Source organism: Panthera uncia, chromosome A2 (assembly GCF_023721935.1).
Source record: "Panthera uncia isolate 11264 chromosome A2, Puncia_PCG_1.0, whole genome shotgun sequence".
In the NCBI taxonomy this organism is placed as follows: Eukaryota; Metazoa; Chordata; class Mammalia; order Carnivora; family Felidae; genus Panthera; species Panthera uncia.
Window position 1 is genome coordinate 121,255,005 of NC_064816.1, and position 72,089 is coordinate 121,327,093.

At 37.6% G+C, this 72,089-nt stretch overlaps 1 protein-coding gene and 1 long non-coding RNA gene across 3 annotated transcripts in view; both read left to right on the plus strand.

Annotated features, from left to right (window-relative positions):
* Positions 1-24,601: 24,601 nt before the first annotated feature.
* Positions 24,602-30,919, plus strand: LOC125930055 (uncharacterized). The gene is made up of 2 exons (XR_007460052.1): positions 24,602-24,823; positions 29,340-30,919. It is a non-coding gene; the product is annotated as an uncharacterized LOC125930055 (long non-coding RNA).
* Positions 30,920-57,377: 26,458 nt separating this feature from the next.
* SEPTIN7 (septin 7) overlaps positions 57,378-72,089 on the plus strand; it is an 85,188-nt gene continuing 70,476 nt past the window's right edge. Inside the window, exons 1-2 of one of the 2 annotated variants that reach the window (XM_049641693.1) lie at positions 57,378-57,675; positions 58,429-58,531. In XM_049641693.1, the coding sequence (XP_049497650.1) occupies positions 57,652-57,675; positions 58,429-58,531 (127 nt within the window). In that variant the 5' untranslated portion in view covers positions 57,378-57,651. The remainder of the gene's footprint in view (positions 57,676-58,428; positions 58,532-72,089) is intronic. The other variant, XM_049641694.1, reaches the window with a different exon arrangement.

Consider the following 72,089-nt stretch of genomic DNA (forward strand, 5'->3'; position numbering starts at 1 on the left):
AAATCTTTCACAATTAGTTTCCTGCAGAAATTGTAATGTATCATTCTTCATTTGCAGAATAAATGTGAAAACATGGAGGATGCCTCCAATGTAGACATTACAGCTGCATTTTTGTGGCTTGCTGGTAAAGGAGGGGTAGTGCTGAGGTCAGTTTTCTATACCTGGGTGATAATCTCTGCTTCCCACAGAAAAGATGATGGACCAATAGGGCTCCTCGCTGCCAATAAAAAAAGTTACAGGATGGCAAAGAAATGTAACCTTCCTTGGACAACTCTTGAGATGGCTAGCAGCAGTTTCTTAGGAGTACGTAACGCTGTCTGAAAAGAAACCAACCCGCTGACAACTATTGCATTTGAGAAAAGGATTCAATACATGCATAGAGCTAACGTGGAAGCAAATGCCAAGCATCCCTGAGATACTGAGCCGAACTTATCTTTACCTTATGAAAGTATTCTACGGAGATCAATAGCTTTTATATATATGAGAAAAATGCTTAGCAAATACAATGAAAGCAAAGAACCTATTTATAATAAGCAATAATACACACACAATTCATCATCCTCATTCATGATACACATTATTACAACTTTGGAACAGCCTGGTACCAATTTCTTCTCTCAGACAGGCAAAATCTCAGTTTTACAACACACTATGTTGGCAAAGCTGTCAGGAAATAGGCACTCTCATATATATAGTATACACGGACAAAATCATCGTGGAGGGCAATTTGCCAATAGTGTCAAGATTATGAATACGTTTCCTCTTTAACCTGCCAATGCCACTTCTAGGAATTTATCTTTTATACCAGCACCAACACCATGTAAAATGGCTGATGTACACCATTACTCATCGCAGCATTGTTTGTCACGGCAAATGTTTGGGGAGGGAGAGGAATCAGGTATTCATCAAAAGACTTTTTGGTACAGGGGTGCCTGGGTGGCTCAGTCAGTTAAGTGTCAGGCTTTGGTTCAGGTCATGATCTCACAACTTGTGAAGTTCGAGCTCTGTGCTGACAGCTCAGAGCCTGCTTTGGATTCTGTGTCTCCCTCTTCTCTCTGCCCCTCCCCTGCTCACACACTGTCTCTTTCTTTCTCTCAAATATAAATAAACATTAAAAAAAAAGATTTTTTGGTACAAAACATATTTGCACAAAAATAAATTACATAAATCTCAGTTAAAAACATTTTGCAAAATACCTAACCAATGCTCCTCAAAACCGTAGAGGTCAACAAAACCGAGGGAAGTCTAAGAAACTGTCATAGCCAAGAGGGCTTAAGGAGACGTGATGACCAAATGTAATATGATCTCCTGAAACAGAAGCAGTAAAACTAAAGAAATCTGACCAAGTATAGACTTTAATTAATAATGTATCAGTATTGGTTCAATAACTGTAACAAGTGTACCACACTGAAGTAGAATGTTAATAATATACCGACTTCTGGGAATTCTCTGTACCATCTTCATAATTTTTAAAAAATATATATAAGAATGTTGTTAAGAAATGAAAGTTGTTAATAAAAATAAATTATAAGATAGCCATACAATGGAGTAATTCTATGCAACATTCAAGAAAGAATAAAGAAACTCTCTCTGAGCTGATAAGGAAAGATCTCCAAGGCTGTTAAATGAAAAAAAAAAAAAATCAGTTGTATAAGAACTCGTATTTGCCTAAACAAACCCAGCATGTGCATGCAAGTACCCAATAACGGTGGTCATCTGTCATGAGCAAAGTGGATGGAGAATAAGGTGGAAAGAAAAAATACACACACACACACACACATACACTAATTATGTGTGTTGAGATACCTATGTAACTAATTTTGTCAGCTGCTGCCCATAGGACCTTGTATGAATAAACAATGAGGTTGACTCCTGGGTAAACTATAATTATTGTCGAGAAACCATCTCCCCTCCCGAATGATGAATCTTTCTATACCCTGCATTTCTGTGGATTCATTTTTTAAAAAATCAGTATGGGGAGCCTGGGTGGCTCAGTCGGTTGAGCGTCCAACTCTTGACTTTCACTCAGGTCATGAGCTCAGAGTTCATGAATTCGAGCCCCACATCAGGCTCTGTGCTGATAGTGCAGGGCCTGCTTGGGATTCTCTCTCTCTCCCTGTCCCTGTTCCTCCCCCATTTGTGCTCGCTCTCTCTCAAAATAAATAAATAAACTTAAAAAATTAATATAAAATGAAAACCCAACTGATTTGAGATTGCCAAACTTCTATGAACCAAAACTCCTGAATGACTTTGCCTAAGAGATCATGTTACCCTTCTGTAGTCTCTTCAGTTTCTTTTTCTGTAAAGTGAGAATAGGCCTAAATAAAAGTTTCTGTTTTGAAAAACTCATATTATTGATGGAAACAGAGTTAATTTATGGATAGGAAAACAAGAAGGGTGAGCGCACAATGGCAGATTCATAAAAAACTGCTTGAAGTGAAGAGCGAGCTATGAAAGTTTGTTATTTTTTTAAATTTTTTAAAAGTTTATTTTTGAGAGAGAGAGAGAGCACGCGCTAGTGGGGAAAGGGCAGAGAGAGAGGGAGACACAGAATCCGAAACAAGCTCCAGGCTCCGAGCTGTCAGCACCGAGCCTGATGTAAGGCTTGAACTCAGGAACCGTGAGATCATGACCTGAGCCGAAGTTGGATGTTTAACACACTGATCCACCCAGGGGCCCCGAAAGTTTGTTATTTTCTAAGGAGATTAGCAAAGTGAAGTTCTGGTCTACCTCTAATAAGGTATTACTTCACTGAATATTCCAACAATAGCAGAATAATTTGAAATTGGAAGTTATTCATTTAAAAAATAGTGAGTTGAAAGGTAAGATTCATTTTGCATTTATTTCAAAAGGTCGTTAGAAACACAATCCAAATGGAAAAACATTAGTTATATGAGCTTCACAATGACATTTTCCTCAAATCAAGTCTGTTTTCTGACATATGAAGGCATCCAGGGCAAAAAAAGTACATATTGAAGTTAACATCTATATACCTAAATATGTTAAAGTTATAAATCAAGCTAACAAATTGTTAAATAGACATTTAAATCCTCTGGCCTTGACATCTTCATAACAACCTAAAAGATTAGGTTTGAATTTACATTTCTCAGACTGTTCAGAGTTCTATACCAGAAAATAGCCGGAGAGAGGAGGAGAGCCCGTATGTAGCCCCAACCTGTGGCCTACCCATCCCTGTGAGGATAGAGATGGGGAAGAACCACAGATGTTCTTTGGACATCCTCCATCCAGGCTACCCCAAAATAGGGTCTAACAGAGGGCATCTAGGCAGTGAGTAGGCATGGCCCCTTGGCAACACAGACCCCTCACCACATGGGGAGTGGCATGGCCAAAGGAAAGCAAGAATAAGAACCTCAAAATTTAGGGCCCAGAGTCAGGGACTTTTCTCATCCTAAGGGTGAAGGGTGAAACCTTTTCAGGTATTTCTAAGGGTGAAACCATTTCAGGTATTTCTTAGTGATTAATCAACAGATAAGGGAATAAGGAGTAAAGCTTTCATTCTTCTGGGTCCTTCAAAATATCATTTTGAAGTGGAGATTTTTTGTTATGATGATATTGACAAATAAAAGAAAAAAATCAAAAGATGTAATGTTTTGTCCTTGGGCAACATGTAACATTGGGATTGTCTTTCTTTTTTTCTTTTTCATTTATTTTTGAGAGACAGAGAGACAGAGAGACAGACTGTGAGCAGAGGAGGGGCAGAGAGAGGGAGACACAGAATCAGAAGCAGGTTCCAGCCTCTGAGCTGTCAGCACAGAGCCCATCGCGGAGCTCAAACCCATGAACCCGCGAGATCATGACCTGAACCCAAGCCCGGACATTCAACCGGCTGAGCCACCCAGGCACCTCGACATTGGGATTTTCTGAAATCCAGGGCCAAATATAAAATAAAGTGGAGTTGGTTGCTTTGTATTATTTAGTGCAGTTTTTACATGGTAGGTCATTCAAAACATCATCTCTAGTGGTAAAATGGGGGAGAGGGAGAATGGAGTAGACTTTTACTCTTCAGTTGATACCATTCTTAACTGTTGAGTTTTTTTTATTTTTATCATGTAGATATATTGCATCTACATTTAAACAACATAAAAATAAAGATCTTCTAATGGTCTCTTAAGCAAATATAGAAGTTTGAAGGTTTGAATTTAATTATCAGGCATAAGTCTTTTGGTCCCCAGATGAAGCATTGCCAACACAACATATTAGGTAATGTGATAAATACAGAAACTCTATTTTTTCTTAATGGCAACATTCACATTTGAAGCAAGCTGTCAGTAGCAAACAGCTTTGCTTGAGTTGCCTGGTTTAGCAGATGTCTTTGTTAGGAATGTGACAATTATCACCATTATTTATTTCACTGAATATCGAGTGGTACAGAGGGAAGCCAAGTCCTCATCAATAGTGCACGTGGTTAATTACATCATGCTATCTCCTCACATGCCTTATTCTTTGCTACTTGCTGTTGAAATTATTGTAAAAAGACATATCTGTTTGGCTTAAAACTGAATGCAGTTCGAAGTTAATATCAGCAGTCACACAAAACTACGTGGACTACATAAGATAAAGGAAATTATTTTTTTCCAGTTAATTTATTTGTTGTACAATAATATTAGGCAACATTTACCAAGTGTCTACTGTGTACCAGATAACGAGTAAGCACTTTGCATATATTCTTTTCACTGTAATCAGAAACTCCCCTGATACTTGCACATATTATTCCACCTTATGGTGCCTTATTTTTTAACTTGCTTTATTTTTTATTTTTTTAAAACTTACATCCAAATTAGTTAGCATATAGTACAACAATGATTTCAGGAGTAGATTCCTTAGTGCCCCTTACCCATTTAGCCCATCCCCCCTCCCACAACCCCTCCTGTTTGTTCACCATATTTATGGGTCTCTTCTGTTTTGTCCCCCTCCCTGTTTTTATATTATTTTTGTTTCCCTTCCCTTATGTTCATCTGTTTTGTCTCTTAAAGTCCTCATATAAGTGAAGTCATATGATTGTTGTCTTTCTCTGACTGACTAATTTCACTTAGCATAATACCCTCTAGTTCCATCCACGTAGTTGCAAATGGCAAGATTTCATTCTTTTTGATTGCCGAGTAATACTCCAATACAATATATATATATATATATATATACACACACACTATATATATATATACATATACAATATATATATACTATATATATACATATATACTATATATATACATATATACTATATGTATATATATATAGTATATATGTATATATATATACACACACACACACACACATATATACCACATCTTCTTTATCCATTCATCCATCGATGGACATTTGGGCTCTTTCCATACTTTGGCTACTGTCGATAGTGCTGCTACAAACATGGGGGTGCATGTGTCCCTTTGAAACAGGACACCTGTATCCCTTGGATAAATGCCTAGTAGTGCAATTTCTGGGTCGTAGGGTGGTTCTATTTTTAGTTTTTTGAGGAACCTCCATACTGTTTTCCAGAGTGGCTGCACCAGCTTGCATTCCCATGGTGCCTTTTTTAAAGCATGTTATTATTTGTTATATTAGTCAATGACCTGTTGTTATATGATAAATATCATGAATTTTTGTCCTTTGAATAATTCCTACTAGAAACATTCTGTATAAATTAAAGTTTATATCATAATAAAGGTGAAGTTATTGAGGATAACAAAATAAAAATCTTGCCTTCCCAAATAAGTTGAATTGTATTCTTAATTCTACAGATTCAATTAAGGCAACAGTTGTTATAGAATCCAATAATTCAATAAATGAGAAAACATCTATTATGGGGGGTGCTCCTTAGTTACTGGGTTGGATACCAAAATGAGTTGTCTTTCCCTCTCTTCTACGTCTATGGTCTAATGGAGAGGAGCAACAAACAATTGGCTGCCAAGACAGATTGTGGCAAATTCTGTGTTACAGGTATCAACCAAGTACTTAATAATGTGGGGAAGCTCTTGTTCTGACTTTGGTGATGGGGAGAGAGCATTTTGGGGAGACAATGATTTGAAGTGAGCTTTGAAAAACAGTTAACTTGCAAAAGCTGATGTGGAAGGAGGGACACCTGAGATAGGTTATACACAGTTTAAGAAAAAGCAACTGAGCACAGGGCCTATTTGGAAGGACTTGTCACAGACCAGGCTGCAAGAGTTGGGTGGGAGATAAAGCTAGAGTAATGGGTTTGCACCAAATCATGGACAGTTTTGTCTATAGAAGGCAACTTTAGGAAAAGAAAGTCTTTGAGCTCAAAGTGACATGCCCAGATCTAAACCTTTGGAAAATGACTCTAGCAGTAGTGTCCAGAGAAGCCAACATTTAAGGTATTAGTGGGGAAAGACAATTAAATGAGCCAAAGAATGGGCCAGAGTCTTTTAAAGTGCAAGTAAACATGTGAAGTAACAAATTTGATTTGTTATTTTTCCACTAAACAGAGGAAAAACAAACTGAAAACAGGAAGACAATTTAGGAAGCTATGCAGTGATCCAGGCAAGAGTTAATGAGTTCTGAAGAAAGGCAAGGAACAGGGGGAGATTGATTTGAAAGATAATGGTGGAAGGAGACCATTGGATTCGTTAGCTAAGATCAAAGGCACAGGAGTGAAAAGTGGTGAGTTTAATTTAGATCAGAGTTTATGTTCCAACAGCATATTGGTGTGGGATGCTCAGAGTATAGTGAGGAACAGGGTCTGATTAGGGGAAGACAGATGAGGGTAAAGGTGCTGGGCTGGGAGTCATTATCATAACAGGGAGAGCTAGATAGCTGGAGCTGTAAGATCGGATGATACTACCAAGGGACTATCAGGAGTTAAAACAGAGGACCGGAGACTGAATCTTCAGAAAGTTTATATTTCAAGGGTTTGTTTTAAGGTAAAGAGAAGAGGGTAAGAAATCCTGGAAGGAAACTAAACAGAAGCAGGACATGAGGGAGGAAAGCCAGAAGGACGTCTCATGGGAGGAAATGAAAGTTCTAGTAGTTGTCAAATTCTCTGAAGACAGAATTTGAGCAGAAGGTCTATAAAGAGGTTTCAACTTTGAATACTTTCCATTGGCTGATGGTGCTGAAGATCAAGAAGGAGAAGAAACCAAGGTTGGATAAAGTCTGTGGATGAAGAAAGAGGGAGACAGAAATACAATAAACAGAAATTAGAAAATTAGAATCAAGGGAGAGAATAAGGCCAGGAGAGAGAAGGTGTGTTATGTCTCAAGGATGGGATGGGATGGGTGAGACAGGGTGGGAGGACAAGGGAGGGAGACCCAGAACATGGAAGAGGAATAAATGAAAGGGAGAAAAGGGAAGGGGAGTAAGGTCAAGAAGGACATAGGGAGGGAGGATAGAAAAGGATAGATGGAAACACTGGCTTAGAAGGAAATCAGGAAAATTCTTCAGACACTAGAAAGAAGATAAAGGGGATGGGTAATAATTTGGACAAAATGGAATATATATAGTATTCATAGCAGATGACCTCTAGCTTCTTATAAAGTAGTAGCAAAAGAGGGTGGAGATGGGTGTAGAATGTAATAGGAGTGTAGAAGAGCGGAACAACAGCTCTGTGTATTTTAGGAGTGAATTGATGAGAGGTGAGAAAAAGAATTCCCAGTGTTGGTGAATTCCCAAATTGGAAAGAATACAGTTTAGAGCATCCCGTCAATCTGGTCATAATACTTTCTCCAGAACTGCTGAGCCACTTAGAAAAGGGAAAAGAAATAGGTGGTTGTCTTAACCAGGGCTGGAGACTGGCGGGACAGGTGTGACAGAAGGTCAGTGGGATAAGAGTCAGGCAGATTTGGGCACAGTAGGAGGAGCTGTTCCTGAGACTTGTGAGATGTTCTGGGATGTCCTGAGGGACCAGGAAGGCTGCAGATAGGAAAAGAGCAAAGGGCTGGGTCTGAAAGTATGCAGAGTAGATCAGGAGTGAGGCAATTGGGGAGATAGGCAGACAGGCAGTGGTCAGAAGAAAGTTCAAGTTTGAGAGTCTCTGATGTAGAGACGTTGTAGATGACGGTGGAAACTAACGTGTGGCTGCACGAAGGAGGATCTGAGGCAGACTGAGACGGAGTCACAGAGATTAAGGTAAGGAACTAATAAACTAGAGGGTTAGAAAGATTGTCAACATGGATTTGGAATCCCCAAGATGAATACAGTGGTTATAGCTGAGATTTTTTTTACATGGTAAAAATCACATTAATGTGGTATTAAAATGTCTGAGCATCTAGAAAAATACTTGGAAGGAAGACACTCAACCTTGTTCACTCAGCAAATTCATATCAAGTCAGATCCTTAACACGAAACCATATTCGATAAGCATGATATGGTGGATTCCTTCCAAACAATGGTTCATTAATATTAAAATTCTACTTCCCACTGTCAAAGAGTACCACTTAGCACCTGCTGACCTTGTACTAAAAGTAAAAAATACATAATAGTTATTTGGAAGGAAAAAAAAATGTTAGGAAACATAAACCCAGTAACGTCCCCATACTCTTAAATAAATGATTGGACCAAGTAAATAATAGTGATTCCCGAGAAATTGCTCATATTCAATGTGAACCTACTAATCATTCCCTAATGTTTTGCCTTTTAATATAAACTTTCACACTCAGAGACTCTTTCTACAGCCAATGAATCCAGACCTGCAGCCTGTCTCACCGCATTGCCCTCTGGATTGTCATTAGACTAGCTTGGTGGTGGCACATTGAGAGGCATTGAAAGCAGGAACCACAGCAAACTGGGCTCACTGGTCCTTTGTACCCCAGATGGGGACACAGCCATGATTTTCTAATGTTCTAAAAATAAATAAGTTGTTTTTTTAGAGACAAGTACAGTGACTCTATTATACACACTCACCAGGAGATTGTGCAGGGTTCGGGATGCTGTAATCATCTAACTCAAAGAGGAATTGTTAGCCAGATGTTGAAAAATATATGTAAATGGGCTCTGGGAGTACAGGCTATCTCTAAATCTTCCCAAAGAATGTTGACCTAGTCCTAAAGCATTTATTTACACATTCTTTTCAAGCAATCTTTAGAGTAAACTTGGAAGCACGACTTTGTATCACATAGGTTAGTCCGATATAGGCAAAAGGTTGAGCATTGCTGAAGCTGTGTGACAAGAGAGGAGGATTTATTATACGCTTCTGTCTTCTTGGTATATGTTTAATATTTTTCATAAGAAAAAAGGAAAAGGAAAACAAGAGGCGGAAGAGGAGATAAGACTCCTTATTGTGCATATATAGCTGGGAGTAATGAGACCCCTTTCTTGCTTTTCTCCTTCTAGCTGACACTCCCTGTCACCTTCGAGAAGTGGCTTGCCCTAGTTCCTTTTTCTCCAGAACAAAGTAGAATAGACTGAACTAAGATTTGGATGGTATACCATCGTTATTATTTCACATAGTCCTTCACACTTCAGAAAACTTTTTCATGTGCTGTCATTCCATACTTCCGTGGAATTTCTGTACCCACAGACATTCTCCCAAAGAGCTGCCTGCCCATAATCCATCCCAAAAGAGAATGGGCTTGAATCATTCAGGAGCCCACCTTTATCGAACAACAAGTACATACCATTATTTTAACATTATTTTAAAACTCCATGGCTAAATACCTTTGTGAGGAAAAAAAACAACACTCAACAGAAAGCCTTCATTTGCTCAGTAAACACTTATTAAGCCCTCACTATCTGCATTGTAGATGCCAAGGTCTTGATTACACAACATTCTGCACACTTGTACATGCAAGCGTGAATGGGTGAAGACTCCTGAGGTGGCCCTCGCGGTGAGGGAGGGGGAGCTTTTTAAAAATGCAGATCCTCAGCCTCTGCACACAAAGGGGTTCAGGTCGGGGGTGGTCTTAGGAAGGATTGAGAACCACTGGTCTAAATCGGCAGGTCTGAGGGAGACCAGACTGGGCTCTAGTCTGATGGAAGCTAGCACTGCCATCCGTGGAGTGTAGTTGGTGAGTGTAAGGAAGTCAGGATACGTATTTGCCAGAAAGGATGTGAAATCAGCATTCAAGCCTAGAGAAAAGATTCAGCAGGATTTGGGAAGGCAATGAGTACTTGGCTCACTTGGCTTAGGTTCGAGCCTGGGCTTTGGTGTTGGCGGAGTTCTCAACAGGCACCTCGAAAGGACCGATTGCATATTGGATCCCTTTCGTGTAGTTGGCACTGTGAGAAGCTGTTTACTTACATACTTGTGTCATCCTCATGAAAGCCCTGTGTGATAGGTTGATTTGCCCAAGGTCAGATCGCCAGTACATGGATGAGTTGTGTTTGAGCCTAACTGTATTCTGACGGAAAGCCTACAGGGATGGGGGCAAAGGTTTGTCAGCCTCCCCGAGGGTGATAGTTCAGGAGACCTTGTGAGTATAAGAGGCTCTGCTCACACAAGGCATCAGGCAGCTATTTCCACACTCTACTCACTATTGGGTAAAAAAAACTTCCAGTGATTCCCAACTGACAGGGTTCTGGTTATTCCCAGCATTATGACTCAGGTAACAAAGTGAAATCAACAGGTTTGTCTTTGTGCCCCCAGCTTTCCCCAATTTTACCTGTTTCTTCCCTAGTCCCCAAGGAGGGACCTATTGTCCTCATGCTCTTCGTTCATTCACACCGGGCAATTCATGTCTGATAGATGAAAGCATGGTGCTTGGGGGACCTACTGCTTTTAAACAAAGAGCAGGAGTTTAGAGGAATGAAGTTAGCATCAGAGAGAGGCAGGAGCTAGGAAGGATTTGGAAGACATGCCGAATTCTCTGAAATCACACTTGTAGATCGGCTATACGTAGCATGTTCAAATTGATCCCATTACTATCTGAAGAGAAATAATAGAATTTCAAGAGATGAGTCATCAAGAGTCCCGCTGTTTGAAGTACTCTTCATACCACTGTACCAGCCTATCTGTACAAAGTCCTCATTTTCACAGGGCACAATATGTATGTGTGTGTTTCTCACAGAGGTGGTAATCAATGGGCATAATCCATCAGATCCTCTTTCTTTAAAATTCTTTTTAATGTTTATTTTTGAGAGACAGAGACAGAGCATGAGCAGGAGAGGGGCAGAGAGAGAGGGAGACACAGAATCTGAAGCAGGCTCCAGACTGAGCTGTCAGCACAGAGCCCAACGCGGGGCTCGAACTCACAGACTGTGAGATCCTGACCTGAGCTGAAGTCGGATGCTTAACCAACTGAGCCACCCAGGAACCCCTGATCCTCTTTCTTTTGATAACTGAAGTTCTAGACCTAGACACTACTTCATTAGCATTCCAAACACCAGTACTGCCCTGTCCTACAATAGAGTAAACAAGAGCTGCTCTCCAGGTATACCCTCATTCCCGCCCCCCTATCATCATACAATGAGGGCTCTCACATCATGGAATTTTCCTCTACTTATCAAAATCAACCGTGAGTTCAAAATTGTTCTGGTGAATATTTGTGAATAGTGCTTATAAAATATAGATAGAGAGATAGATAGATAGATAATCGAGTTAGACTTAGATTTAGAGGCAGTAATTTATTTGCTGAAAGAATACAGTGATGATCTGTAAAAGTGATTTTGAGATAACATCAAGCTGGATGGTGATTTTCTGTATCCTGTGTATACAACTGAAGAAAGTAGTTTCGCAAGGCAGCATGATAAAGTAGACCAAAGACCTGGCTTTGTTACTTATCAACTATGCAACTTCTACAAATTACTTGACATCTTTGAGCCTGGTTTTCTGCATTGATAAAATGAAAATAGTAAAACTTGCCTTGAGAAGTTTTTGTGAGGATTAAGTGTAATATATGCAAAGTGCCTAACAGCACCTAGGACGCAGGGGTTCAGAAATATTTGCTGAATGCATAAATAATAAATGCTCAATAAATATAGTTTTTATTATTTATTACAATGTTTGCTAACTTTATAAGCTTTAAACCTGTCTACCCCATGTTCCTCAGAAAATAATGAAAAAATCAGTGGTTTTATTTTTAATTACAAAAGCAAACACATCTGTTGCAAAAATTCAAATTACATGAATGTATAAATAAAAAAAATGAAAGGCCCTACTCCAAAACTTAAAGAAGTAACCACTGTTAACAGTTCAATATATAGCCTTTCAGACACTTTTCTAGGCCTATACAAACACATGACATAACTTCTAAATGTGAATTTAAACTATACACAGGGGTTCTGTTACTTAAGTTTTTGATGTAACATCTTGGACATCTTTTCAGACCTAGTATCCTATTTGTATAGTCAGACTCTAATTTAAGATACAAATATCTTAGTAATGGAAAATTAGGTTATTTACTTTTTTTGCTGTTTCAACCATGAACATCTTTATGTAAATATCGTGTTGGCACATATACTATTTTTTTAGGACAAACTTCTTGAAGAGGCATAACCAACTTAAAGGGTACACATATTAATTCGACTCTGCCATGTTGCAGAGAGAGAGAGTGTTAGGGGCTGAATTGTGTCCCCACAAAATCCACATGTTGAAGCTCTAACCCCTAGTATCTCAGAATGGGACTATTTTTGGAAACAGGGCCATTAAAGGGGGTGCTTGAGTTTATGAGGCCATTAGGGCGGGCTTTAATCCAATCTGACTGGTGTTGCCACAAGAAGAGGGTGATTGGACAGACAAAAAGACACCAGGGATGTGCAGGTGCAAAGGAAAGAACGTGGCAGTCATCTATAAGCCAAGGAGAGAGATCTCAGGAGAAACCAAACCTGCTGATGCCTTGATCTTAGACTTCTAACCACAGAATGGAGAGAACACCAAGTTCTGTTGTTTAAGCGACCCAGGCTGTGGTATTTTACTATCGCAGCCCTAGCAAACTGATACGGAGGGGCTATTCCCAAATCGTCGGTGGCCCTTCTGCTTTGAGCTGAAGTCCAGGTAGCATGAGCAAGCTGTTCTAGCTACCGTTCCCTACTTTCTCGATCCCAGGCTCTCTCAGTCTCTTCCTTCATCGTCCTCACCCTTCTTGCTCTTTGCAGTTTATTTAATAAAGGGAACTTATTATGAACCTTGGGGGAATTGCAAGGATTTCTGGATGGTTGTGAATAATTTGTTTTTCAATGTGCCTCGTTCTGGCATGGCATTAAGATAGCAGGAAGTACTTATTAAGGTATTTTCCCACTGAATTACCCTCTATTTTTATTATATGAACTATGAAACAATGAGAAGAAATTTTTTCCCACATCATTTCTCTCACATTTATTCCTCTGATTGATGAGAGTCAACAGCTCACCCTTTGTAGGCTATTTTAGATTCCTTAGACAAACCTTTAGATTAAGATAATGAAATCACTCTCTATCAACTTAGTGGCCCGGTAGAGTTAACCCCTCCCTTGAAACACATTCCCTCTCCCTGACCAACCCTCCTTCCTCAAGATCTCCCTCTCACTCTCCCTCCCTCTCTCTCTTCCTCTCTTCATTATATCTGGGGTGTGTGCTTCTGCAAGAAAGGGGCAGGAAGGAAACTTGAAATTCCTGGAGGCTCTAGTTCTGTTCTGCAGCCATCCTCAGCAATCGTCACATATTTGACATTCCTTTGATTTCCTGCAAAAGAGTGACCCGCCCCGAATTACACAGCCACAGTAGATAGAATAATTGGTCTCAAGGTCTCCTAATATTTCTTTCTTCCTTCAGCAATGTTCCCTCTACTTGTAAAGGGAAATGTCGTTTTGCTGGATGCTGCTGCCTGTTGGTGAGAAGAGGAAAGGAAGAGGGGGAGTGTCTGCCCATGATTGAAAAGAGGGCTTTATTTTGTGATCTCTTCCTTCTCTGTTTTCTTTTCAGTGTTCACATTGGTTGCTTAAGCACCATAGGTCTGGGAAGCTTGTGTGTACTTTTCCCTAACAGGTTAGTATGTTTTTGGGAAGCTAGGAGTCAAGCCTGCCTCTTTTCTGGAACTGATCAGGAGGGAAGGAGAAGGACAAGGAGGAGCTGGGCTGAGAGAAGTAAGAACCCCCTGCCTTCTTTGCCCAACCTTGCCAATGTCAGTGTCAGTCGTGCCTCTCATTTGACTGTCAGGAAGATGCCACAAAAAACAAACCAAACAAACCAAACACAAAAGCCTCATGGTGATGCTAACACACACACACACACACACACACACACACACAGAGAGAGAGAGAGAGAGAGAGAGAGAGAGAGAGAGAGAGAGAAATCTCTGCCATTTGAAATCTGGGGGGAAATTGTGTAAGAAAGTTTTTTCCCCCTCAATGTGTTTATATGTGTGCACAGTGGAAGTTGGGGATAAATTAAGGAGCAACTATGAAGATAATGTAACAATCTCTTTCTAATTGCAATACTCACTTTCTATTTTATTTTTGCCCTTTTTTAGTGCTGCTTTTTCTTTTCTTTTTTTTTTTTAAAGTTCATTTCTTTATTTTTGAGACAGAAAGAGTATGGGGGCGGGGGGGTGGGAGGGGCAGAGAGAGAATTCAAAGCAGACTCTGCTCTGTCAGCACAGAGCCTGATGCCTTGCTGGAACTCACAGACCATGAGATCATGACCTGAGCTGAGATCAAGAGTCAGACGCTTAACTGACTGAGCCACCAGACACCCCGGTGCTGCTTTTTCTATTTTATTCTATGGTATTCAGTTTCCTAAGCTACATATGAGCCCTAAAAGTATGTGCAGTTGTTTCCAAAACATATTTGGGTGACTAGGTAGAGTCTAGTCACACAAGATAAAAAGATAGCTAAGACTTAGTCTATCCTCGGGCTCTGCAGTTCATAGCAAAGTAATTCGCAATCATGTTTGCCTACAGATTTGCAAGAACAGCTAACTTTTACAAAAGAAACCATTTTAGCTGTCTTGTGTTCACTGATAGCATTTAAACGCCACTGCCATTTAACTCAAACTAAAAACATGATTTGAAAGAATGAGCAATTAAAATAAACATTGAAAAAAAACAAAAGGGGTGCTTGGGTGGTACAGTCAGTTAAGCGGCTGACTCTTGATTTCAGCTCAGGTCATGATCTCACGGTTGGTGAGATGGAGCCCCAAGTGGGGCTTTGCATTGACAGTCTGACAGCAGGGAGCCTGCTTGGAATTCTCTCTCTCCCTCTCTCTCTGCCCCTCCCCTGCTCATGCTCACGCGCACACACACACACTCTCTCTCTCTCTCAAAGAAATAAACATTTAAAAGATGAAATAATAATTAAACGGACACTTTTATCATGAACAAGGATTTCAGAAGGGTTGGCTTATGTATGTATCTCAAACTGTAAAAGGGAAAGAGTTATACCCATGCCATATGTGAACTATGGGGCTATAATATATCATCTGTAATACATCTGTTTCATTTAATTCAAATTCTAACATTTATAGTTTCAACAGTTGGTATTGTAGCCTTAGATATGACATGGAAAAATAATATTTGAACAAGTCTTTGAATTTGGTAGGTAGCTTTTAGAGTTACTGTCTCTTCCAACTCTTAAGGTATTAGATTCTATTAGGACACAAATGTAGCCTTTGGAATAGAACTGCAGAAGCAAATATTTATAGTTCAACACTAGTGTTTAATGCTGTATTACTACCAGTTTGGATGCTGAGGATGACCATAATTTTGGTTTCATAACATCTGTTTATCTGTTAATAGTGGTTGACTGGCTAGATGTTATCATTTACTGCAAAATTTCTGGAAGCGAACCAGGGTAAAACGAGTATTAACTAAAAACCACCAATAAATCTCAGTCATGATTCCTTCCATGAAATGGATCAAATCATGGGCGACAATCACAAGCACAGTCATTTGCTCTTTTATTTTTTATCAGATGCTTAAGTATTTCCCTAAAATCGGACCCAAACAAGGTTATATGATTAGAGGCATAGTGTGGAAAGAGTCTAAATTGTTGAGAGTCTCACCAAGGAAGTAATGACATACTGTTTTAACTGTCACTAAGCATTTGTCCTGCACCAGTCAGTCTCCATGGTGATCTAGTGCAATTGCCCCGTGTAAAGTCAGCACATCAGTCTGGCACAGGCATTTGCTTCCTCTCTGAATTTCCTGTTTTCCTGGATATGAGGTCTCTGAGGTGTGCCTTCAGGAAGTAGTCATTGACTCAGAGTTCTGCTAGGAAGAGTGATTTGGAGAGGGTAGTTTCGTACTGCTTGCTAAAATGATGGCTGTTTTCTAACCTAACACATTCCATCCACATAAACTTCAATTCAATTCAATTCACTTTCACTAACCTCTTACATAGCAGGAGGCATTCAATCATTGCCAAAGTCAGTTTATTAAGTCTGGGTGTTGAAGGCAGCTGGCTTCCTAGAGAACCATGTTCCCCTACTTCCTATATCAGTCAGTTTATGACTCAGTGGTGGGAAATGCCAGAGGGAGCTGGCAACAATGGCCTTTTCCACTTATAGTAGATTTCCTTTTATGTACTTTGGATTTTTCTCCAGTATTGTGCTCAATGGTATGTCTACCATGTAATCAGATCGGAGGGCTCTACAAGGTGCTGATTGGCAAGAAAACCTCAAAGTTTTCTCTCTTCCCGCAGACACTGGGACAGCTGTGCTGCCAGTCCATTACCAGGGACTTCCCCAGGCTTCCCCAGAGGGAAGTGGGGCTCTCATCTGCATTGGAATGAAGTTTCCAGGAGAGCCCTGCAATTTGAAAATTCCTTGAGCCTCCACCGAGAAGTTGAGATAAATCAGGCCTCCGGGGGCAGTCTGGATTCAGACATCCTATTTCTGTGCTGCTTTCTCCTCCATCCTTTCTTGGCTGGTGGGAAAGAGAAAAACTCCTCCTTCTAAGGTAAAGAATTTAAGAATGGGAGCTATTTGCTATTTAGACAGTTATTTTGTTGTTTTTTTTAAATCTCTGGACTTCAAGTTGTATGGTTCTCTCATTTTCTTTTTTTTTTTTTTGTTTTGTTATTACTCCTATGTCTTTTGGCTTCTCTTCCTCTGTGGGGTGAAGTTTGATCTTTACAAAGGAAGAGGAAGTATGAGTCTTGATGTTTTCTTTTTTCTTTTTTTTCATTAGTTGTATAGCCTTGCAAGTGTCACTTGACTTCCTGTACCATAGATTCTTAAGTCTATAAAACGGCTCGTCAATATCCATTCCCTTTCATTTACAGAACATTAACGTTGCCAATTATTTCAGTTAGATTCTTTGATCTCAACAGAATTTATCTCTAATATCTATGCTATCTGCATTTTGACACTAGAAAGCACTAGAAAATTAGTTTTCAAATATTTACAAATTAAATACAATAATGTTAAACCATACTTACCTCGATTCCCTGTGTTTCTATTTCATGATACTTGAACAAGGTTTTGTGGATGGCAGAGTATTTCTATTGAGGAATATCTTGAATTACAAGGTTTCATAGTCTAAGTTCAATTTGAACAAAATATGTTCCCATATTCATTCATGTGAAACTAAATTTGTTTCAGCTTTGGTGAATAAGTTATGTATCTTTAATTTTCACCAGGAAAAAAGTTTTAGTTAGTCAAAGTCTCTTTATTTTCCAAATCGTTTCTTGATCCTCTTCTATCGCCCTTCAACGGAGGAATAAAAAGCACTCAAGGGTTTTTGGATATTTGGACATTGCTGTTAATGGCGGAATGTTGTAGATTGCCTAAACTGCTTCACAAAATGCACCACTGAAACCTCAGCCCCAGCTCTGCCAGTCTAACCTGACTACATCTGCTAAGTTTTGGCAATAACGAGAAGCACCGTCTCATTTATCTTGTCACGTTCTGAGTTGGCTATCAAGAAAAACCTTCTCATAAACCTAATCTCATTCACTTCTTCTTCTCCTTGCATGAAAGGTAGAAATACCTGAAAATGGTTAAGAAAAAAAAATCTTACCCTTTTCACCGGACCAAATGTCTAGCAAATGAGGATAGGATTCAGGACAACAGAGGAATAAATTTCTTCACCTGAGGTCTTGTGTATCGGAAAAGCATGAGGCCTTTGAACCCTGCCTCAGGCTCTCACAAATTCTGATGCCTTGAGTAAGATCACATCACTTCTTTAAACACTGGTTTCCTCATTTAAAAAGTGAGGGTAGTATCTATTTCACAAAAATGTTGTGTGGATTAAGTTAGATTGATGTGAAATGACAGGCTATAAAAATTCTCATCCTCAAGGCGACTCCCAGATTATTGTAAGTAGTCCTGGTTCTACGACCAAAGCTCTTGGCCCATATTCATCATAGATAGTTATCGAAACAATGGTATCAATGATATATCCATAATTTGCAAAGCACACTCACCTAAAAATGCTTTCATTTATAGATATTCAGATATGAAGCCTGTGTGTGTGTGCGCGTGTGTGTGTGTGTGCATGCGCATGCATGAGCGTGTGTGTGCACCTATTTAGATATTAATTCTGAGCATTTGGGGGAAGCTTTGATTCAGATACATTAAGCAGCTGTGTGCCAAAACTTTGGCAAGCTGACATTCATTATTTAACATGTCTACATTGAACACATATAATATGAGCTAGTATCACACAATTCTCAAACTTTAGGGATCAGGACCCATGACATTCTTAAAAATTACTGAGGACCAGGGGCGCCTGGGTGGCTCAGTCGGTTAAGCGTCTGACTTCGGCTCGGGTCATGATCTCACAGTTCGTGAGTTCGAGCCCCGCGTCGGGCTCTGTGCTGACAGCTTGGAACCTGGAGCCTGCTTCACATACTGTGTCTCCCTCTCTCTCTGCCCCTTCCCTGCTCATGCTCTGTCTCTCTCTGTCTCAAAAATAAATAAACATTAAAAAAAATTAAAAAAAATTATTGAGGACCACAAAAGGTTTCTGTTTATGTGGAACATATCATTTAATACTTACTCTACTAGAAATGAAAACTGAGAAAGTTTAAAAAGACATTATTAACTTATTCATTAAAAAATGACAACAAACTCATTACATATATTAACATAAATATTTTTATGTTAAATAACTGCATCCTTCAAAAAATGAATTTGGAGAGTGTCATTGTTTTACATTTTTTCAAACCTCTTTAATGTCTGGCTCAATATTAGATGGCCGGATTCTTTACGTGTTTTTGCATTCGATCTGTGGCAATTATGACACTTCATACAGTTCCTGGAAAACTCCACTATATGCTTGTGAGAGAACGAGAATGAAAAAGATAAAGAAAAAAAGTTCTTGGTGTTGTAATTAAAATAATTTTGACCTCATTGATACCCTCACATCTCAGAGACTTCTTTAAGGGCTCTCCATTCCATAAATCAACCATGGTGATAGCGCCTAGTACCCAGTTATGACTCAAGAAATATTTGCTGAATGAAAGAATGAATACCATACCCTGTGCTAGGTGCTGGGGTTACACGGATGAACAAGACAAGAAAGAATCCCTGCCCTTTAGGAGCTTAGACTCCAATAGAAGAGACACGTATTTACAATACTTTGCTATTTGTACCACCTTAGGAGTAAATACAAGGTACTATGGGGGGATAAGAGGATGTGTTGCCCAATCTTGGGAGATCAAGAAAGAGTTTTAGAGAAAATGATGGCTATGCTGAGACGTAGGTAAAGAACGCAAGTGTAAACATAAGAATGAAGTGTTCCACTCAGAGAACACAGCAAGGCTTGCTACAGTTTAGAGAGCAAGACATGGTAGGCTGGCTAGAAAGGAGGAACTACATCATGTAAATTCCCTGAGGGCAAGTTGGAAGACTTTAAACAGGGGACTGACATAAAGTTTAGAAAGGTTACTTTGGGTACAATATGAAGAATGAGTTGGAGTAGAACAAGGCACCAGGCAGAAACGTTATTACAGAGTTGAGGCAGGAGATAATATTGGCCTAGCCAGAACAGTATTGGTGGAGATGGAGAGAAATGGAGACACTGGGGGTATATGAGAAGGAAAAACAGACAGGACTTTCTGACGGCTGTAGGAAATGAGAGGGAGAGGCTGAGTGTAATACCCATATTTCTGGGTTAGGCAGCTGAGTTGATGATGAGATCATTTAGAGATTGGGAACACAAAAGTAAGTATAATGAAAATGAGGAGTTTAATTTGGGATATACTGTTTTGAGATACCTTGGAATATTAAGATATGCATTTTGAAGGCAGTCAGGTATGCAGATTTGTAGTAAGGAGAGAGAACTGGACTAGACATTTACAGTTAGGAGTTATTAGCATATATATGGTCATTGAAAACATGGAAGTGTATGACATCATCATAGTATATAAAGTGGGATAGGAATAAACTGACTAGGGCACAACTTTGAGGTACATGGACATTTAAGTGACAGGCAGAAGATGGAAGTCCTAGAAGGTAAAATAAAGAAGCCAGAGATCCAGAAGGAAAGGTAAGTGGGTTTCACAAATCAAAGGATGTAAAGGTGGCAGGCCATGGTTACTAGTATCAAACGCTGCAGACATGTCAAGTAAAATAAGAAAAAAGTCCTCTGGAAAAAGGAACCCTCAAGCATACTGTTGGTGGAAATGCAAACTGGTGCAGCCCCTGTGGTAGACAGTATGGGGGTTCCTCGAAAAAATAAAAATAGAACGGGGGCACCTAGCTGGCTCAGTCAGTTAAGCTTCTGACTTTGGCCCAGGTCATGATCTCACAGTTTGTGAGTTTGAGCCCTGCATTGGGCTCTCTGCTGTCAGCACAGAGCCTACTTCAGATCCTCTCTCCCTCCTCTTTCTGCCCCTCCCCTACTCATGTGCTCTCTCTCTCTCTCTTAAAAATAAATAAATGAACTTTAACTAAAACAATAGAACTACCATATGATCCAGTAATTCCACTACTGGGTATTTTCCCAAAGAATATGAAAACACTAATTTGAAAACGGTTTTCAAATTTATATTTATTGCACCATTATTTACAATAGCCAAATTATGGAAGCAGCCCAAATGTCCATCAATACATGAATGGATAAAGAAGATATGGCATAGGGGTGCCTGGGTGACTCAGTTGGTTAAGTGTCTGACTCCAGCTCAGGTCATGATCTCATGGTTCATGAGTTCGAGCCCCATATCAGGGTCTGTGCTGATGGCTCAGAGCCTGGAGCCTGCTTCGGATTCTGTGTCTCCCTCTCTCTCCACCTCTCCCCACTCACACTCTATCTCTCTGTCTCTCAAAAATAAATAAACATTAGAAAAAAAAAAAGATGTGGCATATGCACACATTGGAATATTACTCGGCCATTAAGAATGAGATATTGCTATTTGCAACAACATGGATGGGATCTAGAGAGTATAATACAAAGTGAAATAAGAAGTTACAGAAAGACAAGTAGTACATGACTTCACTCATATGTGGAATTTAAGAAACAAAACAAATGAAGAAAAAAGAGATAAACCAAAAAACAGACTCTTAACAAACTGATAGTTACCAGAGGGGTAGGGGGTGGGGAATGGGTGAAATACATAAAGAGGATTAAGAGCACACTTATGATGATCCCTGAGTAATGTATAGAACTGATCAAACACCATATAGTACACATGAAATTAATATAACACTGTATGTTAGTTATACTGGAACTAACATTTTTAAAAATTGTGTGGAAAAAAAAAAAAAAAACCAGAAAAAAGTGTCCCCTGAATTGAATAAAGAAGTTGTTAGTGACCCTGTTGAGAATTTCAGTGGAGCAGTAGGGACAAAACTCAGAAGCATATTGAATAAATAATTCATTGAGTGAAATTCCTGGGAAGGTAGGAGACAGAATCCAGAGAATAGGCATGAAGAGAGAGGATATGTGTAGAAACGTGTGCTTCAGGTTTGAGGGACACCTGATCTCTTGTGATGTTTGTAAAGGATGAGTGTGGATGCAGGTAGGCTTCTGAATATGGGAGTAGAAAGTCATTGGATTTTCTCTCTGATGGGCTTTATTTTTTGCTGATAATAAATGAGAGTGATGATTTGAAATCAATGGAGAAAATCTAAGTGGTTCTTGTGGAAAAAGAGGGCTAACTAAGGAAGCAAGTATTGTTTGGCAAAGTTGAAGGCTCGTTTGACATTGGACACTGTAAATATGTAGCGAAAACAATCTCTACAGTCTATCCAGAGTTTCAGATCAGTTTTTAAAAGATGATTCTGAATCAGGTTAAGGTCTAGACTACATTTTATTAACAAATGTAATACTGTGGACAGTGCAGTAGAGATTATAAAACTATTATAATAATTCTCTTACTCTCTCCACCCCCAACATAACATTCATAATATATATGTGTGCACATGCATGCACATACACACACACACAATTTATAACACTATTAGAACTCCTTATGGACAAAATTCCATAGGTTGTCATCATCTCATTGCCTATATAGTCTTCCACATAATTTTCAATGGAAAGTAGTGAAGCTATTATTGCATGGGGTACAGTTTGTAGGAGAGCATGAACAAACCTCAGGCAAACTACTTATTATTTATATAGAGAATTTATCCACTTTCAGAGAGCAAAATAACAAAATTTCATTTCCATTAAGAGACCCCCCCCCAAATAAATAAATATATCAATAGAGATGGGAAGCAAAGACTTTCTTTGTTATAGACTGTTAGATTATATTAAACAAGATAATTTTATATTTTAAAATGAGCTGTATATAATAAATAACATTTACTAAGTATTTACTATGGACTGGGCATATTTAACTTTCACAAAAACCCAATTAGGTAAGTATTATTCCCATTTATAGCGGAGGGAACTAGATTACATAAAGGTTAAGTAACCTGTCCTTGGGTATATCCATAGTAAATGGTAGCATGGAGATTAGAAGCCAGGCAGTCCGTCTTCAGAGGCCACAGGTTTAAACTTCCAGCAATACTTAGTTCCTTTTCAAAGTAGAAATTTAATGAAATTTCCCCAACTAAAATGCCCTTTTGAAGTTTCAGAAAATTAACACAATGATTGGTTGGGCAGATGAGTTGTTAACAGACGTTATGAGCAATTCAGTACAAGTGGAGGCTGAGGAAACAGTAGATGTCAAGACACAAAATAAGGTGTTTCTTTGGATAAAATTTCCTTCATAAAAAAAGACTTGGAAACATTTCAAGTATACAGAAGAGTGCAGAAACCAGTTACAATTTAATACTCGTGTATCCTTCACCTAAGCTTTAAGGTTTTGCCACACTTTCAACAGATTACCTTTGGCAGAAAATAAAACATTATAGATAAGAGTGAATCCTCCCTGTTAAATTCCCTTCTCTTCTTCTCAGGAACTAACCACTATTCTGAATACATCTATCATTTCCCTACATGATTTTCCCAATTTGATCTCAGTTTTTTGTTTTTAAACTTTTCTGACGTACCATATAAATCTTTCTGCAACTTGCTTTTTTGGGTCAACATTATGTTAATGAACTTTAAATGAACACCAGTAGCATTGGTTTATTAATTTCCATTTTTTAATATTCCGTGTATGTCAGTTTGCCCAATAATGCAACTTATTCATCCATTCTCCTGTAAGTCGACATTTAAATTGTTGCACTAAAAAAGCAATGCTGCTATGAACATTCTTGCGCGGGTTCAGGATAATTATATATTACATACGTATTCTGTATTATGTAATATTCTATATTAAATGTATATGATTCCTTAACATACAATTTAACAGGAAAGATAATGTTCATGAACTCTACAGCGAAGACAGACATTAGTTTTCAAGAAAGGTACAAACGACCATAGGCTGTTCTGGGCAAAGTGAGACTACTTTGACTACTAAGCATTTGGCGGCAGGCTCCAGTGACCAAACGACATTCATTGCTACAGTATGAAACTACACACTTTTAGTACTTAATTACTCTTCATCTGTCGCCTAATAGCTTCCCGCGTGTTCATTCATTTCCTTAATCGGAGTGGAGCTCCACCAGGGGCGAATCGGTAACCAACAAGGTGAGCTAACACGAGTGTAACTGTGGGGAGTCCGCAGCGGAAGCTGCCGCAGGCGACCTCTTCGCTGTGCCAGGCCACCAGAAAGTGACAGCGCCAAGGGAATGTGGGGGCAACCAGGACCTAATCTCGCTTTCCACCCCGAGAGTCCCGGAAGCTAGGACACGGGGATGGATGAAGACACAGACACCTGCCTCGAAGTGTCTCTCCACTCGCATCCACAATGCCGCCAGGTCGTTATCTGGGAGTGGAGGCTTGGACGCGGCTCCCGCCCCAAGCGCAGATTCCCAATCTGGCCTCTTCCAGGGGTGCCTCTTTGCCTTACGCCAACTCCGTAAGAAGGCCCTAAGGCCAACCAGGCGGCTTCCGCAGCTCCAAAACCTGACGTGAAATTGAGCGGGGCGGCACTGACAGAGGCCATCTTTAAATCGGGCAAAACCCCACCCTCGCAGCCCACCGGTCACTCCCTCTCATCGTCCCCGGGCTTTTCACCGAGAAACGTAACGCAGTTTAACCTCAGAAGCAGTGTTGCAGGAACACGCACAGAGGCCCGACTATCCACGACCCTGGAGGTGCCAAATCCCGCCAATTTAAACATGGCGGCTAAACTTGAGCAGCAAAAGAGCAGTGATGCCAATGAAGTCATGTTCGAAATGGAGAGAGGCGGCGGGGAGGTGAGGGAGTACTCTCGCGAGATCGAAACTGGCGTCGGCTAGGCCCGGAAGCCTTGTCTGAAGGGGCGGGGGCGGAGGAGGGAGCGGGATTCGGGCGAGAGCCAGTGGTGGAGTCCGCCCGCTGTCGCCTGCGTAAGCGGGGCAGCGACGCCGGGCGGCTACGCCGCGGAACCGGCGTAGGCGGCTTTGGAGAATCGGCGGGCTGCGCTGCGCCCGGGCTGGTCGCGGAGGGGGGAGGGGATGTCGGTCAGTGCGAGATCCGCTGCTGCTGAGGAGAGGAGCGTCAACAGCAGCACCATGGGTGAGTCTCAGCTTTGGGCCGCCGCGACTCAGGTTGTCGGCTCCAGACTTGGGGGGGGGCTCTGCGGCCGCCAGACCGAACTGGGGTAACGCCCTGAGGCGATGCAGGGAGCAGCGGCCGGAGGAGGTGGGGTGGGCCGACTGCGGGCCCGGGGCGCGGCGACGGCGCGCCCGGGGGGAGGGGAGAAAGCGGCGGTGACAGTTTGAATTGAATGTGAAGAGAGCCGAGGCGGCGGTATTTCCTGTGCCGCGGCGGGCGGGCCAGGGGAGCCGGGAGACGTGAGCCGCGGCCTCGCTCGCCCCGCCAGAGCGGGGTCGTCTTCGCCTGGCCCGCCGGCTTCCCGCGGCCCTGTTTCCTCCCGTTGGCGGCCGCTGCACCCGCGGCGGAGCTCCCCTCGTGGGGGAGTGGGACTGGCGAGGAGGGTGGGGACGTGTGTGCGCGCCCCGGTGAGGGTGCTGTGTGGGCCGGCCCGGGAGGGCGGCGGCGGGGAGGGAGGAAGAAGGATGCACCAGGCTGAAGCTGCGGTGGAGGCGGCGGCGGCTGCAGAGGCTCCAGCAACCGCGTCGCCTCCTCGCTCCTCCTTCTCGTCTCTCGGGGTTTCCTTTCCCCAGGCGCGGCCCCGAAGGCCAGTGGATGGCGGGCGAGGCTTGAGTGCGGAGGCTAAGGAGTCTGGTTTGGACCTAATTTTTAGGAAAAAGGGGAAAAGAACGCCAGGGAAGGGCGCCCCCCCCGAGGAGTGGGAAGGGTGGGAAGGGTCGCTGGAGAAGGGAGGGGAGTTGGAAATACTGGTGATGTTTAAGGAAATTAATTTTTGAAAATGTTTCACTGTTCTTAGTTATTCTCTTCAGAAACCCTTTCATTTCCTTTCCTCCCCAACGTATTGGAAAAAGAACAAGGCCATTTCATTCACATTTTCCACTCCTGAGTTCCATTCCATGCTGTGTGTATAGTAGGAAATAAGCAACTGAGATTTTTCTAATACGTTTCCATTTGCTAAGTTACATTTTGAAAGTGTCCTGTTTCAAACCTGGGTGTTTTGTTTTTCTTTTCTGTTTTTTTGTTTTGTTTTGTTTCTGTAGTGTAGGGAAGGAATTTGTGACGTCCAGGTGTTCGCTTGGTTACTGAAATAACTTACTTTTGCGAATTTATGGTTATAGTTAAACTTTAAGATTTCTTTTGGCTTTATTATTTTGATGTAATGTAAGAATACCTTTCTGAGTGCCCTTGAGTTCATCTCCCTCTCACCAAGTATATAAGCAAGTTGAGGAAACTTTTTAGGCATCAAGTGTACAGGTATGGACGAAATTTATGATCTTGATAGACTGCAGGATGGTGCCTTAGCAGGATAAAAACAATTACTAAGCTAGTTACTGCTGCCTGGAACCCTATTCCTCCCAAATAGCTAGTGAAGGGGCAGGAGGGAGGGTAGGAAACAATCTTTCATCCCACCCAGCTGTTCAGTGGGTGGGGCTAGAGGAGATGGGGTTGAGCGGAGCTATGAAATAAATGTGAAAGCTACATAGATGGTTTGTATGATAGCATTGTGTCCTTCTGTGGTGGGGCAACATGGTGGAGCCAGGTCCTGTTAATACAGTTCTTAAAAATACCGCATACCCTCTGAGGCTTACAGACTTGAAGCTCATAACTGGTGATGGAGATTTGTTTTATGTTTATGTCAAGTAGATTTTAATTTACAGAAAGGGCATTATATTTTTGTAATTTGGTTAAGAAGTTTTGGTTTCTGGTTTTGATTTGGAGATAAGGCATTCAGTGCATTAACTACATGAAAGGTAGGGTTATCGATAGATTATGTTTCAAAAGTTTTTGTATTTGTGCATTTTCCCATAGAAATACGTAAGTCTATGCCACAACTTCTGAGCCAGCCTAACACAAGGTAGGACTCCTGACACGTTAGAGCAATTGTAATGGGTTAATGACAACACACACACGTAGGTAGGTAGGAAGAGTTAGATCTGTGGTTTCCAAGGTCTCAATAATGGGGGGTGGTCAGATGACAAGACCAGTCAGAGTGAAGATAGTGAAGAGCAGGTTGGTTTCAGACTTTGTGTAATTTGATAATATATATATTCAGTATATATTCTATTCTGGGATTTGCCAGTGAAATATTTTGTGACAACTACCAGCTGAAAACCATGTTTTACATTTTGAGCTAATAAGCTCTCTTCAATTTTTGACAAGAGTTTGAAAGTTTTTGACTTTAACAGTTATGTATTTTACTAAATTTTGAGACAAAACCTTGTGTGTGTGTGTGTGTGTGTGTGTGTGTGTGTGTGTGTTTTCCCCATAACTAAATTTGGACTGTAAATGATATTACATTTATTGTACCATGACACTGATGTAGGAAAAAATGTGTTTTTGAGTAGAATTTTAAGGTAGCATGATTATGGGTTGGGCTTGCCAGATGAGAGCATACTGTTAGAGACTGTTGGTCTCTATAAGCAGTGTTTTGCAGACTGCAGGTTGAGGCCTATTAATGGGTCTTGAAATCCATTTTGTGGATTTCTACTAATAATTTTTAAAAAATGAAAAGAGTTGCAATTAGTATGGATTTTGGGGGTGTTAATTTTTTTTTATACATATTGTACATTAGGTTGGGTTATAACATTTTTATTAAGAATTGTCAAGGGGCACCTGGATGGCTCAGTCGGTTAAGCGTCCGACTTGGGCTCAGGTCATGATCTCACCGTTCATGAGTTCAAGCCCTGCATCTGGCTCTGTGCTGATAGCTCAGAGCCTGGAGCCTGCTTCTGATTCTGTCTCTCTCTCTCTCTCTTCCCCTCCCCTGCTCACGCCCTGTCTCTGTCTGTCTCTCAAAAATGAATAAAAACATAAAAAATTTTTTTTAATTGGAAAAAATTGTGGAAAAAAATTAGGAAAGCACATGGAGGATGTGTAGTATGGATGAGTCAAGTCGAAGGTCTTTAAACATTATGGCAGAGTGTGGAGGTCTTGGTCTGAGAAGGGAAGACTTTAAATGCTATTAAGTCCTTGTGGCTTTTTCTTATTTTGGATTCATTTATTCTGTACTCTATACATGGAGTGTGGTTAGAGAGATCTGGGACCTCCTGCTCCTTGAGAGGATGTCCTCTCTCAGAGCCGGATAGAAACCAGGATGGGTCCCAAAAGAAGATATTATCCTTTAGTGACTGCTCTAGGCCTTAGGGAGAAATATACATATTGTTTTGTCCATTTGCATTATCAGAAATCAAGAGAGCCAAGTTTGAGTGTGAGCCTGGGGAAAGGAGCCAAGGAGGCAGTTTGGTTTGCTTTCAGTGTTGAAAGCTTTGGGCCAGACATAAAGTCCTTTTGATTTGTGCCTAGTGCAGTCCAGCTCTCCAGAGGTAGGGACTACATATAGGGATTTGAGTTCAAAGTAATAACAACAGAGAAATATAGTGTAATGATTAAGTGTGTGGGCTTTGGTGTCAGGCAGACATGGGTTTAAATCCTGGCGTTGCCACTTACTAGGTATATCAGTTAAGATATGGTTAGATTAGTGTTTTTCAAACTGATGAATGACCTTTTCTTTCTTTCCTTTTAAAATTTCCAGTCCCCTATTGACTAATATCATTGTGAAAAGTACAGCAAAATTTTTTAAAATGAAGATGAAATAAAAAGGGGAAGTACAAGTCCCAATTTTTTATTCAACCCAACAGACATAAAATTATTCTGCTATAAAAATTTCCCTTTCTGTCCTCCCAGTTTCTATACTTCTCTGATGTAAACTGATAAACAGTTCAGACTGGCTCACTGGTCCACAGACCATACTTTGAAGAGCCCTCGATTGGACCAGGTTGCTATAATAAATAGCCCTAAAAGTCTTTGTGAAGGTAGCCAAAGATGAGGTTTTGCTTGTCATTCTAAAGTTTATGTACCTTATTTTAGGCAAGTGTTTCTTTTTTTGTCTTTGATGTTTATTTATTTTTTATTTTTTTTTAACGTTTATTCACTTTTTTGAGAGACAGAGAGAGAGCATGAATGGGAAAGGGGCGGAGAGAGGGAGACACAGAATCCGAAGCAGGCTCCAGGCTCTGCGCTGTCAGCACAGAGCCTGACGCAGGGCTTGAACTCACGAACTGCAAGATCATGACCTGAGCCGAGTCAGACGCTCAACCGACTGAACCACCTAGGCGCCCCTGTGTTTATTATTTTTGAGATAGAATGTGCATGTGCAAGCAGGGAAGGGGCAGAGAGAGAGAGGGAGACAGGATCCAAAGCAGGCTGTGCACTGACAGCAGAGAGCCCAGTGTGGGGCTCAGACTCACAGACTGTGAGATCATGACCTGAGCTGAAGTCAGACACTTAGCTGACTGAGCCACCCACGTGCCCCTAGGCAAGTGTTTCTTAACTTCAAAAGTGCTTGCAGGCTGAGGAGAGTAAATAAGCATCCCTTGAGGTTGGGGAGTAAAGCCTGAAGCTACTCCTGCTCACATTGTTTTGAATTTTTAAAAAATTTATTCATGTGACATTTGCATTTTGTTTGCTTTATATGCAGTGGTAAAGAGGATTTCTCTCTCCTTACCCACCAATCTGGAAGTAAAAATGTACTCTCCTGACTCTCCTGAAGAGGTCACATGTTTAATCTCTTCTGTTTACCTCTGGGGCCACAACTGAGTTCATTTGAGAGGCAAGGCTCCAGGTCAGAATTTCACATTGGCACTGTTGTAATTTAGAGTTTTATACTTCTTTGTTTGGGGGACTGTCCTGTGCATTGTACAGTGTTTACCAGCATCCCTGTGCACTGCCCACTAGATGCCAATACCAGTTCCCCAGTTGTGACCAAAAAATGTTGCAGACCTTGCCAAATGTCACAGGGTAGGGGGGGAGAATGACCCCAGATTGAGAACCACTGAATGAGGTTGATGGAGAAGCCATTGAGGGATTATAGGAGATGGAGAAGGAAGAAGTCTTTCTTAGCTATCTAGTCCATAATTATTCCTTGTAGAGCTTTCACCATAGGAATTATGATCTTACATTAGGGATCAGAATCACCTAGGGTGAGGGTCAGCCACAGCCCCTTGTTAAAAATGCACGGACACCTGAGTGACTCAGTTGGTTGGGTGTCTTCGGCTCAGGTCGTGATCTCACAGTTTGTGAATTTGAGCCCCACATTGGGCCCTGTGCTGACAGCTTAGAGCGTGGAGCCTGCTTCTGATTCTGTGTCTCCCTCTCCCTCTGCCCCTCCCCTGCTTGCGCTCTGTATCAAAAATAAATAAACATTAAAAATAAATTTATAAAAAAAATGCAGATTGACTGGTTCCCACCACAGACCCAGTGATCCACATCTCTAAGAGGGGCCCAAGAATCTGCACTTTTAAATGTTTTCTGAACTAAGTAACTTTATTGAGGTATAGGTTTCATACAATAAAATGCACAGATTTTAAGTGTTCAATGAATTTTGGTAAATATATACACCTTGTGGCTTTTATTCCAGTCAAGATGAAGAACATTTGCATCACCCCAGAGTTTTTCTTTTTCTTAATGTTTATTATTTTTGAGAGCAAGAAAGAGCGTGAGCGGGGAGGGGCAGAGAGAGAGGGAGACACAGAATCTGAAGCAGGCTTCAAGCTCTGAGCTGTCAGTACAGAGCTTGACATGGGGCTCAAACTCATGAACTGCGAGATCATGACCTGAGCTGAAGTTGGACACCCAACTGACCGAGCCACCCAGGTGTTCCACCCCAGAGTTTCTTATGCCCCTGTGCAGTTATTCTCTACTGCTCGGTGTAATCACTGATCTGATTTCTAATATGCATAGGTGAATTAAAAAAATTTTTTTTAAAGAAATAGCTTTAATGAGATATAATTCGTATGCAGTGGATTCATTTAAAGTGGTTTTTCTCAGTATTTTTTTAAAGTCTTTTCCCCCTAACTTTTTTTTTTTTTTTTTTTTTTAACCTTTATTTATTTTTGAGACAGAGGGAGACAGAGCATGAATGGGGGAGGGTCAGAGAGAGGGAAGACACAGAATCTGAAACAGGCTCCAGGCTCTGAGCTGTCAGCACAGAGCCCGACGTGGGGCTTGAACTCACGGACTGCGAGATCACGACCTGAGCCACCCAGGCGCCCCTCCCCCTAACTTCTTTATTGTGAAAGGTTTGAAATGTGAAGAAAACATGAAACAATAGTAAAATGATCATCTTAGTACTTTTAAAAGCATATAGATCGTGGTAGTCTTCTGGAGTTTCATAAACCGTAGGCCTGGCATAAGGCCCTGACTGTTTTTTGGAAAAATTAAAACCATTTTTTTCCAGTTTTACTTTCTTTGTAAAATATATTTGAAATATTCCTGCAGTGGCAGTTTGGGAGTTTTGTGAACTTTGTTGTTGTAACAAATACTTGACTGCCAACATGTGTCAGGCACTGCAAAATAGTAGCAATCAAGAAAGCTATGACCCATAGCCTTATAGATTTTACATAGTATTTTGTTCTCATTTCTGAAAATGCTTTTCATTCTTTGGAGGAGTTTGTATTTGTGAAATAGGTAATACAATCACTTGGTTAAAAATTCAAAAGGTTGAAAAGAGCTATGTAGTGAAATCTTTCTACTCCTATCCCTAAGTAACCCAGTTTCCTACTCCTAAGGCAACCTATTTAAGTTACTCGTTTTTTCTTCTAAAGTTGGTGACATACACAAGCAAAAAACATGTTCCTACCTTTGTCACCCATGGTAACATCAGACACACATTCTTCCTCACCTTTTAATTTTTCCCACTTAGTGTATTTTAGGTTATTCCATATCAGTGTATGAAGATCATTCTTATTCTTTTATACAGCTATATAATTCCATTATATGGATAGGCTGTGATTTGTTTAACATGTCCCTTTCTGATAAGACATTCATTTTCAGTATTTTGCTATTATAAACCATAACGTGAGTTACTTGAGACATTGATTATTTCACATTTGTTAGTATCTCAGAGCTGTTGAACCCTTTGACATGAGACATTATCAGCTAAAGTGGTAGTATTGATGTTAAGTCATTATGAGCCTAGTACTTCAACACTCAAATTCATTCAACAAACAAACACATCTTGTGCTATGTGGTGTGCACTGGGGATACTGAGTTAAATGCTGCGACAGTAGAAATTGAAGGCATGGTGATTAAGAGCTTAGGTTCTGGAGTCAGACCTGGATTCACATTTCTAAAGCTCAACTGAACCTTGGACAAATAACAGAATTTTTTTGTTTCCTTCTTTGTAAAGTGGTAATCATAAAGTTACTGGATAATTAAATGAGAATTAAATGAGATAATAACGTCTCAAGTCCTTAGCCTCACATATTGAGCAGATGTTAGCTTAAAAAAAAAAAAACAACTTATCAAACTATATGGCAATTGACTATATACTTTTCTGCCTTCATTTTTAAGTTTCTTAAAGTCAAGGACTGTGTTTTGTTCACTTTTGTATTCCCTACCTGGCATTTACTTAGTAAATCATTTGTGCTGTGATTTACAAATTTGTAGAGTATACAGTGAAAGTACAGAGCAAGATACCCTTTCTAAATTGGAAAAGGTAAATCTTTAAAGGTAGAAAGGAGTAATTAGGCAGAGGAGGAGGAAGGATACTTTAGGCTGAGAACTCATGGTAGTTTATGAGATAAGCAGAGATCTGGTGTTCTGTGCTGAAGGTTAAAAATATCTTTTTTATTGAAGGATTTTAAAAGGGAAAGAATGGTAACCATGAGCATCATGATGATAATTCCAGTAGGGATAGATAGAACACCGAGGTGGGGCCAGCAAATTGTGGGAGGTCCTAGGACTAAAAGATAAAGGACAGAACTAGAGTAGTGGCAAAGAGCATGAAGTGTAGGATATGGTTGCATGGTATGTGAGAGGATATAAGTGGGCAGTAATGAATCCAGAGTATCTGAGCTTGAGTAAATGGTTGATTAGTAGGTATCCTATCTGGAAATACATAATTTAAAACATGAAAGTGAGAGGCCTGGAAAACATTTAAGTATGCATGTCTGGCAGTCTCAATACTAGGAGAGACCTCTAGGATGGAAAAGATTATGGTGAATTTATTTGTGCTTTGAATTTTTACATTTACTAACTGAATCTACCATATTGAACAAAAGCTGTACTGTAAGTTTGGTCAGTAAATTTGTTGGTAATATGTTTTTTTAAGACTTAGTAATTGTGGTTTGGTGAGCAGAGTTGAAGGAAATTGGAATAACATCATTTGTGTGAAATTTCAGTGTCCTTCAAAGTTAGACCGAGGTTACCAATTTCTTAAGTAGTGCTAAGATACTATTTAAAATTTTAACAGATACATTTTATAGCAGTAGTTGTTACACACTGAGGGTCATGCTGGTAGCTCTTCACACGAATAACATTTTTTATCTTTATATGTTCAAGTTGTCCATTGAGATTGTAATTGAAGTGCTTTTTTTTTCTTTTTGAGGAAGATTATGGTATGTATTGTTAACTTTAGAGACTACTGTAAATACTTTGGATGAGATCATTATTTTTGTAAGAGGACGTAACATCTATTGAAGTGCTTTCTGTTTATACTATTATTTAAGCAATCAGGGTAATTAATACCTGATTTGTTACATGTAGCAAATGAATATATTTTAGTAATGAATATATCTTCAAATGTCAACACTTTAAACCATTTTTAATTTTAAAAAGTGTAACAGATATACTTAGTTGCTTTTATGATTAATTTAAACAAATTAACCAGGAGGGGGAAAAAGTCATTAAATTATTTCAATCACTGAAAGTTAATTTGTGTTCTTTCTTAATTACATATTTTTTTTCATGGTTGTAATTAGTGGTGTATTAGTGGTTAGTGGTTCTTAACCCTGGTCAGGCATTGAAAATCTTTCCAGTGCTTAGCACACTCAGAAGCCTATTAATTCACTAAGTATCAGGTGGGCCCCAGAAATCTGCATTTTAAGTATTTCAGGTAATTATGATGAATAGTCAGAGCTGATAACCTCTGATGTGAATTATATAGTATGAGGCAATATATGTAAAAGTACTACTCTGTAAACTCTTAAATTTTATTACAAAGTCATGGTATTATTCACTTAATATTTAATATAGTTTTTGGTCTATTAATCTATATGCAGATTATTTTAATGTGTACATAGTGTTCCAATGTTGATATCCTAATTTGCATAGCCATTTCATTATTTTGAGGCATTTTTCAGTTTCCATATTTTAGATTTGTAAGTGGTATTTTAAAAAATACCTTTAAACAAACTTTTTCTGCCTTCCCTTGTTATTTTCCTAGGGTCCTAGGGTATTTGTTAGTTTAGCACCTTAAACTGGTTTTCATTTACATTTCTTATATTACTAAAGAGAGATATTTAAACTGATTAGCTTCCCTACTTTCAGTAGAATATACCGAACTTGTTAAAATCACCATCAGGAATATTTGGGTTTATGCTGTGACTTATGGGGCTATTGAATAATGCATTATGTGAATCATTTTTGTTTTATCTTTTTTGTTTTTATTTTTAATGTTTTATTTATTTTTGAGAGAGAGAGAGAGAGCATGAGTGGGGAGGGCCGCGGGGGGGGGGGGGGGGGGGGGGGACACAGAATCTGAAGCAGGCTCCGGGCTCCGAGCTGTCAGCACAGAACTCCATGCGTGGCTAGCACCACTCACCAACTGTGAGATCATGACCTGAGCCGAAGTCGAATGCTTAACCGACTGACCCACCCAGGCGCCCCAGTCTGTCCTTGAAGTTTGTAGCTATCTAGTTTGCTGTTACAAATCTGTGTTTTAGTTGCTCAGTTTTTATTTCTCGGTTTATTTCTTTATTGAAAGTCTGCTATCAAGTATTGAGTTAGATTTCCATTTCTGGTTCCTAGTTATGTTCCTATAGGATTGATAGCTGAGTGAAAAGGAAATACATTTGAGTAGAAATGATTCTTCCATGGATGTGTAAAAAATAATGTGCAAATAGAAAAGGACTGCAAACATTCTTCATATGGTCACTGTATAATTTGCAAAGACTGTAATTGCTCAGAAGGCAGGATGGCTTGATGTCCGTTTTCTCGTTCCTGAGAAGTGAATGAGGTGAACATTTCTGTAGTGTAAATCTGGAAACATGAGAACTTGGCATGAAGGGATGAAACTAGTGATCCTAGATAGAACTAGGATCTTGTCTTAGGATTTGTATAAGAATATAAAAGTCATAATTAGAAATAGGAGTTACTTTATGAGATGCTTAATTCAGTTGTGTGCTAAAAAAATAACTGGAATGATTTAGCTGATAAGCAGATCCATCAAAAATACTTAAGTTTGTGTTTGACCTTGGTGCTATGCTGTTAAAAAGATGTAATTTTCTTTTCTTTTTTTGAAATCCTGGAATAATTTTAGACTTGCTGAAAAGTTGTAGCCCCTAACATTTTGGAAGTTAAATATTTGGTCAACAGGAGGAAATGCAGAAATAACACCACAAGCATACAAATGCAACATGTTGTATGAGATAAATGCACTGTCAACATTAGTGCTGGCCAGGAGTAAGGGAATAAGGGAGAAGTTTTATGCTTAATGCACACATCTTTATTGGAATCTTGTTGAAAGTTTTTAGGAGGGCTGGGGGGAGATTCTTTTGCTCTTTTTTTTTTTTTTAAAGTTTCTTCTTATTTTTGAGAGAGACCCTGCATATGCAAACAGGGGAGGGGCAGAGAGAGAAAGAATCCCAAGCAGGTTCCATGTTGTCAGCACAGAGCCTGACACAGGGCTTGATCCCAGAACCCTGACATCATGACCTGAGCCTAAGCCAGGAATTGGACACTTGACTGGCTGAGCCACCCAGGCGCCCCTCCATTGTTTTTTAATTGAAGGATGGGTGTTCTAAGTATAGTCGGTCATTAGTGGATTCCATTTAACAGATCATCAGCAAGATTCTTATTCCCTACTTTAGGCTTAGGCCCAGGTATCTGTTTTTATCAAGCTCCCCAGATGCTTCAGTTTACAGCCAAGTTTAGAAATCACTTACTTGTAACATAAAAGTCCAGAGACTTTAATAATAGCTGTCATCTATTGCACAACCACTATAATAACTATCATTTATTATACTTATTATGTGTGAGGTGCCAAGTATTTCATATATACGTTACAATAACTTTATAAAGACATTATCCTGGTTTAAGGCTCAGAAAGGTTATGTAACTTACTCACCAGTGTGTAGTTCTAAGTTACAGCAGATAATGGAATTCAGGTTTCTAGCTGTATTTATACTATTACTCCCTCATTAAAAACTTAGACAATTATTTCAGGGTTTACTTGGTTGGGCTTTTTTCTTCTACTCAGATTGAGTCATATTCTTTGTATTTTTGCCCCTGCTTGTGCTGTTCTTACCTTCCTTGAAGTACCATCCATCCATTAAGGAAGGCCCAGCTCAAAACTACCTATTCAGGCAGATTTTTCCCAATTATCTAAGCCTTTGATGATCTTTCCTTTTCCTTGAACTCCTGGAAGACTACTCTTTTGGTAACAGCACAGTCAATTTTTTATGTATTATTGGTTAGTTACTGTTCCTTTTTAATATTACAGAGTTTATTGGTGGGGTAGTATGGCAGTATTGCCATGTGTGACATGCTTTTTTTTTTTTTTTTTAAGTTTATTTATTTTGAGAGAGACAGCATGTGAGCAGGGGAGGGGCAGAGAGAGAGGGAGAGAGAAAATCCCAAGCAGACTCTGGGCCATCAGCATGGAGCCCCGTTAGGGTTTGATCTCATGAACTGTGAAATCGTGACCTGAGCCGAGACCAAGAGTTGGATGCTTAACCGACTGAGCCACCCAGGCGCTCCATATGGCATGCTTTTTGAGCCACCTACTGATCTCTAGCTTTATTGTGCATAGTACTGATATTGAGTAGAATATTTTTTATAATGAAATATAAATTGAAAGCCTTGGTTATGGGTTAAAATTAGAATTTGGAGTTTTGAGGTATCAAATTATTTTGGTTACTTTGGTAGCTCAATAAAGCAGGCTTTTCAGATCTTTGGTTTTAGAGTAAATTTATAAACATACAGATACATTTATCATAATTTATTGATGAATGAAACAGTAATTAATATAACTTGGTTTGCAATACAGTTTTTTTAAAAGTGTTTTCTTAGGAACTATATTACTCTGCTAGGGCTGCCATACCACAGATTGGGTGAATACCACAAATTGGGTGGCTTAAACAACAGACTTTTATTTTCTCACAGTTCTGGAGGCTGGAAGTAAGTTCAAGGTCAAGGTGCCAGTAGGTTTGGTTTCTTTTGAGGGTTCTTCCTGGCTTGCAGTCAGCTGCGTTCCCAGTATGTCTCCACATGGCCTTTCCTCTGTACACAAGTGGAGAGAGAGATATCTCAGATGTCTCTTCCTCTTTTTATAAGGACACCAGTCCTTTGTGATTTGAGGTCCTACTCTTAGGACCTTCTTTTTTTTTTTTTTTTTTTTAACGTTTATTTATTTTTGAGACAGAGAGAGACAGAGCATGAATGGGGGAGGGTCACAGAGAGAGGGAGGCACAGAATCTGAAACAGGCTCCAGGCTCTGAGCTGTCAGCACAGAGCCCGACGCGGGGCTCGAACCCACAGACCGCGGGATCATGACCTGAGCCGAAGTCGGACGCTTAACCGACCGAGCCACCCAGGTGCCCCACTTAGGACCTTCTTTAACCTTGATTACGTCTTTATTTTTTATTAAATTTTTTTTTTAATGTTTAGTTATTTTATTTTATTTTTTTAATTTTTTTTAACATTTATTTATTTTTGAGACAGGGAGAGACAGAGCATGAACGGGGGAGGGTCAGAGAGAGGGAGACACAGAATCTGAAACAGGCTCCGGGCTCTGAGCTGTCAGCACAGAGCCCGACGTGGGGCTCGAACTCACGGACCGCGAGATCATGACCTGAGCTGAAGTCGGCTGCTTAACCGACTGAGCCACCCAGGCGCCCCTTAATGTTTAGTTTTTGAGAGAGAGAGAGAGACCGAGTGTGAGCAGGTGAGGGACATAGAGAGGGAGACGGAGAATCCAAAGCAGGCTCCAGGCTCTGAGCTGTCAGCACTCGGGCTTGAACCCATGCACGGTGACATCATGACCTGAGCCAAAGTCAGATGCTTAACCAACTGAGCCACCCATGTGCCCCTTGATTACCTCTTTAAATGCCCTGTCTTCAAATGTAGGTAAGGAGTCAACACATGAACACAATTCAGTCCATAACAGGAATGGAATTTTTATTTTCCTATGTGGTGTTGTAATGTAGGTAAACGATTGAAAAATTTTTTAAAAAGATAATATTTGTGTTGATTTCATTTTATTAGGCAAGCAGTGCTATGATGAGTATCAGTTAAACATTTTATGAGTCATGGGATTAGATATTCTGACAAAAAATGGCTTTGATGTCTTTAAGAAGCTAGTTTGGGAGATACATACTAGAAATAATTTGAATTCTTTGATGAAACTGCTGTGTTATGTTCAAAGTACAGAGTTTGTGTGTATGTGTGTCGTAAGTGTGTAAGGCACAGTAGTGACTGATTAAAATGAACTAAGTTAATCCTTTGAAAATTTTGGGTATGTTTTTAATCCTTCTTGTGTTATTCCTTTGATATTTTTACAAGATCTTAGGATTGTAAGATGTATAAAGTCATTTAATTATGCAGAAAGTGCTCTCCTTTCCCCTGCAGTATACCTGTCAAGTAGCTAACTCTGCCCTGTCCAGTACTGTAACCATGAACAGAATGGCTCTTGAGCACTTGAAATGTGTCTTAGTCTGACTTGAGATTTGGTATGAGGGTACAATACACAGACGATATTGAAAAGACTTTGAAAAAAAGAATATAAAATGTCACAGTAATTTTTATATTGATCGCAGGTTAACATGTTTTGAGTATATTGAGTTAAAAATATTATTGTTACTTGTTTCTTTTTGCTTTTTAAATGTGGCTACTAGAAAATTTTAAATTGCATGTGTGGCTGTGTTGTATTTCTAATGGATAGAGCTGGTCTAGCCTGTGTTAAAAATCCACTACCTTCTTTAAAAAAAATGTTTTTTTAAATGTTCATCCATTTTTGAGAGAGAGTATGATTGGGAGAGGGGCAGAGAGAGGGAGACACAGAATCTGAAGCAGGCTCCAGGCTCCAAGCTGTCAGCACAAAGCCCAAAGCAGGGCTCAAACTCACGAACTGAGACATCATGACCCCAGCCAAAGTTAGACGCCCACTCGACTGAGCCACCCAAGCGCCCCTAAAATCCACTACCTTCTGAGGATGCATGGTGCATCTTTGAATAGCTGTCACTATTAATTTTTTCTTCTATTTTTGTGTATATCTGAAGTCTGTCTTTGATATTTGTATTCAGAAGTTCTCATTTACTCCTTGAGATCAAAAAGACAAATCTAATTTCTTTTTTTTTTAATTTTTTTAATGTTTATTTTTGAGAGAGACAGAGTGTGAGTGGGGGAGGGTCAGGAGAGAGGGAGACACAGAATCTGAAACAGGCTCCAGGCTCTGAGCTGTCAGCACAGAGCCTGACATGGGGCTCGAACCTACGGACTGTGAGATCATGAACTGAGCCGAAGTCAGACAACCCAACCAACTGAGCCACCCAAGCGCCCCTAGTTTCTCTTTTTAATATTACTATTAACAGTCTGGACACAACTTTCTCAGTCTTTTGTAGAGAATTTGTCTTCACTTTTTTTTTTTTTTTTTTTTTTTGACAACGTTTGTATGACAGGGGGTTGTATCTCTCCAACCATTGTTATTACTCCCTTCTAAACTTTGTTCATTTTGTCCATATCTCTGCTGATACCAGGAACTGGGTATCATGTGATCTTAAAATTATAGATCAGAATAAATCTATCTTTTTTTCTACATGCTATATAAGTCTGTTAATGAGGCCTAAAGTTAAATTACTTTTTAGGGTGCCTTTAGTTTCTTATTGACCTATGGGCATAATGTCAACTAAGATGTTTCTGTCTTTGCTTCTTGTGCTATTGTTTTATCTTTCTTCTTCAACACTTTTTTTAAAGAGGAGATTGTTGGTTGATAGGTGAAATGTGTTCTACCTTATACTACATGTGTGGTCATGTTTTATAGTTCTGAATTAATCTGAAATTTTGTCTTCAGATTCCAGTTTGGGGTGGGGAAAAATGACATGGTTTGTATCCAAGTATTTCTATATTAATTTCATTTAGATTTTGAGTGTGTCAGATAAAGTATTTATGTTTCTCTGCATTTATCATCCCCAGGTTTGACAAGCAAATCTTTTATGTTTTTGTGTAGAATAATGTTATCTGGGTTTAATTAAGGATGGATCCTTGTGGTGTATAATTATGCTGAAGTTGACATACATCTAGTCAGCTATTAATCCACCTTATTTTAGCATTCCAACCTTTTTTTTTCTCTGTCTTGCTCATGTTCACATCATGATTGAAATCTTGTGAGAATTCGCCTATGATTTCTTCCTTTGCAGTCTAATGAACTTGTCAGAAATGGAAAATAAAGAACATATGACTTAACCTATTAAGAAAAATCCATACTAGGGCGCCTGGGTGGCTCAATTGGTTAAGCGTCCAACTTCGGCTCAGGTCATGATCTCACAGTCCATGAGTTCAAGCCCTGCGTCAGGCTATGTGCTGACAGCTCAGAGCCTGGAGCCTGCTTTGGATTCTGTGTCTCCAGCTCTCTCTGCCCCTCCCCTGCTCATGCTGTGTCTTTCTCTCTCCTTCAAAAATAAATAAACATTATAAAAAAGAAAAACCCGTACTGAGTTGTGGTTAACATTACTTCATTTTCTTTCTATGTGATCCTTTTGCTTTTTGTTTTAATGGAAATGCTTCAAGTTATTTAATAATAACTTGGAAGATAGAAGATTGTATGAAACCAAATTACTTCCAAGTCTAATTTGCAGAATGTTGCCTATATTAAAATTTGGATATATTTCCTTTTTGGCATTTTTTTTTTTTTTTTGTAGACTTTTAAAAAAACTGTAATGATGGTGGCACATTTTGCTTGGGTAAGTCCATAGGTTAAGTCATAGATATATCTATGCTTAACTTTTAAAGAAATTGTCAAGCTATTTCCCAATATAGTTGCAACATTTTATGTGCCCATCAACAGTGTATAAGAACTCTAGTTACTTCACATACTCAGCAACACTTGGGATGGTCACTTTTATTAATTCTAGCCATTCTAGTAGAATTGTAGAGATACCTCATTGTGATTTTAATTTGCATTTTCGTAATGACTCATGATTGTCCAGGTCTTAAGTGCTTATTTGCCAACCATAGATCTTTGGGGGTCTGTTGAAAGCTTTGGTCCATTTTTAAGTTGGGTTATTTGTCTTAATTGACTTGTATATTTTAGATACTGGTCCTTTGTTAAACTAGTCCTTTGTTTCTCATTATAGTTTTTATCCACTGTCAATAATTTTTGTTTGTCACAATTATTATTGTACAGTTAGCCCTACTATGATTTTGTTTTCATGTTACTACATTTTTAATTGGAATTCTTTTGTAAGAAACAACTATTTTGTCTCATGTTTATTTATTCAGTTATTTATTAATATTGGTATGAACAAAGGAAATTAATTTTATCAGTTTTATTGCTCAAATTGTCCTGGATTTGACCATTGGTAGCTCTTTCAGTTTGGCTCCTATTCATCCTTTCAGCATGCCTTATCAGTTTTGGGGAGCATTTCCTTACTCTCTGGTTGATCTTGTATTTTCCTACCTAAGCCCTTGAATCAATCACTTCTCCAAGGAGTCTAGTTTCTTTTTGTTTGAGAATGGTGTTTAGAAACCAACTTCCGAGCACTGAAAGTTTTCAGTGCTATTAGGATGTCATTGCTTCTAGGTGTTTCAAGCAGATAGATCTAGGAAATTGTATATTTATATATACCTAAACCTCCATATTCATATGTACCTATGTGTGTGTAAATATGTGTGTGTGTGTGTGTGTGTATTAAAAAATGAGGAATTAGTATTGATAAACCAGTTCCAGTGCATTAACACAAGGTTCAGTCTAGCTTTTTTCTTTTCCTTATTTGTAACTCCTTTCTTCAACAGTGAAAAACCTGGCTCTCATCCACAATTTATTATGTATTTGATTCTGGTGTATTTGTAACTGTATTTTCATTACTTTATAGATATATTTGCTTACTTGACTATAGTCTTTGTGTAAGCTTTTAAACTTTAGTCTTAAACTATACAGTCAGAATATTGTTTTCTAAAATTAACTTGTGTTCTTTTCTTTCTCACCATGTTCAGTGAAGTTATGTTATTCATTTGAAATACAGTTTCATTTGTTACTGTTTCCATTTTGAGCTCTTCTCTTCTCTTTGCTCATTTGGATTATTTTTTATTGGGATATGTGAAACATTACTATGGTGTTAATAGTCAACTCTGTGATAAACAGTATGTCGAGAAGTATCTCGTGAGTATGTCTCACCTCTCATCCCTTTTACCCTATTCTCATTTCCCCTGTCACTTTCCCATCCACGTGTATGTGTAACCAGTGTCATTAGTTTCCAGTTTAGTTTCTTCCTATCTTTTTGCACAAATGAGATACATGTAAGAAAGAGATAAACAAGTTACATATGAAAGGTAGTATATTGTAGACACTGCATACCTGGTTCTCTAACAGCTTTATTAAGATACAATTCACATGTGCCACTAAAGTTCACCCCTTTATATTGTACAGTTCTGTTGTTTTGATATATTCAGAGAGTTGTGCAGGAATCCTGCTATCTACTTTTAGGACATTTTCATCAACCCCAAAAGAAACCATGTACCTATTAGCAATTACTACTGCATTTGCTTTGCTTCCCAGGTTTTGGCAACCACCGATCTATTTTCCATCTTTATAGATTTGCCTATTGTGGGCATTTCATACAAATGGAATCATACAGTACTTGGTGTTTTGCAATTAGCTTCTTTCACTTAGCATGATGCTTTCAAGATGTTGTAGCATATATTAGTACTTTGTTCCTTTTTATTTTTGAGTAATATTTCATTATATAGATAATACCACATTTTGTTCATCCATTCAAAAATTGATGGGGATTTGGGTTCTTTCTACTTTTTGGCTGTTGTGAATAAAGCTGCTGTGCATATTTAAGTACAAGTTGTGTGTGGACTTAACGCTTCCACTTCTCTTGGATGTATACCTGGGAATGGAAATGCTGGGTCATCAGGTAACTGTATGTTTAACTTTTTGAGGAACTGCCAGTCTCTGCCAAAGCATGTGGCATTTTACATTCCTGCCAGCAACATTTGAGGGCTTCCATTTCTCCACATCTCTGTCTACACTTAACATTGTTTCTCTTTTTTATTTTAACCATCTTAGGTGTGAGGTACTGTCATTGTGGTTTTAATTTGTATTTCTCTAATGGCTCATGATATTAAGCATCTTTTTTGAGTGCTTATTGGCAACTTGTATATCTTCTTTGGAAGAATGTCTTTTTGAGTGCTTTACCCAATTTTTAATCAGGTTGTCTTTTTATTTTTTTTATTATTAAGAAACCATTCCTAATTCAAGGTCATGAAGATTTATGACTGTTTTCTTCTAAGAGTTTTATGTATCTTGATCTTACATTTAGGTCTTTGATCCATTTTAGTTTTTAAGAAATGTTTATTTATTTTGAGGGGGGCGGGGTGGGAGATGAGAGAGAGAATCCTAAGCAGGCTCTGCACTGTCAGCGCAGAGCCCAATGCAGGGCTCAGTCCCATCAACTGCAAGATCATGATCTGAGCCAAAATCTAGAGTCAGATGCTTAACTGATTGAGCCACCCAGGCTCCCCTGATCCATTTTGAATTAACTTTTGTATGTGGTGTGAGGTGGGTATCCAGTTTCATTCTTTTGTATGTGAATATCCAGTAGTCCTAGTAGCATCTTTTGTTGAAAAAAGTGTTCTTTCTCCATTAAGTTGCCTTAGCAACTTGTAGAAGAATGGTTGACCAAAAATGTAAGAGTGTATTTCTGGACTGTCACTTGTAGTCCATTGACTTGTGCGCCTGTCCTTATAGTTGTACCATGCTGTTTTGATGACTATAACCATGTAAATGAGTTTTGGAACTAGGAAGTGTGGTACCTCTAGCTTTGTTTTGTTTCCAGATTGTTTGGCTATCCAGTCTCTTTTGAATTTCCACATGAATTAGAGGGTTAGTTTGTCAGTTTCTACGAAGAAACCAAATGGGACTTTGATAGTCTTGGCCTTGAATTTGTAGAGTATTGCCTTCTGAACAAATTGTCTTATCTATGACTGCAGGATACTTTTCATTTACTTAGACCTTTAGTTTTTTTGAACAATGTTTTACAATTTTCATTGTGTAATATTTGCTCTTTTGTTAGATTTATTCCTGTTTTTATTTTTGATGGTATTACAAATGGATTTTTTTTTAAGTGTCATTTTGGGTTGGTTTTTGCTAGTGTATGAAAATGTAATTGGTGTTTGTATATTCATCTTGCTTCCTGCAACTTTGTGAGTGTATTTGCACACGTGCGTGTGCACACATGTGTGTATGTGTGTGTTTTAGTGGATTCGCTAAGGTATTTTATTTATAAGATCATATCATTTGTAAGTAGAAATAGTTTTACTTCTTCCTTTCCAATTGGGATGGCTTTTATTTTTCTTGCCAAGTGCCTTGGCTTGAACCTCCAGAACAGTGTTGAGTAGAAGTGGCACTAGACATCATTGTATTGTTCCTGAAGAGTGAAAGCATTTAGTCCTTCACCGCTAAGTATGATGTTCACTGTGGGTTTTTCTTAGATGTGCTTTATGAGTTTGAGGAAATTCCCTTTTATGCCTAGTTTGTTAAGTGTGTTTATCATGAAAGGATGTTGAATTTTTGCCAAGTGCTTTTTTTGTGTATTGGAGATGATCATGTGTTTTATTGTTATTGCTTTATTTAGTTAATATGGTGTATTACTTTGGTTAATATGTAGAACCAACCAGTGGATGAGTTCCACTTGTATGGTGTATAATCATTTTTATATTGATGGATTTGGTTTGCCCGTATTTTATTGATATTTTTTTGTATGTAAGGGCATTGGTCTGTTGTTTTCTTTTGAGGTGTTTGTCTGATTTGGTATCAGGGTAATGTTCTGTCCTCTTTTGTTTCTTGGATTAATTTGTGAACAATTGGGCAGTCTTTAAACCTCTGATAGAATTCACTAGTGGAGCCATTTGGACTTGGGCATTTCTTTGTGGGAAGATTTTGGATTACTAATGTAATTTCTTTATTTTTTATAGGACTTAAGATTTTTCTATTTCTTCTTTAGGTAGTTTATGTCTTTCTAGGAATTTTTGCATTTCTCTATGTTTTCCAGTTTGTTGGCATGCGCTTGTTCATAGGTTTCCTTATAATGTTTTTTTTTTTTTTTTTTCTGTAAGGTTAGTAGTGATTTGCCCTCTTTCATTCTGACTTTAGTAATTTGAGTGTTCTCTAGTTTTTTTCTTGATTAGTGTAGCTAAGGTTTGTCAAAGTTTAATCTTTTCAATGAGCCAACTTATGGTTTGGTTGATTTTCTTTATTTTCGTTATATTTATTTTTATTTCTGCTCAAGTCTTCATTTCTGTTTGCTTTGCATCTAGTGTGTTCTTTTTTTAGTTTTTTTGAGGTGAGTGTTAGGTAATTGATTTGAGATCTTCTCTTTTTAATATAGGCATTTACTACAGCTATAACTTTTCCTTTAAGTTCTGAATTAGGTGCATTCAGTAAGTTTTGGTATGGGGTGTGTGTGTGTGTGTGTGTGTGTGTGTGTGTGTGTCTATGTTATTACTTATCTCAACTTTTCCGGTTTCCTTTAAAATTTCTTCTTTGACCCATTGGTCACAGTGTAGTGTTTAACTTCCACAGATGTCATTTTTTCAATTTTCTCCTGTTATTAATTTATAAATTAATTCCTTTGTGGATGAAGAACACAGTAGCTCATTTCAGCCCTTTAAAATTAAGACCAAAATGTCTAATATATGGTCTGTCCTGGAGAACATTTCATGTGCATGTAGAATGTATTTTGCTGTTGTCAGATGCAGTGTTGAGTCTAGTTGTTATGTTTAGGTCTTCTGTTTCCTTGTTTATCTTCTGTGTACTTATTTTACATATTTTGAAAATGAGGTATTGAAGTTGAGCTATTGTTGAATTCTCTTAATTGCCCCTTTCGTTTTGTCAGTCTTTGATTTGTATATTTTTGGACTCTGTTTTTAGGGGCACGTATGTTTATAATTGTTATACCTTCTTGATAAATTGATGTTTTAATCTTTGTGGTAACAATTTTGTCTTAACGTCTGTGTTGTTCCCACTCCAGCTCTCTGTTTTTTTTTTAAATCCTTTTTATCTCAAGCTGGTTGTGTCTGTGATTCTAAAAAGTTTTTTTTGTTGTTGTTGTTTTGTTGTTTTTTGTTTTTGTGCACCATATAATTGGATCACGGTTTTTTTTTTTTAATTATTTTAACATTTATTTATTATTCAGAGACAGACACAGAGCGTGAACAGGGGAGGGGTAGAGAGAGGGGAGACACAGAATCTGAAGTAGGCTCCAGGCTCCAAGCTGTCAGCACAGAGCCCGATGCAGGGCTCGAACTCACGAACTGTGAGATCATGACCTGAGCCCGAAGTCAGTCGCCTAACCAACTGAGCCACTCAGGTGCCCCTGGATCACGGTTTTAAATGTGTTCAGCCAGTATTTGTTTCTTTATTGAGTGTTTAATATGTTTCATTTACTCTGGGTACTGAAAGGTGAGATTTATATCTGTCATTTTGCTATTTGTTTTCTGTATATCTTATGTCTCATCAGAATCTCTCGTTCTGTTTATTTAATTTTTTTCTTTTTCTATTTCTGAGTTACTTCTTTTTTTGTTATTGTTGTTAAGCAGATATTTTCTAGTGTACCATTTTAATTCCCCCCACCCCCCTACTTCTTTCTATATTCTTTTGAGATTGTGTGTATGTCTGGCAGGAGCATTGTCCTTGGGATTATAGTTAATATCTGAATTTGTAACATTATAATCTGGGTCATTATAGGGACTCCCATTATATATATGTTGGTATGTTTGAGTATGTTCCACAGTCTGTGGTTCTGTTCATTTTTTCCCTTCATTCTGGTTTGTATCTTTTCCTTAGACTTGGTTAATGTTATTTGACCTATCTTCAGATTTGCGGATTCTTCTGCTAGCTCAGATATGTTGTTGAGCTTCTCTAGTGAAGTTTCATTTCAGTTGTACTTTTCAACTTGAGAATTTTTGTTTAGTTCATTTTAATAATGTCTCTTTATTGATATTTCCCACATTGTTCTCATACTTTCTTTCAGTTTTTTTAGACATGGTTTCCCTTAGTTCTTTTAACAGATGTAAAATAGCATATTTAAACTCTTCGCCTAATGTCTGGATTTTCTCAGGAAATAGTCTTTATTGATTGTAACCCCCTCTCCTCCCCCCCCCCCCATATATGGGACATTCTTTTTGTTTTGTTTTTTTTGACATGTTTCATAGTGTTTTGTTGAAAACTGGACATTTTATTTTTATTTTATTATTTTTTTAAATGTTTATTTATTTTTGAGAGAGAGAGAGTGAGACAGAGTGTGAGTCGGGGAGGGCCAGAGAGAGGGAGACAGAATCCGAAGCAGGCTCCAGGCTTTGAGCTGTCAGCACAGAGCCTGATGCGGGGCTTGAACTCACGGACTGTGAGATCATGACCTGAGCTGAAGTTGGACGAAAACTGGACATTTTAAATAATACAACATGGCAATTCTAGTCAGATCCCTCCCAGGGTTTATTATTGCTATTTGTTGTTTGTTTAATGACTTTCCATAAAGTCTGTTTTCTTTTGCCATGTGTTGTCACTGAAGTCTCTGCTTATCTTTGTGGTTATATGTGGAGTCTTCCAGGGAAACATCAGATAGGCCAAATAAGGATAGTTCTTTGGGAATGGGGCTTTAAAAGAGCCTGTTCTGCCTCCTCAAGTTTCTGTCAGGATGCTGATTTTTGCCATGATTGTGTGCTGTTGGTTTTCAAGGGTACTGTGGAGCTGGGAGGGGAGATGAGAATGGGCAAGTTATTTAGGTTCAGCCCTCCTTTTTTTTTTTTTTTTTTTTTTTTTTTTTTTTTGAATAAGCACTCTGGACTGCTGCACACCTTTTGTTAATTTCCAGAGTTCTGAAGAAATTGATTTTGACCATTTTTTCATTGCTTTTAAAGGAACGAATTTTCTGAGATCTTTACCTTGCCAGTTTCTGTACTCTTACTGCAGTCTATAACCTTTTAATCGTTTTCCAGTGTGCACACAAAGGAATGTTTAAAGGTACATAATACCATGTCATCTATTTAATAGTTTTTCCACTCAATATGGTATTGATTGTCATGTATTCTTATGAAACTTGTAATGCATGGTGTTTTTGCCTATGGGAATACCATGATACATTGTTTCCTTCACTTCTTTTTGGAACTTAGTTTTCACAATTTTTCATTATCATTAACTATTTTGTTGAATGTTCTTTTAGCTAAATGTTAAATATATTCTCAAAATTATAAAGTGTGGAAGTGGAATGTGTTGTCTGGGAACATGAAAATTTATCCTTTTGATTTGCAAGACCAGATTGCTCTTCAGGGAAATGGTTTGAATATATATCCCACCAGTCATGTAGGAGAGTGCTTATTTGCCGGCATCCTCACCCAGTACTGGGTACCATTGTTATTTCATTTTTGCTCTCCAGTAGGTCTTTTGGCATGATGAAAATGTTTTATATCTATGAAATGTTCTATATCTATATCTAGTATGGTAGCCACTAACCACATAGATTCTGAGCATTTGAAATGTGACTAATCCTAAATGAAGTGTGCTGTATTGCAAAGATTACTACAAAAGAAAAGAATGCAGAACAAGGGATAATGTGAAATGAATCATAATCATTTTTATATTGGTTGCGTGTTAAAGTAATGTTGTATATCACTGGTTAAATAAAACGTGTAATTAAAGTTAAACTCACCTTTTTGACTCTTACTTCCTTAATGTGTTTGGTGGAATATTTACAATTGTATATGTGATTTACTTTATATTTTTATTAGATAGTGTTGATCTGGACTCTAGACCATTTTTCCTTTAAAGCTATTTAACAGCAGCATGTTCTCACCCTTTTAAAATTTGTCACTTTCTATTTATTCATTGAGGATGGCAGCAAACATTCAGTTTTCCTTTCCTCCCCAAGGTCTGTCATTGTTCTGGGGCATTTTAGTGCTCGTGTGTAAAGCTCATTCAATAATTCAGCTTCACAGTTTTGGGATTGTGCTTGGGCCATCATTTAAATGGCCCCATGTGGTCATCATCTCAAACTTCTGTTCCACCTCTAAAATCTTCATTGTATAGCCCATTCTAACAATAGCTTCATATTCTTTTAGCTCTCTCACTTGTTTCTTACCTTCCATCCTTGACCCTCTTCATTTTTGTCACTTAAGCTATACTTATCAGTTCCCTTGATCCCCTGTACTTTTCTGCATATTTTCTGCAAAATAACAATTCTCAATGATTCCTACAGTTTATTGACTTATATTTTAAGCTGCAGATTGCTACTGGACAAGAAGATCCTATGGCTTCACGGATACATTTACACAGATTTGTGGTCTTTAGCTTTAATCTGTGTATAGAATTGCTTGGCTGCCTCCTATGGAATCCTAGTCTTTCTTGATATTCTGTGGTTGCTAATTCAAATCTTTATCTCTTAATATTCCCTGGTCCTCCTCTCCTCAGTTAGGATTAAAGCATCATTTTCTTTGGACCTTAGAGAAAATCTCACCCTTTATTCCAGAACATTATCTGTATCCTCACTTACCTTTCTTCAGCCAGTTGTCTACTTAATCTTTTCTTTAAAAAAAAATTTTTTTTTTTTGGGGGGCGCCTGGGTGGCTCAGTCGGTTAAGCGGCTGACTTCGGCTCAGGTCATGGTCTCATGGTCCGTGAGTTCGAGCCCCGCGTCGGGCTCTGTGCTGACAGCTCGGAGCCTGGAGCCTGTTTCTGATTCTGTGTCTCCCTCTCTCTGACCCTCCCCTGTTCATGCTCTGTCTCTCTCTGTCTCAAAAATAAATAAAACGTTAAAAAAAAAAATTAAAAAAAAAATTTTTTTTAAATGCTTATTTTTGAGAGAGGAGAGAGCATGCGCGTGCGAGAGCATGAACAGCGGAGGGTCAGAGAGAGAGGGAGACACAGAATCCGAAGCAGGCTCCGGGCTCTGAGCTGTCAGCACAGAGCCAGATGTGGGACTTGAACTTATAGACCTCGAGATCGCGACCCGAGCCAGTGTCAGATGTTCAGCCAACTGAGCCACCCAGTCACCCACACTGGATCTTTTCTATTAACATTTAAACAGGGGCAATTATCTCTCTCTTTTTTCCATACAACCCCCTCCCTTGACCCTGTGTTATTCTTCAGGTTCTACCTTCTTGTTCTTCATAGATAACGCATTTAGAAAGAATTGTTTATACTCATTGCCTATACTTATTCACTGTTGATTTACTTCTAATCTGCATTCTTTTCTTATCTTTCCCCTGCTGGGACAAAGGTCTCTGATAAGTATATTTTTCTATATCTTTATATTGACCACTCCAGGTCATGTGGTACCGTTGACCACTTCTTGAAGGAGACCTCTACAGTTGATCTCCTTGAACTGCTTCCCTGAACTACTGTTTCCCTCATTCTTTTTTCTCTCATCTTTTCCTAGGTTTGTGTAAGTGGGATGTTAGTGTTGGTTCTGGCCTGCTTCGTACTTTGTGTACTGTATTTGGATTCATACCCATGGCCTTCATACCATTTAAATGTTGGTGGCTTAAATTTTTTTTTTTTTTTGAGAGAGAGAGAAAATGCAAGCAAGGGCAGAGGGAGAGGGAGACACAGATGTGAAGCAGACTCCAGGCTCCGAGCTGTCAGTGCAGAGCCTGACGTGGGGCTTGAACTCATGAACTGTGAGATCATGATGTGAGCTGAAGTCGGACGCTTAACTGACTGAGCCACCCAAGGGCCTCTAAATGTTGGTGGCTTAAAATGTTAATATCTGTGTAGCCTAGACATTTCTAGAACTTCTAACTTTTATATATGCAAGCTGCATACTAGACATTTGTATCCCTAAAGTCCAGTTAGCACCTTAAACTCAGATGATTCCTGCTCTTAGTGATTGGTAACCACTATTAATCCAGTTGTTCAAAACTAAACTTAGAAACCTGAATCTTTATATCCCCCAAGTTAGTTACAGTAAATTCATCTCATTAATATCTAACCAACATTGTCCAGTAGAAATTAATGCAAGCCATATATGTAGTTTAAGTTTTTCTAGTAGCCACATTTAAAAAGTAAAAAGAAACAGGTACAATTAGCTTTAGTATATATATCGTATCACCCAATATTGTCTAAAATTTTATTTCAGCATGTAGTCACTGTAAAAATTAAGATATTTTTCCTTATTTGTTTCATACTGTCTTCAAAATCTGGTGTGTATTTTGCACTTAAAGCACATCTCAATTCAGGCTAGCTAAATTTCAAGTTTTTGACAGCCATTTGTAGCTAGTGGCTACCTTAATAGACATTAGAATTGTAGTTTCTATTTCTCTTCATCTTCTCTGCTTCTTTCTTGGCTTAAGTCCTAATTTTTTCCCTGGGCTACTGCACCAGCTTTTGGGATTGCAATCATTCTGAGAACTCTGCCAGTTCATCTTCAATATTCTTGTTAGCGGTAATTTTCTAAAATAAGAATGTGATTCTTCATGTGAATTAATGTGATTGTGCATTCTTATGCTTCAAGTCCTTTAATGTTCCCCATAAGCTTTCAAGATGAAGTCTAATCTAAGTTCCTTAGCATGGTTAACAAAATCCTTCATGATCTGGCTTTTCAATTTTCCTCTGCTGTAGCTCCCAGACCTTGAAAATGAGATGTGTTAAATCGTTTGTAGTTCTCATAGAGGACCATGCTCTCCTCTTGGTTTTGAGCCTTTGCAGTTACTCAGGCCTTTGCTTTGAGACCCATGTATTCCAGCCCTACCTACATTTCACATCATACTAAGGACTACTAGTCCTTCAGGATTTATCTGAAGGATGTGACCTCAGAATTGACCAAGCACCCCTCCCCCCAACCTTTGTCATTCTCATAGCCATCCTTCATGCTTGCCTACATCATAGTATTTTATCACTGTGTTATTAAAATTGCCTTCTAACTTACCTGACCTTAAATTCTTAGTTTCATAAGCAGGGACCTTGTTTTTATTAACTTTTACATACCTAATTGTTACTACATACATTGTGAGGGTCAGGTGACTGTTGATTGAATGAGAATGTGGTCAGTAATTCTATAAGTAGATATGTAAATTCCAAGTTCAGGGTAAAGAAAAAATTGTTTTAAATTTTAAGTTATCTCATTCTTACATGTGTTCATAGAATTAAATATTAAAATATTTTAAGCAGATTAATTAGGAATCCAGAATAGAGAAAATAAAAGTTGGTTTCATCAGGGACATAATTGCTCATCTCACTAAAAAGAGAGGAGCTGGGGGCAGGCAAACTAAGACATGAACCTTTAAAAAATATGGGGAGGGTGGTGCCTGGGTTGCTCAGTTGGTTGAGCATCTGACTTTGGCTCAGGTCATGATCTCACAGTCATGGGTTTGAGCCCCATGTCAGGCTTTTTTTGCTGACGGTGGAGAACTTGCTTTGGATTCTCTGTCTCCCTCTGTCTGTACCCCTTCTCTGATTGCATTCTTTCCCTCTCTGTCTCTTAAAAATAAATGAACGTTAAAAAAATTGGGGAGAGGGGACATTAAAACCAACATTTAGGACATGCCCATGTAATCTTGTAACATTTTAGTGTTCTTGTTATATTAAATCTGGAATCTAGATATTTTTATACCAGTTATATTTAAAATATTTAAAACATTTAAATAGTGAAGTTCTTTAATTTTTCCATTGGGTCATGTAAGACTAAGCAAGTGCTGGACAGTTATATCTATGTGTTTAATGTAAGGCTTTTGATAGGAATACTAAGGAGCAGACGAGTGAAATTATTTATCAATATCTTTTCCTTTTGTAGTGTGTAGTTTTTTGTATTTAGAATTGCTTTAACTTTAGAAGAAAGAAACTTTGTTTTTTGTCAGTGTGTAAAACAATATTATACCTGTTTTAAATTCCAAAGGCTACAAATTGAACTTGAAGTTGTTTAGAAAGATCAAATGTTTATCTTTGAAATTTAAAGTTAAAGATATAAACTTTGAATCTTTGTAGTCTGATTTTTTTTTTTAATTGCAGTTATTTAGAGGGAGAAATAGAATTCTGGTGATACGAAGGTAATTTGGGGCTGAATGTCTTATTTTGTAAAGATGAGGAAAGCTGAAGGTTTGTAGCACATCTTAGCAGGGATATGTTTTAATTTTCCTCAAATTCTGATTTTTATAAGGCTTCTTTTCTGCTATAACTCCCCTTGCTCAATTTTATTGTTGTTATGGAAATGTACATTTGGCAGTTTTCAAAATAAATTGCTGCTTTTCTCTTTTGGAAAATTTATTAAAACCCATATTAATATTCAGACCTTTAAAAATGATAATGGATTTCAGGTGCCAAGATTTTCATAACTTTATTCTTTGGAATTGGAACAAATGGCAAGAGAATGTGAAGAATTCTTAAGGGTTCCAATAATCTATCAGTTGGAACCTGTTTTGAAAGCATCTTGTTCTTTAAAAATATAATTGATTTCTAGAAATAAGGTTCAGTTAAACACTGAGATTACTGGATATTGTATTTAAGTTGATTTTTCCACAGGCAGTGAAACAATAAGCAATGAATTATTGCGGTTTGATTTTCTTAAATATGAATTTTGATGTAGAGATTTGGCATAGTAAACTAAAAGATTTTTGTAAATATATTCCTTTAGAAAAGATGACTTGATAATTGTTTCTTGTTATATAACTGATGTTTCAAATCAAGTAATACTTTTAAGACCTTATGGTATTTTGGTAGATGCTTAGGTGAGAATATGCTTTTATCTATATTCACATGCTTACAAGTGTCACAGTTATATCACATCTATAAATAATGTTTCTTATCCAGAGATTATGTTTCACACTGGTACTGTGGACATTTTATTTGCCCAGGAAAAGAATCAGTGGGTGGTTAAGGCTTCTGAATTACAGACTGTGGCTGATTTTAGAATTTGGGATAAGGAAAGATTCTTATGAAATGTGAAAAATCTGTTTTAGTCAACCAATGTTATATTATTAGTATATTCCCTAAGTCTTTTTTTTTTTTTTTTTTTTTTTTGTCGTCTTTGGACACAATTTTTTCCTCAGAAGGAATTTTCCTAAAAGTATATATTTTAGTCATTTAGCTTTTTAAAATGTCTCCCATGTATCCTCACTTTGCTAGGAATATAGAGATGAGAATGACATGGTTTTTTCCCTCTGGGAAAGAATTATAGGGGGACTGATAAGTAATGTGTTTAATTTTAAAATAAAATATATAATTATTTAAAATGTTATAGTTCTGTGCAAAGAATTGTTTACCCTCAACCTACTCACTCTTCTTCCTTACTTAGTTACTGTGATTGCTCCTAACTAAAGTTACCAGTAACCTCCTTATTTTTATGGTTATGTTTTAGTATTTCATTTGACTCTTCAATGGCATTTAATACAGTTGAATGACCTTGAGCCAGTGCTGGTGTTCTTCTCACTGACTGACTGACCTTTCTCACTCTTTCTCAGCCTGACATCTCAATGTTGGAGTGCTCCAGGACTCTGTCTAGACCCCTTTTTTATCTATAGTTTCTCCTTGAGAATCCAGTCCTCTCCTAACACTGCCTTTAAGCTTATAATTCCTTAATCTGTATTTTCAGCACCAACTAACCTTGCAGTTTCTGGACTTAGGTATTTAGCTGCCTCCTGGATATTTCTTCTTGAATATATAGTAGACACATCAGACTTAACATATTCAAAGCTGTTTTTGATTTTGACGATATTGTCCACTCTCCCATTGTCCTTCTCTCCCATTCCCCTTATTGTTCCTATTTTCCCTTAGAGATATCACTCCATTGAGTTATTTAAGCCAGAAACCTAGGAGTTATCTTGGTCTGCTTTTCCTTCAGTCATATCCAGTGCATTAGCAATGTCCTGGCAGTTTTACCTGCAAAATATATTCTGAATCCTTCTTGCCTCTTCTTGTGTCCACACTGTCTAAATTCAGTATACCCTTTCTTTCTTGGACTGTTGGCAGTAGGCTCCTTACTAGTTTTCTTATTTCCACTCCTTCTCTTAGCTGTAAGAGCTATCTTTAAAATACAAATCAGGTCAGGTCATTTGCCTGTGTACAATCCTCCAGTGGCTTCCCATCATGCCTAAAATAACATCCAAATTTCTTACTTTGGCTGGGTCCCACATGGTCTGGCTCTGCCTGCCTCCATGACCTCGTTTTCTATCACTTACCCCCCTAATCCACCACTTCACTTCATTGTAGTTCATGTACCTTCTTTTTGGTCCTGAAAGTACCAAATTCATCTCCACTTTAGGGTCTACCCCTTCACCTAGAACTCTTTCCCCCCTTATCTTAATTCAATCCCAGTATTGTACTGTCAGCCAAAGACTGTCCTAGGCCTAGTCCTCCTAAGACACAGGGGACTCTGTGGTGTTTTTTCTTTGCCTTTTGTCTGGAGCATTCCTTGCATATGCAACCTAAAATACTCTCCCTGAAACTTTTTCTACTCTCCCAGATGGCTTCTTCTTTTTTGATGCCACAATTTTTGTAATTTATTTAATCTTTATCTTGATGGAGCTAACATTGTAGTTGGAGGTGGGGTAGGGTGGAGATTGCAATAAACAGGATGAGTAAAATGTATATTAGATGGCAAAAAAAGTGCTAAGGAGAGAAACATAAAGCTTGCAGCAAAGTACTGAAGAGAATGGAGTTGTAATTTTAGATAAGGGTGGTCAGGGCACACCTCTCTGTGAAGTTGACATTTGAGTAATCACCATCATCTGTTCCAGGTTGTGATATAACTCATAGATTTGTGTTAATATAGAATATAGAGGTTCAGTTTCCCAGACATTTTGTCTAAGGTTAGTCTACTTTCTTTTCTATGCTTCATTAGTTGCCTTTCAGTTTTCACAGCTCACATTAACTTCATCCTCCCATTTGTTGCTTGCTATCTTTAGCTTCCTTTCCTGTATCCACATGTCTGTATTTCTTCTAGTTCTGAACTTTAATCAATAGAACTTGAAATACAGCACTATATAAAGATTTTTACCTAAGACATTTGAATTTATCTGATCTGGGCTGTCTTAATTCAGTGATTGACAAAGCAAAATTGTATGAAAGTTACATTTTTTTTTTCTTCATGGGATTTAAACTTGGTCCCGGGTGTGTGTGTGTGTGTGTGTGTGTGTGTACATGTACCTTCTTTTAGGTCCTAAAAATACAAAATTCATCTCCACTTTAGGGTCCCTTTGCCTAGAAATCTTTTCCCCCTTAATTCAATCCCAGTGTTGTACTGTCTGCCAAAAACTGTCCTAGGCCTAGTCCCCCTAAGACCCCCTAACACCCCTGTGGTGTTTTTTCTTTGCTTTTTGTCTGTGTGTGTCTTTGCCTTTTGTGTGTACACACACACACACACACGCACACACACACACACACACATCTTGCTGAAACTTTATACTTTACAGCTTTTCTACCATTTCTTTTAAACCTTCAGGTGTAGAGCATAGTAATTGGGTTTTATAAAAAGATAAGAGGTTTTTGTTCCATATTTTGTCAGAACTGCTGAAAATGGATTAAAACTCACTGGGCCTTATATCCCACACACACAAAAAATTATTACTTTGACATGTGTAGAGAAAAGTCTGTCCTCATTTTATTTGTAATTCTACTTTGTTGAGTTCCATGTAAGTAACTTTTATTTTTCCCTCTATTTTTTGCTATGTTCCAATGGATTTGCCATTCCTGTTTGGACTGAATGTGTCATGTACAATTCTTGGAATTCCTCATTTACTGTTCCTCTGTGGATCTGTTCTGTTGGAATCTGGAACACTGGAATGATGGAAATGTGTTCTTTACAAAGTAGCTGTGAGTATATGAGATAATTTATACAGATATGTTTTCAGTCTAAATTAACTTAAATTTAACTTACAGTTGAATGAAATAGCCAATGAAGCCTTAAATTTAATACATTATTTTTAAGCTTTACACATAGTAGGCTTTCAAATATTTGATTTTATTTTTTTTTTTAATTTTTTTTTTCAACATTTTTTATTTATTTTTGGGACAGAGAGAGACAGAGCATGAACGGGGGAGGGGCAGAGAGAGAGGGAGACACAGAATCGGAAACAGGCTCCAGGCTCCGAGCCATCAGCCCAGAGTCTGACGCGGGGCTCGAACTCACGGACCGCGAGATCGTGACCTGGCTGAAGTCGGACGCTTAACCGACTGCGCCACCCAGGCGCCCCTCAAATATTTGATTTTAAAATACTGTACTCTGAACAGTATCCTAATTGGTATATTTAAAATTAGTTTTTCCATTTAATTGGTTTGGTTATCTTCTCAACATTTGGCTTAAAGATTATATGAATGAAAAAAGGGTATAAGGTGATGGATGGAATATTTTGTTACATCTGTGATGCTAGTGAGGAATGCAGATAACTATTTGCTAAATCCACCTGTGTTAAATTGCTGTGTTGATCTCATAGGAGTCTTTTTTTTTTTTTTTTAAATGAGAAATTGTGTCAAAAACATTTAAGAGAAATATGTACCTCTTAGGAATATTTTGCCATTGTATTTTAATGATGAATAAGACCTACCTCTAGGTAAAATTAACAGGCTACTGACTCAGATGGTCTGAACTATGGACAGTTTTTCTCAGCATTGGGTAAGTTAAAAGTGAGATTAATTTACTACACCAATTTAAAAATAGGTTTCTTTGAATTACTCATGGAGCTATTGTTGACGTCATCAAAGAATCAAAAACCATGCAGAAAACGAATTCTGATTTTCTTTAAAATCTAGATAAATCCAGATGTCCCTGGTGAGGGAGGCAACAGGGTCATCTGAAATGCTGAAGTGGCATAATTGGACCTGGTATAATAGCTTGAAAGATATTGTTTACTGATTGAATTGATCACTAGAGCCTTCAGGAATATGAAAAAATTGTTTAAACTCAACATTTGATTTTGTTTCATGAGTAAGAAAACAAATTTCAAGGTATTCATACCTGTGGTAATTAGTATGAGCAAAAGGGATCATTGAAAGTGGTCTTAATATAGTATTAAGGGGATGTGAATTTTTTTTATTGTGAAAAACCCTTCGTTATGTTTTTAGTTTATTAGTCAGAATCTTCTTACGGACTTACTGTAAATTGAAATCTTTGCTCTGAGGCAGATTTCATTGGTTTTTATTTTCTTTGGGTTTTTATAATTGACCGCTGTCAAATCAACTCATACTCAATTCGTTTTGTCTGTTGCTGCAATTATTTTATTGGCAACACTATAATAAAATCAGTTTGATTTGCCATGAATAATAGTTTGTGTAGTTTTCTAAAATAGGTTATTGAAGGGAATTTGAAATGTGTGACAGGAGAGTTTTGCTGATACATTAATAACTTGGCCCTTTTTGTTTTTCTTAGCAACAGAAGAACCTTGAAGGCTATGTGGGATTTGCAAATCTCCCAAATCAAGTGTACAGAAAATCAGTGAAGAGAGGGTTTGAATTCACACTTATGGTTGTGGGTAAGATATGTTTTTGTTTTTTTGTTTTTTTGTGTTTTTTTTTACTAAAATTAGATTTTGATCTGAGTTTTAAGTTATTAATCAACTCTGAATGAATTTAAGAAGACAGTAGCCTAAGTAACTGCAGGAATTGTGGTATATTTTATTATGTGAATACATTTTAAAATTTAATTCTGTGGCATAATAGGATTTATATATTTTCTTACCTCTTTTTTTTAAGGTGGCACAATTTTAGAAACTAAAAGTTGAAAAGTGGTGGGGGTGGTGGAGGAATAGAACCCTGTCAAGAAGTTCTCTTCAGTTGGTAATGCTACAAAAGCAAATAATGTCTAGTGGTTCCTCATTACTCCAGGATAATTTTATTCTCTGGCTTATATACTGTAGTGGAGTCATATAACATGAGCATTTAACTTAAACATGTGTGCTCTGAATTTGAAAAAGAAGTTGGGGGACCAGGTAGAGGTTCGTAGTCATGCAAGTGATTACCCTGGAAATTTATTCAAGGAGTATAAACTCTGTAGCGAGTGAAATATGGCTGTCTCTGTTCTTTAATTTAGCCTCATTTTTCTTATGTGTTTGATCCTATGAACACCATACTCTGCCTGAAGTCCATTTTAAGAGACTGTTAGGGGTTATTTGACAGTATGTTGGTACCATCATTGTTAAATTTGAAGAAACAGCATGTTGTATATAAAGATTAGTAGTCTTAAAGGACTGTATAATATTTTCACCTCACATAGGCTGACTTTAGAACCTAAATCCTAAGGATGATGAAACTGTTGTATTTCTCTATATGTTTTAAGAAGGTGAAAGGCAGGGTAATGGAGTCACTGTCCTTGACAAAGAAAATTGAGTTGATGCTGGGTCTTTATGTAGTGTTCATTAATTTTTGCTAATTACACTCAACTCCTGGTATTTTTCTTTGGGTGTTGAATTAGATTAATTGAATTAGCTATGAAATCCTCCTTCACTGAAGAGAAGAATGTTTTCTCAGTTGATCAGAGTATTTTACCTGATGGTCACTTTGTGGTTGTTTGGAAATATCTGCATTGTGTTAGTTTCAATAGGGAAAACTTGGTAACAAAGTTGGCAAACTTGATGTTTGCTAGAGTTGGTTAACTTGCCTGTCTCTGGTTGAGTAGAAGTATAGTATACCCAGTTTGCAAATTGCAGCTGTGAAGCAGAGGTAGTAGATACATGGATAAAATGTATAGAACATACCTTTTCTTTTGTAGAGTGGTTAACATGATCGTTACATGTGAAGAAGTACTCCATCTTACCTTTACGTATGTAAAGCTTGTGATCTTACATGACAAACTATTTATAAACAAATATAATCTCATTTTTTAATTTGTAAGAGAAGTTCTTACATCTGTTAGGAGAATTATAACAATTCAAGCAAAATTTGATATTGAAATTTTAAAGAATAACTTCTTGAATATATACTTAGTGGAATAATATGTGGGGGTCAAGGCCAGATATTTGATTTAAAATCTCTGACATTTTTCCAGATGAAAAAAATTTAAGGCAGCTGAAATGATTTTTAGAGAAACTGTGCAATCTCTGAATATATCTTATTTATTAGTTTTTCTGGTCAGTCCTTTATTGAACTACAGCTTTTGTTTTTTCTCTTCCTTGTTAAGACTTTAACTGAGATTATGGGGCAACTGGGTGGCTTAGTTGGTTGAGCATCCGACTTTGGCTCAGGTCATGATCTCACAGTTCATGGGTTCGAGCCCTGCGTCAGGCTCTGTGCTGACAGCTCAGAGCCTGGAACCTACCTCAGATTCTCTCTGTCTCTCTGTCTCTCTCCGCCTCCCTCCCTCCCTCCGTTCCCTGCTTGTGCTGTCTCTCTCTGTCTCTCAAAAAATCAATAAATGTTAAAAAAATTTTTAACAAAAAAGACTTTAACTGAGGTTAAAGAAGAATGGGTGTCAGTATCCTTACTCTTTTTCCTGCTGTACCTTGAATATTATTGTTTAATTAGCTGTCCCTCTATAGACTTGTTGAGTGGAAGGACTAAATCTTTTCATGTACATAGTTGCAGTGTCTAACACCTTTTAAGTAAGTGTCTAAGAAATGGTTGGTTTTCTGACTTTAGGCCAAATCTAACAGCATTGTTTGCAAGTCACAGAAAGCTAAAGCTAACCTTGCTTTAATATTCTTAACTTAGAGACTACAAACCCTTCCTTATAAGCTAACTCCTGATTTTTGAGACTTAAACTCAGAGTAGTTGTAGCTTTTATAACAATTCTTGGCTGAAGACTTGTACATTAATACAAACTGAAAATCTGTATTTAAAAGTTGATTTCTTTATGAAACTCTGTCTTGTGTTGGACAACCTTTATCCAGTAACCTTGCCTCATAAACAATATTTATTGAGTCCTTATTTAAGTGACTTTTGTATCAGGGAGGCATAGTGTGTATTCCCATGTGTTAAAAGGAGTTTATAACTTATGTGACAACATAAGCACACATAAAAAGGTAAGTAACATTTCTAGGAAGTATACATGAGTCAGTGGAGTCATACAAAAATTAAGGAACATGGAAGTGTAAGGGTATAGGAGAACTTGTCTCTGGTTGAAGGTTATTACTGCCTTATTTGAGGAAGAGGTATTAGGGCAGGTTTTTAAAGAATAGAATTGAGTGGACGGTCCATTTGGGAAAATAATAACCAATACCTCCATAACCTATTATGCATCAGTCAGTGTTCTGAGTATGTACCTAACTCACGCAGTCCTTCACAAAAACCGAATGAAGTAGGTATTATTGTTATCCCTATTTTAGAGATAGAGAAACTGAGGCATGGAGAGATTAGGTTACTTGCCCATGGTCACATTGGTAAGCACATGGTAAAACCAAACCCTGTCTGGTTTTGGTTCTTACTTCTCAGTCTGCTGCGTTCTTAAGTACTACGTAGAGGCTCTTTTGGGGGTATTGGATATAGCGCAGAGCTCAGTAGAGTGCATCCAGTATGCCTTAAACTTAGATGATCTTATTTGGATGTTCTGTTTTTCCTAAAAAAATGAAAGAGACAAAGAAATAAAGGGGTTAGCAGGGAAGGAATGAATGATTATTAGAGAACTTAAATGCATATATGTAAGCAGTGTTTTTCTGCCATTCCACTGGAATGAGGTGAGGGTGTGGCCTCGGGTGGGCATGAAGTGGGAGAGATGAATTTTCTTTTTCCCCGGTCATTTTCAGCTTCCACATCCTTTCATAGTATGAATATCTTACCTTACTGTATGTTAGTCTAGTGACAGTATGGTGCCTTAGTATGTATGCTAGTTACTTTTTATATTTGCAAAGAAATAAGTATCTATTTCAGTGCACAAAGAAAAGCAGGTTGTTAGTTTATATGTAATTGTGCTTAATGGATGATATAGAGGGTTTTCAAGATTAATTTGTACTGCACATTGGCTTTAGGATCTGACCCCTAAGATGTGACTTTATAATAGTCGGAAATTAGGCTGGAAATGTAGACTAGCCTAGATTTTGAAGACTGTGGCTGCCCACAAGGATAAGTAGATTGGAATCTTTACTTAAAAATTTAGTTTAAAACTCAATGTGAGACCTATCAAATAATGAAGACACTTAGGTCTCTAATTCAGCAAAGTGTCAAACATATTTGGGCTTGGAATTTGAGTATCTTCTGTGTGCTTCTTTTTTTAAGAGATTTATTTTTCTTTAATGTTTATTTTTGAGAGAAAGCTTACAAGCGGGGGATGGGGAGAGGCAGAGAGAGAGGGAGACACAGAATCTGAAGCAGTTTCCAGGCTCTGACAACGGGGCTCAAACCCATGAACCATGAGATCATGGCCTGAGCCGAAGTTGGACCCTTAACTGATGAGCCACCCAGGCGGCCCTCTTTCATGTGCTTCTTAATTAGACTTGACTGTGCTGAGAAATAAAATGTTAATTGTAAAATCCTGATTTTACTAGAATTCTCCAAGGAGGTAGAACTCAGAAAGACTATAGATTGCTTTGTTTTTCCAGAAAGTATTTTTGAAAACAAGTGATATTAAATCTATTATTTTGAATTCTTTTTTAAAATTGAAGTATAATTGACCTACGGTGTTATTAGTTTCAGGTGTACAACAGTTGACAGTTCTATATATTACCAGGATAAATGCGCTTACCATCTGTTACCATACAAAGTTATGACAGTATTATTAACTATATTTCCTATGCTGTACTTTATATTCCTGTGACTTATTTATTTTAAAGCTGAAAGTTTGTACTTTTAATTCTTAGAAGATAAAATACACAGTTCTATCATTTCTATAATCTTGAGCTTTGCACAATTTTTATGGTAGAGGTTTTCTTTATTTGTGATTTGCATGATGCATTTGACCTGTACCAAATGTCTTTAGTAGCAGGAATGGCATTTCTATTTTTTTTTTTTTTCTTCTGTTTCAGTGGAACAGAACTTCTAACATGCTGCTTTGGCTGTTTTGGGGATTCAGAGTATATCAGAATGCGTTTTTTATGTGTGACTTATTAGCAAAAATTTAGGAGGTATTTAGTCAGTAATAGGATATACAATGTCTGTCATAGTTGTCATTTTCCCTCTTCTTGTTGATGTTTGAATTGTAATAACATCCAGAGTTATTTGCAGAAACTGAAAGGTGGTATTGACTCATTTTGTTTCTAGGTTATTGGGCATTCAGTAGTATTATGTTTAATTCTAAAGTTACGATATGTTGGAGACTTAAACTGCCTTGAGTAATATTTCAAAAATTTCTTCCTAGAGCTCTTTTTTTATTTTATTTTTAGTAATAAAAGTAACTAATGACGATTATACAATGTTGTGAATATAGAAGAACCACTGAATTGTACACTTTAAAATGGTGAAATTTATGGTGTGTGAACTTTATCTCACTTAAGTAATGTAACCAAAGCAGAGGAATTTTAGGGAGAAAAATCAGATAATTTCACATATCCACTATTTTAATTTTTTTATTCATTCTAGGTTTTTCATCTGCGTATTTTAAAAGGTGCTTTTGTAATAAAGTTAATATGTTTCATTCATTGAAATTACAAAATACAGAAAAGCATAATGAAAATATTACCAAAATCTGTTACTCAGTGATAGCTCAAGCATAGAAACATACAGTATTCTTGTTTAGTATATGTGATGTTATGTGAATGTCTTTTAAAATTAGCTGTGAATTGTGATCATCTTTTGAATTTAGATGTCATAACCTAGCTATGGTTGAGTTCTAGATTTTTTTTTTTTGATTTTTTTTTTTTAACGTTTTATTTATTTTTGAGACAGAGAGAGACAGAGCATGAACGGGGGAGGGGCAGAGAGAGAGGGAGACACAGAATCTGAAACAGGCTCCAGGCTCTGAGCTGTCAGCTCAGAGCCCGACGCGGGGCTCGAACTCACGAACCGTGAGATCATGACCTGAGCCGAAGTCAGACACTCAACCGACCGAGCCACCCAGGCGCCCCTAGATTTTAATGGCTTGTATAGGTGAGATATACTATAATTTGCCTTGTTCAACATTAAGATAGTTACAGGTAAACATGGTTATAGTTCTGTTCTTACATTTTCAATTAATTCCTTAAAATAAAGCTTTGGAAATTTGAATTGCTAGTTTTTTAAGGGTTTTGATACATAATACCAAATTGCCCTAAAATAGTTTGTATACCATTTTGCACATTCACCTAGTGTTGCCAACGCCCCTTTCTCTGAGTCCTGCCCACACTGTCAGTGCCTAAAAATTGGTGTCTTACTTTCACCTGTATTTTATTGTTGCTGGTTAACTTATTTTTTAAAAATATTTATCTTTGGTATGGGTTCTTTTGTAAATGGTATGTTCTGGTTTAATTTAAAAAGCTGTACTCATTTACTTCTTTAATAAGATACAGGTATTGCAGGGTATTATTATTATTATTATTATTATTATTATTTTGTTATTAGGTATTGGCATTTTTTGCCAGAATTTTTCTGTGTTTCGCTTTGTATTAGTTTGATTTTATATTGTCCATGCAATCTTTTTTCTTACGGCTTTTGTTCTTGATTTGAGGTTGATTGATTTGATTTGAGGTTGATTGATTTGAGGTTACTGGGGATTTCACTGTATTTTATGTAAGTATATAGACTAAAGGTTTAAGTTTTTATTCTGAAATTTTAAATCCATGAGGGTTATTTATTTTTTTGATGTGAGATAGGACTTTGATGTTTATTTTATTTTCTAAATGGTTAAGTAGTTCTCCCCAGACCATTTATTACAAGCTTGATTTTTAAAAATACATGTGCTTGGTTGGTTCTCTTTCCAATCTTTGGTTTAGTTCATTCTGTAGTTCTTCCTATATAAATACCATATTATTAGAGTTATAAATTATAGTAGTTATGTTATTTGTATAGAAAGGTTACTGGAGTTTATGTTAATCTAGGGATATAGGCAAATAAGTAAATAATATGTAAAATAATTACAGATTGTGTTGTTTTCTAGAAAGGAAATAAACATGGTGGTATCTTTTTAGAGTTATCAGGGAAGACTTGCCTCTCTGAGAAAGACTTCATAATAGCACCTGAAATACATGAAAATTAGGACATACTGAAAAAAAAAATAAATAAAATACTTACAAATGAGATAATTTTCATTAATATATTGCTATATTTATCTACAATATTTTACTTTACTTTGGGCAGTTGCATAATAATTTCAACTGTGCCTATCTCAAATTTTAGCCATTGGTTTTTCATTTGATATGTGAATGATTTGTTCTGTTCAGTTTCATAATGCTGTAGTAAAAATTTATGGAATGGAAATTTTGTTCAATATTTTAACTATCGTGTTAAATGGCTGCATAATATTCTAATCTGTGACTGAATATACCATAATTTTTGGAGTCTGCTTCTTCACTAATGGATATAAGTTTGTTACTATCCCTACCTATCCTGTTACAAATAACATGGCAGTGAAGATCCTTAAACACACAAGGTTTGTGTATGTGTGTTGGGAAGCAGAGGGCAGTACTTTATTGATTTGTTTATAGTCCCTGCAGTAGGATTACTGTAGCAAAATATTTCAATATTTTGTGGCTCTTGACATATTGGCAAATTGTTTTTTTAACAGTTTGTTCTACTAAATGTATACTTTTAAAAAAGGGAGAATATATTTTGCAGGAATTTAAGATGTATGGTATAATTGAAGGTGGGGCTATTCATTCCATGGATACTTAAGGGAAGAATGTAAATGTAGTTGAAGACACTGTAAGGGAGTAGTAGAGGAGGAAAAAAGTATACAAGTTAACTACATCATTAAGTGATAAATGGCATAAGAAATATATAAACCACATGCTGTAGAAGTTTAAAGAAATAAGACTTTATAGCTACAAAGCACACCACTGTCTTAAATCATACAGCTAATTCATGGAAAAATGGTACATGATATTTTCAGTAGTTGGTATATTCATGTTTTTTTAATATACTTAATTCTTTATCTGATTTAATTTCAGTATCTTAATCGTGGAGCAGTATAATTCAGACAAACGCAAAACAGTTTCATAGACTGGGAGTTTTTTGGTTTTGTAACAGGGACAGTGTCTGGATTGACATATGTAAGAAATGTAATCTGGGTAATATCCCAGTTTAATTTAGTAGACTTAAAAAAAAGTCATTGGCTTCTCATACATGTTCTATCCTAATATAGTCTTTGAAAATAGATCATAGTCTTTTGAATATAGGGAGGTGAGTGGAGGTAAGCAGATGATAAATAGTGCATGTCAGAGAATCAAATGTGAAGTAGGATTTGTGGTTCATTCTTTTTTTTTTTTTTTATTTTTTAATATATGAAATTTACTGTCAAATTGGTTTCCATACAACACCCAGTGCTCATCCCAAAAGGTGCCCTCCTCAATACCCATCACCCACCCTGCCCTCCCTCCCACCCTGCCCTCCCTCCCACCCCCCATCAACCCTCAATTTGTTCTCAGTTTTTAACAGTCTCTTATGCTTTGGCTCTCTCCCACTCTAACCTCTTTTTTTTTTTTTTTTTTTTTTCCTTCCCCTCCCCCATGGGTTTCTGTTATGTTTCTCAGGATCCACATAAGAGTGAAACCATATGGTATCTGTCTTTCTCTGTATGGCTTATTTCACTTAGCATCACACTCTCCAGTTCTATCCATGTTGCTACAAAAGGCCATATTTCATTTTCTCTCATTGCCACGTAGTATTCCATTGTGTATATAAACCACAATTTCTTTATCCATTCATCAGGTGATGGACATTTAGGCTCTTTCCATAATTTGGCTATTGTTGAGAGTGTGTGGTTCATTCTTAACTAAAGTTGTTATGATGGGAGACTATGAATTGTTTATTATGTTACAAGTGGTACTAATTACAGTAAAACATAATGGTGAGATTTCTGTAGTACCTTGTCATAGTCCTGAGAATAGATTTTAATTGAATGATTGGTGATTAAGCTGACATAACTGATCAGCAGTAAACTACTAGAAATTATGGTTTAAGCTGATGACATAAAAATGAGGGGTGCCTGCGTGGCTCAGGTGGTTGTGTCTGACTCTTGGTTTCGGTTCAGGTCATGATCCCAGGGTTGTGGGAATGAGCCCTGCATTGGAGTCCCCACTGAGCATAAAGCCTGCTTAAGATTCTTTCTCTTTCTCCCTCTCCGCCTTTCCTGCATGCACACACACTCTCTCTCAAACAAACAAACAAAAATTTTTAAAAATCTAAATAAATAAAAATAAATAAAAATGACCACTTCAACCCTCAAAGGAATTTCCAGGGAAACGCACACTACTAATTATAGTTTAATAAATATCTTAGTAGTACACATTTAAAGTGCCATGTAGAGTCAGGGGAGTAATGATCTGGGTTTAATGGGGATAGCATCTTATTTTCCTGATAGGTTAGAGTTCTGAAATCAGTAACTCTCTATTAAATGTATAATTTATTTTGGCAATTTTGTAAAAGAGCTAGCTAGTTACAATTATGGTTTTAATTTATATGTTTAGTGTACAATGAAAATTCGCTTTCTATATTTAACGTAAATCTATCTCATAGTACTTAGTACGGCAGCTGTTACACTAAAAAGAATATGGTACTTAGCCTAGTTTTAAACTAATTTCAGCCACAAATGAGCTTTCTGACCTTGATAGATCATTTTGAATCTCAGTTTCCTTACAACAAACATTTACCTGGTTATTCCAAGTCAGCCGGCCATAGGGCTAAGATTAAAAAAGAGAGAGACATACCCCCTAAGAATCAGAGGATTTCACATGGTGGTAGAGACAGCTGGACAATAATGCTGTCTGTGTGTAACTACTTCACAGAGGGCTTGATAATTCGTTTTGTAAATGTGCTTTGTATGTATAGTGTATATATAATTTGCCTAGTAAATCTGTAAATAAATGTTAATTTTAAGCATACATGATTAGTGCATTTTTACAGTTGAATTTAGTTTTAAGATCCAATGTCTGGGGTGAAGAGGAAAGAAAGATCAAGGGTAGTTGAGAACAAGATGGCAGCTAAGTGGTTAAATACTTGATTAATTCTTACTTTGAACTTCTGTCCTGGTTGAACTCCTTTGATTATAAATATTTGGGGCACCCATGTTGTGCTTTTTACTCTGCAATTCAGTATAGCAGCAAAGCTCTTTTCTGGTAAGAGTCAGATTTAGCTAATTTGAAAGATGGTTGAGAATTTGCTCTTATCATTTCCCATTTTAAACAAGGTAGCTTGCAATCGTGTTAACAAAATAAGATTTTTGTGCTTGCCTGTTCTGTGCATTTCAGTAAAGATAAGCTTAAGTGTTTTGCTCAAGTTACTTGTGTGACATTAGCAATTAGTCTTCAGGGTACACTTGGTGCTTTATATAAGTTGCTGCAGGATTAATGCTGTCCTTTGCAAACCTTTTGAGTATCGTATTCTCCCTGGAGTGTATCGGGTTCTTAATGTCGGTTGGTATAAAGCATCTTAGGGATTGTTTTTAGGTTGACATTAAGATTTTGAGTCTTAAAATTAAGTTGTTTTTTTTTTTTTAATATATAGGTTGGTGTTTGCTTTTCTTGTTGAATCATGTTTTAATCAGATTTAATGTCATTCATCAGTTAACAGTAGTATTTCTGGTTCAAGCCATCATTATAGATAATTTTGATTAAAGAAGAAACATTATAAAATTTTAGTCATCTAAAAGGCCAAGTAAATGAAGAAATTAAATGAAGTGTATTTTGATTGTTCTCAGTCTGTTTCCCTGACTCCTTTAATCAAAATTATCTGGGCTTCCTATTTAAGATGCTCATTCCTGGAAGTATGGGAATCTGCATTTTGACAAGTAGTGCCTGTTAATCCCCATTCTAAAGTTTAAAAGAGCACTGCTCTAAGTCTACTTTAATGTCCAGAGAAAGGCATTCAACTATATATTTCTTTGAAATGTTGTTATATATTTTGATAACTCATGTTCTTTAATGTAACAGATATTAAGATATATGGCTTAGAAATATTCTTCCTATAAAAACTGCTCCTTGTTACAAAAGTTTTCCATTAGGAATGTAATACAGAGGAGTAGGTGGAACATTTTAAAAAGGGAGAAAAGGGGCGCCTGGGTGGCTCAGTCGTTTAAGGATCCGACTTTGGCTCAGGTCATGCATCATCTCACGGTTTGTGAGTTTGAGCCCTGTGTCGGGCTCTGTGCTGACAGCTCGGAGCCTGGAGCCTGCTTCGGATTCTGTGTCTCCCTCTTTCTCTGCCCCTCCCCTGCTCATGCTCTGTCTCTCTCTGTCTCTTAAAAATAAATAAATGTTAAAAAAAAATTTTTTTAAAAGACTTCAAAAAAAAATAAGGGAGAGGAAATCACTATTAACTAATTTTGGTGTATTTTCTGTGCCTCTTATGGATAGCTGTAGTAGCATATTCATTTTTGTGTATTCTTTTCACCTAATGCTCAAGGCAGGCATTTTTCCATGTCAGATGGGTTTTTAAAAACTAATTCTCATCACAAGTGCCCTCCTTAATACTTAAAGCATTGTTTAAGTGAGCACTTGTTTTGATGAGCACTGGGTGTTCCGTGTAAGGGACGAATCACTAAATTCTATTTCTGAAACTAGTATTACACTATATGTTAACTAACTAGAATTTAAATAAAATTTAAAACCTAATAAATAAAGATATTGGTAAGTTAAAAACATTCTTGATGGCTGATTAATTTTATGAGTGTATCATAGTATACTTAGCCTGTGTCCTTCATGGTACCTGAAATATCCTTCTCTCCCCCCCCCAACATCTTTACTGTGAAAACAATTACTGCAGTGTTTTTCCTTGTGTGTGTAGATGACATGGTTAAGGATGTGAACTGAAAATGTTGTACCAACTTACACAGTTACCACAGATGTGCAAATGCTCATTTAATCTCATCCTTGCCAAAATTGAGTAGAAATCTTTTTAAAATGCCAAATAAAGCAAAATTATGTTGCTAAATTAGTATTAGACAAAGATTCTGTATTTTAATTGCAGGCCCTTGATTATTGATTTGAAATTTTTTATCTCTATTAATATTCACACCACTAACAGTTTCTTTGAATGCATGCACATGTTTTTGTTTTGTTTTAAGAAATATTGGTGAGGCAGATTAACACAATCACAAATGTAATTCACACAACCCACCGCTGGTGCTGAGGGTATAAATTTTGGTATATGAGATTTATAGAACTTGAAAGAATATGTCAGTCATGTAGCTCAGATGATTAAAGTCTGCCCCACTTTGTCTTTGAAAGCTACTCCTTTAGAACCTCTTTGTAGAACGTGATTCCACCTCAAGAATAAATCAACTCCTTGTTTCACCTCTTCTGTCCACTAGATCTCCAAGAAAATTTCCTTTTTTTTTTTTTTTTGGTATGTTCCTATTTCCTTTCCTGATGTCTTTTCTTTTACTTACCCTCTAGTGTGGCATTTGGCCTTAAGCTACCGTCTAGTTTCATAGAGCACTCCACTCTGATAATGCCACAAAACCTTTACTTTCTCTGATTCACACGTTTCAAAACTACCCCAATTTCCTTCTAAATTAAAGCATTTATTTCCTTAGTGAATGCTGGCCACAGCTAGAAATTAGAGAAAAAGTCTAATTTTCCCTCCCAAGATATAAAGGACTAATAGCAGTCACGAGAGTACTTGATTTTTTTTTTTTAGTTTATTTATTTATTTTTGAGAGAGAGACAGAGAGTGAATAAGGGAGGGACAGAGAGAGAGAGGGAGGGGGAGAGGGAATGTCAAGCAGGCTCTGCACTGTCAGTGCAGAGGCTGATGTGGGGCTTGAACTCACAGACCATGAGATCATGACCTGAGCCAAAACCAAAAGTCAAATGCTTAACTGACTGAGCCACTCAGGTGTCCCAAGAGTACTTGATTTTTAAGAGGGAATGTATTATTGAGTGATCATTAGAATTTTAGGTAGCAATGTGAATTTGGAGGAACAAGCAGAGAGAGTTTATAAATGCTGTCAATTTCAGCTCTTTTTCAGTTTAGCAGAACTCCTAGAAGCTTGATGTATAATCTGGGAAAGGTTACAGACCCTAGCCTGAGTAAAGACAATACATTTAAACCAAAAAATATATGGTAATCCATTTTTGAAATAATCATGAAAAAAAATTCCAAGTAGGCCATTTAGATTTTTTTGTAATATGGAGATAAAAAAAAAAAAAAGGTAATTAACCATTTAACTGTGTAAAGGATGCTTTAATCTCTGAATATAGCAAGAAATATCATAAACATCCTCCTTAAGGCCTCCCACCTTTATTTTAGACACATAGCAAGTGTAAGTTTTTTGACTCTGTGAACGAGGTAATTATTGAGTGGCTTGTTGGAATGTTTGCTATTAGCTACATAGCAGAATTATTACTTAGCTTTTAGAGCTGGTGGTCAGTTACTATAATTAAAATAAGTAAGCCTTGTTTGGATAATTGTAGAGCCAGGTCTTAGGGAACCTGTTTAGCTTGCATTTTAAGATTATCATGTGCATCATTTTGAGGAGACGAAATAGTCTTAAGCAAATCCCAGATCACATAATAATGGAATATCTTGGAAATAATCAGTATCTAGTGTAGTCTAGACTGTTCTTGATAGATTAAATCTTCAGAGATAAGCATATTAAAAAGCAAAGCTAAGAATAGCACCCTCCCTTCATAACATAATTTTACTTATGGGTGATATCTTCTCTTTATTTTTCAGCCAGATGTAAAGTAAGAATAAATCTGTACTTCTTAATTTCCCGTCTATGACTTGACTCCTCTCCATTTGGTTTCTTTTTTTAATAAAAACTGCTTTTATTAAAGGTCAGTAAGAATGTTTCTCATTGTTTTGTGATACTGCCTCCTGATTTATCTGGTTGTTTAACATCCTTTTCATTGACCATCTTTAAATGTTGGTGAATCTGGCATTTTGCCCTATATCATCGTCTACCTACTAGAGTTTTTAAATTTCATCTACCTTTGAAGTCATTGTGGGAAGCATCTCCAAAATCTATGTGGAAATAGTTCCCTGGATATTCTGGACTTCAGTTCTGGGGTAGAATGTAGTCATCTATTTTGA